The following is a 72,089-nucleotide window of genomic DNA, read 5'->3' on the forward strand; positions in this document are numbered from 1 at the left end:
ATAGAGAATGAGATTTTATCCTAATTATTGCGTCGGGCACTCCAGAGTAGAAAAGCGTAGCTGAGAGAAGGAATAGACTCTTGCTTGACATGGTTTGTTCAATGTTAAGCTATTCACAACTTTCTAATTCCTTCTAGGGATATGTGATATAAACGGCTTGCTATATTCTGAATGATGTGCCAACCAAGTCTTCTTGTAAGACACCTTATGAACTGCGGCATGGAAAAAAACCCGCTCTAAATCACTTTAGAATATGGGGTTGTCCAGCACACATTCTGGATAAGGATGAAAAGAAGTTGAATGCATGGACAAAATTGTGCATGTTTGTAAGATATCGAAGTTGAATGCATGGACAAAATTGTGCATATTTGTAAGATATCTAAAAGGAACAAATGGAGGATTATTCTACAATCTGAAAGATAATATGATTAAAGTTTCTAATCATGCTACTTTCCTCGAGGAAAGTTACATGGATAATCTTAAGCCTCAAAGTAAAGTGGTGCTCGAAAAATTTTCGGAAGTGGTAAAACAATCACCAAGTTCAATTCTCGAGAAAGTTGTAGAAAAACCTGCAAATGATTAACAACATAGGGGAATCCATTGTAGTGGGAGAGTTTCTAAGAAACTGGACTTATTCATCTATGATGGTAGTATTTATAATACGGAAGCCAATCATGAGGATGATGATCCACTCACTTACGAAGAGGCTATGCAGGACATTGGTTCCAAGCTCTAGAAATAGACCATGGATGTTGAGATGGATTTTATGAAATCCAATACGGTGTAGGAACTTGTAGACTTACTAATTGAGATTAAACCCATAGGGTGTAAGTGGATCTACAAAAAGAATTGAAATGCGGAAGGGAAAGTGGAAACAGACAAAGCTAGACTTGTAAGAAAATGCTACACATAGAAAGAAGGCATTGATTACGATGAGACCTTTTCTCTAGTAGCTATGCTCAAGTCTATCTGCATACTCTTATCCATTGCCGTTGTTCTCAATTACGAGATCTGGCAAATGGATGTCAGGATATCATTCTTGAATGACTATCTTGATGAGACTATTTACATGGCTCAACCCACTGGCTATGTTGTCAAAGGAAAAGAGCAAAATGTTTGCAAACTGCTAAGATCCATTTGTGGACTTAAACAGGTGTCCCGCTCATGGAATAAAAGATTTGATCAAATGATAAAGACTTTTGGATTTGAGCAAAAAGCTGATGGATCTTGTGTTTATAAGCGTATAAAGGACAAAAATATAGTATTCCTTGTTTTTTATGTCGATGATATTCTACTTATCGGAAATGATGTAGGAGAATTGTCATCTATTAAACTGTGTTAACACAACAGTTTAACATGAATGACTTGGGTGAAGCTAGTTATATTCTTGGAATTCAAATCTTTAGGGATCGAAAGAATAAAATGATAGCTCTATCTCAAGCTTTATACATTGATAAGGTACTGGAACGTTTTGCAATGACCGATGTGAAGCCAAGCGTTTAGCCGACTACATCAGGTTTTCATCTTTCTTTATATGGTTGTCCTAAGAGAGTGGAAGAAAGAGAGCAAATGTGTAATGTTCCATATGCTTTGACAGTTGGAAGCCTTATGTATGCGATACTTTGCACACATCCAGATATCTATTTTGCAGTAGGAATGGTTAGTCGATATCAGACGAATCTAGGTCTCAAGCATTGGCAAGCTGTAAAGCATATATTACGGTATATTAAAAGAACCAGAATTATATTCTTGTGTATTTTGGAGAGGACCTTAGTCCTGCTGGATACACAGACTCAGACTTCTAAACTTGTAAAGATTCGAGGAAATCAACATTGGGAAATATATTTGTTCTAGGTCATGGAGCCATAGTATAGAGAAGTGTAAAACAAATTTGCACTGCTCATTCTATTAAGGAGGTCAAGTATGTAGTAGCTTTTGAGGCAAGGAAAGAATCAATATGGCTTCAAAAGTTCGTAACTGAACTTGAATTTATTCTTGGTATGGAAAAAGTTATAACACTTTATTATGATAACAGTGCTGCAATAACAAATACAAAGAAAATGAAAAGTCAAAAAATGACAAAACACATTGATCAAAAGTATCACTTGATACGAGAGACAATAGCTGAAGGAATTGTAGATGTGATGAAAGTAGCTTCTGAAATTAACCTTGCCAATCTGTTTACTAAGACTCTTGTAACTAGGAGTTTTAACAAACACGTCGAAGATATGAGAATGCCAAACATGACACATTTACTTCACTAGGGTATGTGGGAGATTATTGGGAAATGTGCCCATATTGTAGTAAACATGTAATTGTTTTCTATGTATTTGAGTGGTGAATAAATAAATAAAGTTAATTTCACATTTCACTGTCATGTTTTTTTTGTATTTTCTATGTTTTATAGTTTGAATGCATAGTGAAATTGTGACAAGCAAATATTAGCTCATTGATTGTCTAAAGTTCAAACTAAAGATAAGTGTCATTGTAAAGAACGTTTACATTGTGAGAAAGACAACTTACTTCAGTAGATAATCTAAATGAGTCCATAATCCCGTAAAAGAATCAAAGTGAGCATTTGATTCAAATACTGGGAAGGATTATTATGTCGTCTACAATTCCAATTAGGGAGATGACTAGTTTTGTCTATCGGAGCAGTAGTCTCCATGAGTAGAGACATAGATGTATTCATTGGTAGAATGATACATTAGACTAGACCTAAGATGAATTAATTCTCAATCCGTTTGTGAGTTAATTCACTTGTGACGTTCATAGTGATTTACCTAAATCTTGAGTTAGTCACTGACCATGCGTATGCAACTCATGTGATTTAATATAAGTGGAGACTTATACTATAAATATAAATAAACCGATAACCGGTATGTTGGGTATATGACTTGTGTATGACATGACTTTACTAGCAGTAGTGGAATTCAAAGCTTAACTAAAGAGTTAATGATATTCTCTTATTGGCATTGTGTGGATTGATAAATATGAAACGTGGTCAAGGGTCGCTAGTTATTGAATGAGCAATTTATCACAGTTATTTGTTGGCAGTGATCATATTAATCATTAAGAAGACATAATGGTGACAATAAGATAAAATAGGATTTTATTGAGTGAACAAATTTAACTCAAAGGAATCAATGATATCATATGTGGGTAACACACACATGACGAGATTATTTGATAAAGCAGTTGGATAAACTATTTTCATAAAGTGTATATAAGAAGATTTCAATCATGGTACTTCTTGTGGACTAGTTCCATGATTAAGTAATTGCGAATTATCAGAATGATGCTTCTGGGCATAATAGCAATCACTAGAGCCTAATTGTATATGTCTGCTAGCTCAACAAAAGCTCGATCGGACTACATTTGAATCAAAAGAAAATTCTACGACTTTGGGAATAATTTAATTGAGTCGATTTATACGATGTGGAATTAAATTAGGTGGTCGTAAGAATTGTTCAACTAGAGAATTTGATTAAAGAATTTTCTTGAAAAATTAATTTAGAAAATCTAAGTGATTTTTAGAAAAATTAATTTTGATCAAATAAAATTCAATTAATCAAATTAATTAAAATTAAAATGATATTTTTGGTAGTTTAGTTTCAAGTCAAACAATTGACCCAATAGGTAATTGAACTTGAAAATTGGATCTGATATTGTAAATTGGGCCTAGGAGCCCAAAATCGAGACCAAGACCCAAAAGCTAGTCGAACCGGGCCTGGTATGTGAAATCGAACCGACGGTCCAACCGATGGCTAGACTAGACCAGTTGTGTCGCCATTGACTCGGATCGAACCAGCAGCAGTTGAACCGACTCGGGGTGTCGTAAGGGTGTTGCACCTGCATCATCGAACACGACGGTGCCGACTGCTACGATGGCGGGGTCCTAGTGGCCGGCGGCAACTACTCATCGATGGTTGAACAGTGGAAGGGTTACACTCCTACTGAGACTCTACCAGAGAATTTGAGTTCAGATTAATTATTGCAAAAATAATATTATTTTAGTTTAATATTAAATTAAATTTAATACTTATCTTAATAGTATTTTATTAAATTAGTATTAAAATGATTATCTTAATATTAAATTAAATTTAGTGTTTATCTTGTAGATAAATATTCTATTATTTTAATGAGATTTAATATTAAATTTAATATAATATTTATCTTGATAAATATTATATTAATTTAATATTATAGTGATTTAGTTTAATTATAGTTGAACTCTCTAAACTCTTCCTATATAAAGAGAGTTTTGGTTCGAAGCAAGCCCACACTCGGTAGACGTGAGCTTGAGGATAGCGGAGAAGACTACTCGGTCGAAGCACTCATCCTAGACGAATCAAAAAGGTTCAATTTTGATTAAGTGTTTATTACTTTAGATATCACAACCAAGATCTTGTTTTGGAAAAAAAATTAAAACTATGGTTTTTCCCTAAATTTATTTTCCGCCGCATTTCCAAATCCATTTTCTTCCAACATCAAGACCCAAAAATTCCTTCACATGGCTTGGACACATGCCCGTGTCTCTGGCCTGTGTGACTCTAATTCCAAAAGAATGAGTTACGCTGTCCACCACACGGCCTGACATACGGTCGTGTGGCTCACACGACCTGGCACATAGCTTTGTGACGTTGACAACCACGATTTTCGGCATTTGCCAAACACAAAAATTTGGGTTTTTGTTACACACCTAACACGATTTTGATGTAGAAGCAACAAAGATAATCTCGGGGCCTAAAAATGACATTACATTGACCTAATCAAATGATGAAACCCAATCAAATCACTTGAATTAGCATCCAAACCGATGTTACGTCGAAGAACTTCGACACAAAATCTCAAACGAAATTTAAATGCTTAACCTTGCATGTAAACTGAAACACGAAACTTAAATCGTTGCGGACACATCACTCTCAAGATCTTCGCCTAACAAAACTTACGCAAATCAGAAACTTGCTCCACACAAAAAGAAACATAACTTCGTTCATCACAAATTCAAGCAAATAAAATTGATAAAGAACACTTACAATTTGGTTGAAGATTAATGGCACAATGGGACTTAGTGTAACGAATATAGAAAGATTCAAACAACAATTTAGCAAGGAAAAAGAGAAGAAAAGTACAATTTGGAGTGAAGAAGAGTAAAAACAAAAAGCAAGAAAACAGAAGAGAAGGAAAACATTTTGGGAGCATGGGGAAATGAAGTTAATAAATTTTTAAAAAATAAAACTAATTTACGGAATAACCTAAAAATATTTTCTCATTGCTTATGTAGAGGTTTGAATACAAGACTTCATACACACATCTTGAACACTTAACTAATAAACCAAATCAATTTGTTTTGCAAAATCTTCAAAATCCCAACTCAAAATCAAGATGTAACCACTCTTGGTTTGGTTGACTCAATTTCTTCTAACCTAGTTTTTGGGATGTTATAGTAATTTTACACTTTTTTATATCTTCTTGTATGATTAATATTTTAATGGTCTAACCATTGAATTTAATATTTCATTCATATAAATCATGCATGTCAAATTTAATGTGCTTGGAAATAAATTGATGCATATGTATAAAGTTTGTGAGGAAATTAAATTTGTTTCATAATTGCTTAAAATTTTGCTTTTAAGTTGACCCAAGTTTGATTTTATATTGTTGAAAAATATGGAATGACTAGTGTCACGGACTTAGAGTTTTCCCACGGATCCGTGTGGCCTTAGGCAGTTTTTTTTGCTTAAAAACGCCTAAGTCAGCCTAACTTGCAGTGATAAAGGATTCAACGGTAAAAACGCCTAAGTCAGCTTAACTCGCAACGATAAAGGAGTCAACAGAATTCCCTTAAGGTTTCCACGAAGAACAGCAGAAGAACGAAGTAAGAATGAGCCTTGAAAGATGAACCAAAGCAAGAACACTTGAGAGAAAAGTTTCAGTGAATACTCTCAAAATTCTTATTAACAACTGAATGAATTACAATGAGCAAAGAGGTCTCTATTTATAGTTGAGCCTCCCTAAAATCAACGGTGTAAATCACAGTACATCAATGGCTACAATTAAAAGCTGTATACAATTAGAACTCTAAGCTTACATAATCAGCTATATACAATTAGAACTCTAAGATTCCATAATTATATCTTCTAGATCACTTCCTATTTTTACCGGGCTCTTGAGATGGGCTTTTAATCTTTCCAGGCACTGGGCTAGTTTGGCTGGGCCAAATGACCTCCCTCGAATACGATGGATCGAATAAGTTTGTCATGGTTGCGTGCTCCCATGCGAAACCCATGACATTCGCCTCCACTTGTTCTAGCGACGCCCTCGTCGCATCCTCCTTATGGAACTGGTCAATCTTCCCTTGGAATTGCCACAATGCCTCGGCAGGTTCCCAACTTGCTTCGCTATCAGGAATTCCTTTCCATCGAACTAAGTACTCATGCCATGGTCAGTGGTACTTTTATCTAATTACTCGATCTGCCTCAATGTTCTCGAGTTCACGATCATACGACACCTTTACCCCCATCGGTGCTCGTTCCGAATTGCCTCGATTCAGATCCTCTTGATCCTCATGAAATCGCTTAAGCATCCTTACATGAAAGACTGGGTGGACTTTAAGTTTTGCTGGCAACTCAAGCTTGTAGGCCACCTTGCCTACTCTCTTCACAACTTTGAACGGCCCTTCATACCTTCGCACAAGACCCTTGTGCAAACCAGTATATCGCAAAATCAAGTGTAGTTTAGCAAGGACTGAGTCACCCAATTCAAATTGTACATCCCTTCGGTTCTGATCGGCCCACTTCTTGCTACGCTTACTTGCCTTGTGTAAACAAGCTCTAGCCAAGTCATTCTTCTCTTGCCAATCTTTTGCGAATCGATAGGCTGCCGGATTTGGTCCTGTATAATAGGTCACAACAGTGTTGGGTGTGAGTGGCTGTTGACCCGTCACTATTTCAAATAGACTTTGATTCGTCACCCCACTTCTCTGTAAGTTGTATGAAAATTGGGCCACATTCAATAACTTTGGCCAATCCCTTTGTGTGGCACTCACATAGTGTCGAAGGTACGTCTCCAACAATGCATTTACTCGTTCAGTTTGCCCATCGGTTTGTGGGTGCATGAATGTAGAGAAGTTCAAATCTAAGCCCATTGACTTGAACAACTCCGTCTAGAACCGGCCCATAAATCGCCCATCTCGATCACTGATAATAGACAGTGGCACTCCCCAATATTTCACCACATGTCTAAGGAACAACCGAGCTGCTTCCTCAGCAGGGCACTCCTTGGTAGTCGGAATAAATGTTGCATATTTTGAAAACCTATCCATCACAACAAGAATACTCGCAAACCCGTCAGACTTAGGCAAACCAATAATAAAATCCATGGATAAACTCTCCCATGGCCTTTCCAGAACTGGCAAGGGTTGAAGCAAACCGGCTGGAGTCTTTAACTCAACCTTGTCTTGTTGGCACACTAGACAAGTTTTCACATAGGTTTCTACATCAGTGCCCATGTGAGGCCAGTAATAACGATCCTCCAAAAGTGCCAACGTGCGATGCATCCCTGGATGGCCTGCCCATTTCGAGTCATGACATTCCTTCATGACTTCCTTGCGGAGTTTCCCATAATGGGGCACATAGAGGCGGTGCCTGTGAGTATATAACAGCTCCCCATCAAGCCAAAATCTTCGCGTTTTTCCTTCTTTGGCAAGCTCAATCAAATTTTTGGTCGTGGGATCATGGGACAATCCCTCTCGAATGCGTTCCAACAAAGAACCCTCAGGTTGACTAATTACTGCAAATTCCATCTTTCGACTGAGTGCATCAACCACAATATTAGTACTTCCTGGTTTATACTCCATTGTAAAATCAAACTTCGCTAGTAAAACCTGCCAACGAGCTTGCTTGGGAGACAACTTTTTTTGGGTTAGAAAATAACTATTGGCGACATTATCGGTAAGGACCACGAACCTGGAACCTAATAGATAGTGTCTCCATGTGCGCAAGCAGTGTCTACCGCAGTCATCTCTTTCTCTTGGACCGTATATCTACGCTCCGTCTCATTAAGCTTTTGACTCTCAAAAGTAATTGGGTGCCCATCTTGCATCAGTACTCCCCCAATAGCATAATCTGATGCATCCGTGCGTACCTCATAAGGCTTCGCAAAATCCGGCAAGGAAAGTACTGGTTCCCTCGTCATTTCTTGCTTCAATTGATTGAAGGCCTTCTCACATTCTGGATTCCAATCCCATACCTTCCCTTTTTTCAACATGTCTGTCAAGGGAGTGGTAATTCTGGAGTAGCCTTTGACAAAGCGTCGATAGTAATTTGCCAACCCAAGGAAGGATCTCAATTCTGTTACCTTGGTTGGAGGCTCCCACTCTGAAATGGCTCGAACCTTGCTCTCATCCATTTGGATCTTACCACCTCCCATAAGGTGGCCTAGGAATGACACCTCTTGTTGGGCAAATGAGCATTTCTCCTCCTTGATGAACAACTTATTTTCCCTCAAAGTTTGGAACACCTCCCTCAAGTGTCCTATGTGCTCTTCAAGAGACTTGCTATACACTACAATATCGTCAAGGTAAACAACCACAAAACGATCAAGAAAGGGTTGAAGTACCTGATTCATTAGGGTGCAGAATGTAGTTGGGGCATTCGTGAGTCCGAAAGGCATCACAAGGAACTCATACGAACCGTACCGTGTCACACAAGCTGTCTTTGGTTCGTCCCCCTCGGCTATCCGAACTTGGTGATATCCCGATCTTAAATCTAACTTGGTAAACCATCTTGCACTACCAAGCTGATCAAACAAATCTGCAATAAGAGGAATAAGGTACCTATTTTTCACAGTGATCTTGTTTAGAGCTCGATAATCGATGCACATTCTCAAGGACCCATCATGTTTCTTTTGGAACAACACTGGCACACCATATGGGGATTTAGATGGTCTAATAAATCCCGCATCCAAAAGGTCCTTCAATTGTTTCCGCAACTCTTCTAATTCTGGAGGAGACATACGATAGGGGGCCCTTGCTGGCGGCACCACATTAGACATTAACTCGATTTTGTGGCCCACCTCCCTTTTGGTGGCAAACTTTTAGGCAACTGTGCAGGCATTACATCTCGGAATGATTGTAACATTTGACCCACTTCTTTCGGGGTCTCACTAACAGACTCAGCGGTCCTTCGATCTTCAAGGTGGCTAAATATAGAACTTCATTTCTACGTACACCTTTAGCAAACTGAATTGTTGACAGTTTTTTTCCCTCAAAGCTTCTTTTCCTTGTCACTTTCACCATGCATTAACGTTTTGCATCTGAAATCACCATATAATTGCTCGAAGGGGCAATAAGAGCATTAACTTGATCAAGGAAACTTAGTCCCACCACAAAATCGTAATCATCAAGTGGTATTACCTTAATGGATACCTTCCCGGACCATTTGCTGAGTTGAAGATCCACTCCCTTTGCAACCCCCTTGATTGGAACACTTTCTGAGTTCACTGTTTTGATCCGACCCACTTCATTTTCTATCTTTAGGCCCAATTTACAAGCAGCCTCCTCGGATATGAACAAATCAGAAGCACCTGTGTCAACGAGCGCTTTCAATTTTCTGCTGGCCACAATGATGTCTACAAACATCAAATCAGAGCTCATTTTATCTTCGACACCCCCTAGTATCGAACCAAGATTGTTATCTTCTACATCAGACTCCCCATTTGCTTCCATGGTCGTGAGAGCGGCCTTCTTTGGGCAGTCCTTGATCATATGAGGACCATCACAGTGAAAGCAACTTATAGGCCCACTCTTTCTCTTGTCCCAAGGCTTCTTACCATTCCCGTTCCTAGTGGGCCTTTCTTTATCTCCCCCACTATTACCCTTTTGATTAAATCTGGGCTTAGAAGAATTGGGATTATCTTTCTTCCCACCAAATTCAGCAAACGATTCTGCTACTGACATAGCCTTGGTGAGTTCTTGAACTCCTCGGTGTTGCAACTCTTGCTTCGCCCACGGTTTTAATCCATCCATGAAGGAAAAGAATGCCCATTTCTCCTCCATATTTGAGATTTGGAGCATAAGCTCGCTAAACTCCTGCACATACTCCCTCACAGTGCCTTATTGCGCAAGCCGGCGCAACTTTACCCGAGCCTCATCCTCGGCATACTCTGGGTAAAACTGTACTTTGAGCTCACATCGAAACTCCTCCCATGTTTCGATTTCGGTCCCACCACGTCTCACATTAGTGGATCTACGATGCCACCACAACAAAGCAACGTCAGATAAATACATTGCAGCAGTAGTTACCTTAGTGACATCCTCCGTGATGCCTTTGGCACAGGAGTATTGCTCGATTCCCCACAAAAAGTTGTCCACATCTCTTGCGGACCTTATTCCCTTAAACTCCTTGGGCTTGGGAACATCAATATTGGGCTTGGGTGCGATAGCCCCTAACCCACCATTGCCTAAAGCAACCTTATAGATTGTGAGTTCACCCTTGAGCTCCGCAATCTCTCCCTTCAAGGCCGCCACCATAGCCTCAATGACATCATCTCTACCAGTCAACTGTTCCACATTATCTATCACATACACTTTGAGCTTCTCCTGCATGGACTGCAATCCATCATGGAGCCTATCGTCGACATCATCAATCCTCTCCTTGATATCCCCCGCGAAATTTTCGAGAGTGACGACACGATCCTCTAAAGCTGACAATATGTCCCTCGAGCGACTAGCTTTCCTTGCCCTCCCACGGGTCTCTATTCCCTCAACTTCTTTCGACATCTTTCAACGGTAGCTACGAACCGTAGCTCAGATACCAACTGTCACAGACTTAGAGTTTTCCCACGGATCCGTGCGGCCTTAGGTAGTTTCTTTGCTTAAAAACACCTAAGTGAGCCTAACTTGTAGTGATAAAGGATTCAACAGTAAAAACGCCTAAGTCAGCTTAACTCGCAACGATAAAGGATTCAACAGAATTCCCTTAAGGTTTCCACGAAGAACAGCAGAAGAACGAAGTAAGAATGAGCCTTGAAAGATGAACCAAAGCAAGAACACTTGAGAGAAAAGTTTCAGTGAATACTCTCAAAATTCTTATTAACAACTGAATGAATTACAATGAACAAAGAGGTCTCTATTTATAGTTGAGCCTCCCTAAAATCAACGGTGTAAATCACAGTACATCAATGGCTACAATTAAAAGCTGTATATAATTAGAACTCTAAGCTTACATAATCAGCTATATACAATTAGAACTCTAAGATTCCATAATTATATCTTCTAGATCACTTCCTATTTTTACCGGGCTCTTGAGATGGGCTTTTAATCTCTCCAAGCACTGGGCCAGTTTGGTTGGGCCAAATGACCTCCCTCGAATATGATGGATCTCACAAGTTTGTCATGGTTGCATGCTCCCATGCGCAACCCATGACACTAGGATGTGCTTGAGAAAGTGCCCGCTTCCTTAACCATTGCGACAAACTTGTTACTTTCCATATGTAGGTGATTGATAATTTTTTGAACCATATCTTTGGACTGTATTGATATTGTGGATTATATCTAAACCATCAATGAAGATCATATCACTCGGAAATATATTGAACGATCAAATCGAATCACATCTATATAATCCCTTAGATCAAGGAAATTGGATTAGATTGAAATGTTAAAGACTTAGCTGCCAACAATCCTTATTTACCTTGTTTATGATTATTATATTGTTTTCAATAAGTTAGATTACTGTTTAATAGGGATTGTGATAGATCTTCACTATGGTAGTAAGTATCGAAAACTCTATATAATTAAGAGTTTTGTATAGGTTATTGTACCTAGAATTGTGAGCACTTAATTTATTCAAGGAACATTATTTGTAAGAGTGCATTTGATTGTAAAACCTTTGTGTTATGGTTTTACAAGCTAGGTTCATAGGGGTGAATTTTAACATTTTTTAATTTGGAAATAATATGTTTAAAGTTATTTCTTGTATTACTAAAATTTGTAAAAAATACGAGATAATTTACTATATTTTAATTTATGCACAACATTATAGTATATATATTTTCAAGATTTGATTTCGTTTCTTTCTTTGATTTCTATCTTTTACGAGAAAGGGATTTAAAAAATTGAATTTTTTAATTTGGAATTTCCATATTTCAACAATAAAATCTGGAAATAATTTGATTTTTTTTACTTTGTTTTGAAGTTTTTTGGAATTGAGTTTTTAAGAATGAATCAATATTTGATGCAATAACACTTAATAATTTTACTTATCATCATTGAAGCAAATGATGATATATCATAAAAAAAATTAAAAAAAATGTTTTTTCCAATGTGAAAATTCTATATTTCAATAATAAAATCAGAAAATAATTTGAATTTTGTAACGTTGTTTGAAGCTTTTGGGAATTGAGTTTTCACAAATCAATTAATATTTGATGCACTTACATTGTATAATTTTATTCTTCATTGCTAAAGCAAATGATGATATATCATAAAAAGATTTTAAAACTAAGATCGCTAAACTTCTTTTTTAATGATGTAGTATCATTTGATTCACTAATGATGTATAAAATGATATACCATTGAGTTTCATGTGTTGGCTTAATGGTCAAGGTGTTTACCGACCCAAATATGATCTGAATTCGAATCACACTAGTTATGTTACTGTAAAGCCCTCTTGTAATTTACCAAAAAAAACACCATCAATGCATCAAATATTAACCATTTCAAGACACTATAACAAATCAAGGATATAGTGGTATTTATAAAAGCTGCAAAAAAAAAACAAAACAGTGGCATAAAAAAAATTGATGCAAAAAATGCTGGTAATATTAATATCGGGAAAACTAGCGAGGTTTATATTAAAAATGCTGTTATACAACTTACAGTGGCGTTTTCCCGGGTGAATGCCTCCAAATCTTCATAAATCTAATTGTACATATACATAAGCGTTTACTCATTAAGGTCGCTAAATGTTCATAAATAACAACTACACACTTCTACAATTTAGCGGTGCTTTCCTACACCTAATTATACATATTTAGCAGCAATAGAAATGCCGCTAATTTGTTATCGTACAGCAATTTTCCAAGAATTCCCGTTATATGATTGCTGAAATTATTATATTGCTATATTTATTATTATATTTATCTAATTTTTTAAATATTTTCACAAATAATTGAAGGCAAGAAAAGAGAGATTGATTTCCAAATACGGAATAAAATATATTCAACCAACAATTAACACAGTATGCAATTTATGTCAAACAAAAATATAAACATAGTTTAACAATTAATTAGTAAGAAATGTAAGTCATCAACAAAATATCGATAAAAGTGAACCGCTTGCGTGAATGTACTTCTGATGGCTTCGTCCCGTTCTACTATCTGATCAAGATTAGGAGCAATCGATGACTCTACTATCAAATTATCCTATCTTATCGTAAATCTAATTATCAATACTTTTTTTTCTTTTGTAAAACATTAATTTCATTATAAATTGTTATCATATTTGTTCTTTTTCATACAATGTCTAAAATTATTAATAGTCCCTTTCTAACCCATAAATAGGAGAATAATACGCTTCAGCGCATTCAAACCCACATCCTCCTGCATCAATAATAATGTACATACCAATCGAACTATAACTCAATCGGTATTTAATTACCAATACTAGTTGTAAATAAAGTTAGCCTCTATATTTATTTTTGGTAAAACGTTTCCTTTAAATTGGGTTGCCAAATAAATTAAAAAGTGCGGCTTAAGTTACAAGGTGTTTATAATGATTTTTCAAGTTAAGAACCAACCCGAAAAATTAATTTAACATTTATTATTAATCGAATTGAAATTGAAAGAAATAATAAAATGAGAAACCCATACGATTCCAAACTTGACTTACGATTGAAAATAAAACACATCAATTCCATGATGAAAATTTTTTGAACCCAAAAAGTAAAAAATTCACTGCCTCTTTGTATTCTTCCATTTTCCGAAACAAATCTGGTAATACTTTACAACTAGAAGAAAACAAAAAAGCCCCCTCAAAAGAAACCAAGATCAAGTAGCATGAAGCTGCAAATTAGTACAACTAGGAATATCATATGTGTTCCGGAATTAAGCTTTTAATATTTAAATATAATTTTTTCTTCATAATATAATTACCTTTTATATTCAAAATTTTAGAAAAAAATTTCAAATAATATAAATTATGTTATATTAAAAGCTGTTATTACGTGAAATATAAAGAAAAATTAAATACTTTAATTATATATATGTGTCTGAGGATCAAATAGATAGAATTTGTAAATGTGAATAGTTAAATTTATTGAATTATTTAGAATTAGGATTAAATTGATAGAATATGTAAGTTTTGATGACTTAATGTGTTATTATACCAGTTAGAAAAAAGCCATGCCATTATTTTCATTACCAGTTAGAAAAAAGCCACGCCATTATTTTCATTATCATTTTAACGACGGCTGAGCAAAAACAGAAAAGAATACTAACGTTAGTGTCTAAATTGAATTTTTTTTTTATAGTTGGATAACCAAAACAAAAACGTGTTAATAGTTGTGTGACCATTTGTATAGTTAACCCATAATTTTTTAATGTTGTTAATAATTAATTAGAAGTATGTTTGGTTCACTGTAATTGAATAGGGCTATAATGGAATAGAGTTGTAATGGAATAGAGCTATAATAGCATTCTTGTGTTTGGTTGAATGGAATATATGTTGTAATAGTATAAGGAAAAAGGCTTAAATGACCAAAGTACCCTTAGCAGAATTTTTTTAGGTAGATGATTATTGTTATTGTTATTAAATTTTAATAAAATTATTATTAAATATATTTTATTAAAAAATAATAAATAATTTAATCATATTTTAACATAATTATTATTAAATAAAATTTAATAAAATAATATATAATTTAATAACATTCTTAATATAATTATTATATGAATTAAAAAATCATAATATATAATATTATAAAAATAATATATAACCTACTTTATTATTTTTAAACTGCAATACATATTTAATGTGCTAAAATATCATTAGTGAAACAAATAATTAATTATTCTACAATAAAAAACAAAATATTAAAAGTAATAAATAGCTTGAGAATTATATTTTACATCCAAACATAATAATCATATATTAACAAAAAGTTACATGATGTCATTAGCTTATATGTCATAATCTATATGTTAAATTTTACAACATCAAAAAGTTACAACATTGTAATGACATTCTATCATGTCATTATACCATTTAAATATTACAAATACAAAAGGTTATCAAAATATCATCAACACAACCATGATTTTTAATGGTCAGCAAGAAATCTTCTAACCCATTCCAATCGTACAAAAGAAGGTAAACTAAAGAAAATGAGCATTTTGTGTTGGATGGTCTAGAATTTTGCTTAACACGCGATAGCGCTCATCCTCAGTTAAACCTTCTACTTCACATAATGTTGGATATAATTTTAGAGCACTTTCTTGAATGGTCATTTCTAACTTTTCTTGAATTAGCACTTCGGAGGCAATACTCCTACTGATTTCAATGCCAAGAGTCCGTATTTTTTCCACCAGTAAAGTGGCAGCATCAGTAAATGAAGTAGAAGAAATATGATCACTTGTATTCGAAATCTTTTTTTTCTTCTTTGAAAATGTGGAATCACGGTTTCTAGGTGGTTGCAGTTGTGTAGCTGAAAGATCCATGTCATCCAAAGAAATATCAACTTCTCATCCATGGAAATCATTTCTTTCTCCATGAGTATCTGTAGTAGCTACATCCTCAACATCTATTTCTTCAACAATATCAGCGGCTGTTTGAGCATCTTTCCCAATGGCTCGATCTTCTGTGTAGATGGCAGTAAGTTGGTCATAATAAGGGAAACTACTATGTTCGAATTGATCGGCTTCTTTATGACTCTATAAAAAATAAGGAATCCATATTAGATATAAGTTGGGTCAAAATAAGATATAAAGACTTGAAATAATTCTTACATTTATATATGAGTTTCACACAGCATCTTCAGCAACAACAAGCTACTTATGCTCGTCCCAACCAAAGCCGTTATTGTTTTTTCCACTAAGCATGTCATAAACGATTGCCCAATCCCTTTTCAATGTCCTAATCATCGATTCAAGATTAGGTTTAGCCTTCAACATACCATAGGGTAAAAATTTTCCTAACATTTTTTCCAGCTCATTTAAATAACCGGCTTTGAATCCCGTATCTATATTAAATGTTCCATACAGGAAACCAACGTAGCATCTTCCTCTAAAACCCATTTCCTTTTGGTTCCTCGAGAATTTTGGGAAGAAACACTTGATTGTGAAAAACCTAACATAGCTATCTTAAGAAAAAATGCAAATTAAAATTAAGTTCAATATTATGAATTAAATGGTCAACACTTTATAAATTTATAACACATGATAAATCAAAAGAAAATAAATTATAATGCAACAAGTCTAGTACAATACAAAAAATAATTCAAACACCCCAAAAATATCATAAACTAGATAAATGAAATAACATAAATAAATTAACGTTTACTATTTTTACCTTAAACCTAACTAATTTCTAGATGCTTGCCATTCATCGAACATTTGATTGGCTAGTTTCATCCTCCATGTAGCCCATGCATCCGATGGATGAATATTTACGATATTCAGTTCATTGTCATCTATCACATTACTAGGTAATCCTTCTACCAACTTCGCTTCAATAGGATCAAGACTCATATAGGTTTGAATAAAATTATGGAGCAAACAACATGCAATAATGATTCCATTGTGCACTCTTACAAGATAGAATGTGGACTCCTAAGTATTCCCCATCTAAGTTTTAATAACCCAAATTATCTTTCAATAACATTACGCGTTGAAGCATATTTCATATTGAAAAATTCTTTTGGAGCACTTGGCTAGTAACCCTGACGCCACTCATTCAAATGATATCTTTATCCTCTAAAAGGCACAAGAAATCGCTCACAGTTTGTGTATCCAACATCAACTAGATAATAACAACCTATACAAAAACTATTTATCATGGTTAATTTTCCAAAAAAGTATGACCTTAAAAATTAATTCAAATTCCTCTAATTTTGCACTTTACCATGAGGAACTTTTAGTCCATGTCTCCTAATGGCATCTCGAAGAACCCGTCCATCAGTAACAGAACCTTCCAAACTAGGAAAAAACATAAACAAAATGCATATAAGGTGTACAAACACCTAACATATTTTTTGTTATGTCACCTTTTCGAGTTCGATATCTAGGTTTATCAATTGTTGGAACCCTAATCTTGATGTGGGTTCCATCTAAAGCACCTAAGCAATTCTACATCACATGTATAAAACATTGGTTTAGGATACTATATTTAAATCTAAATCAACTAAATTATGTACGAGCTATATATGGAATTCAATCCAATACCTTGAATCACTTCCACCTTGGGTCTGTAGAATTAGCTGTAATTGGCTCTACCTTTTTAAATAACACATCTTGTAAGTGTATAACAACATTTAATAAATTTTGAAATGATTTGCTAACGGTTTCCCTAGACCTATTAAACTGATGCTTGATAACTCGATTTTTAATGTGATGATAAGCATGTTCCTTAATAACTTCAATCCCCCTAAAGTTTGTAACATCTCACATAGTTTAAAAGAGGTAATTCTATTCATCCTAACTTGTTCAATACAAGTCCCGTCACTAGCATATACTAGTCTTTTCACATAATCTCGTTTTTCATAAAATCTAAAATATATGATCTAATCCTTGGTCTATAAGTATGTAGGCTATGGATGACACCCAATGTAACTAAGAACCAACTCACAATTGTACACATTTGCAGTCATACTGTTAATGCAAGACCAATCTTTTACGCCTCTCACCCTATACTTTTAAAGGTAGACGAGCCATTAATGCAAGATATTAAAGTGTTACATATCTCCAAATCATAGTAAAAGGGTCACATTTCTTCAATACTAATTTCAATAACAATAAAACAAAATCAAAGAATTTAATTTCCAAAGAACTTATAGTGGTTCAGTGAATACAAGAAGCTCAACTGTGGGTGAAGGAAGCAATCAAGCAAGCCAAAGAAGAAGAGGAAGCAATAACACACTATTAAAGAAAAATGAACAATACATATGAAGAATCTTTGCAAAGCACAAATAGAAATTACAACTATCTTTGCAGGTAAAAAACTTGAAATTAATTTCTTTATCAAATTTCATTCAACAATAATGGCTATTTATTTAGCAAATAACAATGTATTGAACAGAAATTATAGTTGTTTTAAAAGAAAAATTAATGATGAACATCTAAACTTAAAATACATCCACATCCAAATTACATAATTTCCAATTTTACAGAAATATACATATATTATATAAATTTTTTTTAAAATTTGATCTTTAATTTACCTTTTAAAAAGCTTGTATTCATCCCACATTGTAATTAACTAATGTTATATTTGAATTAATAATCATAAATAGAAAAAGATATATTATTTTGTTTGAATAGTTAAAATTAGTAAAAGGAAAAAATAATATAAATTTAATAATTTTTGTGGGAAAAGAAAAGAAATAATTGAATATATTACTTTTTTTATAAGGTACATATTAAATAGTTAAATAAAAAGACTCAACTTACTTAATATAACATTTCACTTAAACTAAAAAAGGTATTTAAATAAGGTCTTGTTTTCTTTTATTTTGTATTAACTCAATTCGATTATAGGTATACAGTAAGAAACATGAAGAATGTGCTCATCAAAAAAATAATTTCTCTTCCCTTCTCTGTTTGGTTTGAAAATCTTAAAGAATACTTTGGGTATTTGTCAAAGTCAAACACACCATAAACGTAATGAAACTTTGGGTGCTCTTCCCTTCTCTTCTTGTTTTGAGGGGAGAGAGAAAGAAGAAGTTGATTGTTGACCAATTTCTATATCTACTGAGATTATATTATTTTTGTCTAAATTTTATAATAAAATTATATTTATAAAAATATAATTATTGTTTTTTATTGTATATAAAAATAAAATTATTATAAGTAATAGTAAAAGAGTTATTAAGTTATTATTAAAAAAGTTAAATACATCCACTTTCTTTTTCTTTCAAAAAAAAAAGTGAAGGGGTCATTGCTTTTTTGTCACGTTTGCGATGAATTTTCCACGTGATATGAATCACTACTATTTATGACGTTTTTTTATAGAGTGAGTAGGATTTTTCTTTATTGAAATCATGTTGTCATTCACGTGCTTTCCCACATTACATTATTTCTTATACCTCTATTCGATTTGTTTTGTATTATATATTATTATATATTTTTTTATAATTTTATATCTTTTTCAGTTCTATAATTTCTATCTATTTGTTTTTTTAAGTGTTTAAAAGTGGTTAGGTCTGCCTTTAATACAAACTTGCGAATGATGGATTTTCTATTTGTTTTTTTACCGCATCTTAATTTATATTTTTTGCGTGGGTTTAAATAAAAAAAAATGAAAAACGGATCAGAGTGTAGAGATGATTAAATAATTAGTTCAATCAATATAAGGTAAAAACTTCAAAATATTTTTATTTCAAAAAAATCTTGAAATTTGCAAAAATAAAAAATTGATATACATAAATTAATAATATTAACATATGCATTTATTTTATAAATTATAACAACAAAATTAAATATTTAAATTAACTTAAATTTTATTCATATAGTTTTTAATTAAATTTTCACCCACTTCAATTGATTTTTTATTAATTTATTTTTTCTCAATTTTATAATACCGATCAAATCAATTCAATTCATCAATTTGATCCAATTTTGATAAACAAAACATATCATTTAAACCATAGAATAAAATAATATTTTTCTTGATAAATAAATTGAATTTAAAATTATTATAAATATTCTTTTCTATGGTCCAAGTTAATAATTATATATATTTTATTATATTTTATCAATCCATTAAAAGGGTAACTAGTCTCTTTTCTTCATGCCAAAGTCAAATTTAAAATATATAAAGTAAAAGTGGTATTAACTCAATTCCATTAAAAGGGTAACTATTGTGGTTTTGCTTTATATTTTGGTGTTCTGCTCTTTACCTTAGCAGCCTCCTTTTTCATTAACAAATTTCATCTTTCTAAAGTTGAACACATGACCAACTTACAACAAAGACATTGGGAGGGTATTATTACCTTAGCACACCCTTGAGCGACATCTTTCCCCTTCTTGTTGTTACCTTCAACCTCTCATTTAGCTAAAACACACAAATCATTCCATTATTTCAAGAGGATACACATTTAACATATATATTGAGTTCAATTATTTCAAGAGGAGACAAATTTAACACATTTAACCATTTCATTCCATTCTATTATTTCAAGAGGATACAAATTTAACACACAAACCATTCCAAGAACTTTCCTAGAACCCTTTTTCACAATCCCAAAAGTACACTATACTTGTAAATATATTGAGTTAAATTATCCTGGCCCAAAATCGAAAAAAATCAACACCTAGATCTTTTAAAACTTAAAATCAACCCAATGATCATTTCCAACTAAATAATCCAAATAAAAAAAACTTAACAAAAAACCAAAGGCAAAATGCATTAGTTGATGAACAACAATTGAAAAAGGTCTAAACTGCTACTGCTCTCACTGCTCCTTCAACCCTTCACCGTTTATCATAAAAATGAAAGGAAAACATGAAACTAATAAAACTAAAAATGAACACATAATATTATATATGGTTGAACAATTAAAGCATACTTATCTAGCATATGACTAAACTAAAATGACTCAAACAAGTTTTGCAACCTGACTCTGATACCACTAAATGTAACACCCCAAACCTGGCCTAGGATTATGACCGAATCTGGCGGTGTCACATTGAGGTGTTTAGTGTAAAACTTGTTGTCGTTGAAAACAGTTACTTTTTGAAAGCCCGTCTTTTTCTACAACTAGTAGTTTATATCAAACTAAATAAATAAAAACCCCAATTTAAAGTTTATAACTTTAAAGTGGCCTTTTTACATAAAAATACCAAAATCCCAAAAATCCCCATGCAATATGTCGTGACATAATATCATATGTGTAAGCAGAATGTCATGCTCAATCATAGTCATACATAACATAAGGCCATAACAGTTATTTTACCCTATGGGGGTATTTCGGTCATTTTACCCTATAGGGGGTATTTCGGTCATTCTACCCTATGGGTATTTCGGTCATTTTACCTTATGGAGGTATTTTGGTCATTTTTCCCTATGAGGGTATTTCGGTTATTTTTCCTTATTTTAGGGTCTCGATGTAGATATCGACCTCTCGAAAGGTCTGCAGTCGCCTCATGCGACTTAGGTAACCTAAATGGTCATAATAGTGTAAATGGCCCAAGGCCCATTACTCGGCCTAAGTGGGTCCACATGCTCGTGCGGTCGGCTCAGTCCAGATTTTTCCACGGCTATGAGATCTACATAGCCTAGTCCAGTATTTACCACAGATCGTGGATTTTATCCTTGTGGGGCCCACGAGCCCAATGAGCTCACATGGCCTATTTCGACCCAATGTGGCCTATTATGGCCTAAGCCCATAAAAATGCTCATGGAAGCCTCTACAGTCTATCGCCCATGGTTGGTGGGTTTAGCTTACCGCATGACCGATCGCACACTCGTGTGGTCTCAAACGCAGTATTTTAAGCTTTTCGGCTTTTGCCGTTCTACAGTTACAGTGGGGTGTTTACACACCTGATGCGATTTGCAGATTCTCTTCGTTCCAAACACTTTTATTCTGAAAATCAATGATCATCGCACCCTTGGTAGTTACAGTGGGGTGTTTACACACCTGATGCGATTTGCAGATTCTCTTCGTTCCAAACACTTTTATTCTAAAAATCAATGATCATCGCACCCTTGGTTCCCAGGCAATGTGCCAATCAACCTCGACCACCACCTACACAAAAGTCACCATCTTTATACTAGACTCATACTTGACAAACCATCTTAATTGCACCCTACTTACGCTCAATACTGTTTCTCAAAAAGTAACAGATGACTCATTATCATACCATAACCACTTACCAACAACTATAAAACAAATTTCAGATTAGAGATGTAGCGTACAAAGAACCAAGAATCGGGATTAATCTATCAGTATTCAGCCAATGAAGAGCACTTGAGGGAGAAGAAGAGAAAAATTGTATGCTCCCAATTGATCAACGAACCCTTGCTAAACCCGAGAGCTATTCCGTAGAGCTTAAAGAAAGAAAAATGGTGAGGGAAGAGAGAAGCTGTATTCTGCCAAGGTTGAAAGAAAAGGAAACAACCTCAAATCCTAATATTTTTTCCTCAAATCTCTCCAAATGTCCCTCCTCAATTCTCTTTATGACTAGTTCAAACTCCATTTAGCAGTATTTTAATTTAACTCTACCACCCACACGAATTAGGCAGCAAAATAAATACTCCCTTTTTTGATGTGCCACTACTCGAACCTTAAACCCCATGTACACTCCACACGCCCCTTACCACTAGACCAACCACACCTTTGTATCATATTTTAACCACAATAATTTAAGAACCTACTATCTAGATCCAAGGATTTTATTCACTTAAATTAAAAAAAATTCATAAGCCAAGGCTTGAACCCCTAACTTCTCAGACACTTCCAAACACTCCTAAATCACTTAACCGCTGAAGCAGGCATTCATTTATGTCACTTCCTTGCACAACTAAATATTTATGTGCAGTCTTCTAACTGTTCCCTTGTTCAAAACCTATTTCTTCTAGGCCCAAAATTCGGGGTGTTACAGTTCAGATATGCAAAATCCTACCCTTATCCTCTACACACCATCTCCGACCAGCCCATTCGACCATGCAAGGTTATAAACACCCACCCATCCCTACACACCATATGGTGTCGATGCGACACGTTACAGATAATGTGTAGTCAAGCTGCCAGAATATAGGCGAAATGTCATCGTATAGACCACTTCCTCCACATATACAAAACCCACTCCAGTCACAAATATAGAAATAACAAATACAGTAATATCATGCATAGCATGCTCATGTACAGAGGTCATATATACATACTTATCAGAATAATCAAATATGTATATAGTGTCCTACTAAGGCAGATTATCAGATTATCAGATCACATAACTTTAGGGTTTGATTAGCCCTTACTGACCCTATGGTAGACCCATAGTTGATCGAAATGACCCATGCAACCCTAGGGAAAAATTTAGAATTATGGGCCCACATGCCTATTTGGGCCCACACGCTCAGATTGGCCTCACCCGTGTAGCCCACACGGCTTGGCCCAAGCCCACATGCACGTGTGGCCCACACGGCCACACCCACACCATCACACGGTCGTGTCTTATGTATGACAATGCCCTCGTCAAACACACAGCCGTGTCTCGCACACGACCAACCACATGGCCAGGCACACGCCCATGTGGCGCCAATAGTATGGTTTTTCGGCTTTTGCTGAAACTTATTTTTCTGCATTTTGGGAACACACCTAGTTCGATTTAGATGCTACAGCAAACCCGAGCCCTTCGAAACCTAAGAAATAGTAACCCATTGAGCATTTAGCAATTAATCTACGAAACAACACATAATTCTGAAGTAACGCACATAACTTACCATCGACAAGAATAGATATCAACACAGTTTAGACCGTCAGAGCAAAACTCTTTCACCACCACCTTTTCCTACACAAGAATTTCGCAGGAATCAAACCCCTAACAACGCCGAAAACACAACTACAGAAAGGGTATATCCAACAATTTACTAAAAATTAAAACAGAAGTAACCCTCTTACCTATATCCCACGACAAGCACCAAAATTAGAGTATAAGGTGAGGAACAAAGAGAAAATTTGCATAGATTAGCAAAGGGAAAAGAAAGGAGTAAGAAACTCATATCAAAATTTCTGGAGGAGAGAAAAAAAAATTTGAAAAAAATAAAATAAAATAAAAACACAAATCCCCCATTTCTCTCCCGCTAACCCACTAACTCACAACTACCTCAAAATTTTGGCTCCACTAAAACTCTATCAGAAAATCGAGAAAAAAATTAACACCCTCGTTAACGTAGGGATTTGAACACAGGACCCCAGTACACCAACCCATTACCACTCAAACCAATAGGCTCATTTTGATATGGATTAATAGAAAATTTTATATAAGCCCACTCAAAAAGGATAAGGCTTGGATCTAAAAATAACCAAAATTTGTTAAATGTGGGACTTGAACCCAATACCTCACACACACACTCTGAACACCTAACCACTAAAGCAGATACATAGTTGTGTTAGATACTTATAGAAATAGGAATAAATTAAGTGGGGCGTTACAACATATGATAGGTAGATAATGAAGCATCTCAAAAGCAAACAACACTGTATTGATGCCAACCATTAGATCAAAAATGATGTATTAATTCTATTGATGATGCACACAAAATAAACAAAGCCTCTTCAAGTCAAATGTTATCAATACAAATCATCAATGATTAAAAAAACTAGCCCACATTGGCTGCAATCTCAAAGTCAAATCATACAAACAGTTGAATATCAAATTATAAAAATTTCCTTTAGTCATACAAACAATTATTTTTGTTTTGCTTAACATGTCATTTAGAAAACTGGGGAAAAACGATTTGGAAAGTGAGCTAAAAAGCAAAAGCTAGATTCTGGGAATCAATCATTGTTCCCATACTTGAAGTGGGTAAGCATCGATTTATCTTGTTTTAGTTCATAATTGATACTGCTTATTATAGAATAGAATTTTTTTGGGTTGATTCTTTTGTTTACCTTTTGTTTGTGGAAATTATTTATATTCCACTTTAGGGGTTGATTTGTTTCATTGGAATCACCATCACCTGGTTGATTGTTTAGCTTTTAAATAGGTCAATCATTTAGGTATGGAAAGTAGTGAGGATGAGAAATTTTTTATCCAAATGTTATCAATACAAATCATCAATGATTAAAAAAACCAGCCCACATTGGCTACAATCTCAATCTCAGAGTTAGATCATAAAACAATTGACTATCAAATTATAAAGATTTCCTTTAATCATACAAACAATTAAGTTTCCTATCATTTCTCAACATACCCAAACAAGCAATTCAACAGATTCTCAAAAAGATTAAGACTTTGGGTATTCAATTCAACAAAGCCAAAACATAAATTACTAGAAAAGGAAAGATCTTGATCATCAAAATTGAACTTCTCATTTGCAACCAAAACATAAATTTTAACAAAATGAGGTTTTGATTTACAAGAAAAATAAAATCAAAGAAGAGGTAGAAAGAGTAAACTCACCGAAAGCTCGGTAGGATAAAAATTCAGATCCAAGATTTCAGAGACTTTGTTTATTAAAAAAATATCAGAGATAATGGTGAAGGAAGTAGTAACACAAAGAGGGAGAAAAAATTTATGGGTAAGAAAAAATGGTAGACAGAAAAATGAAAGGAACAGCAGAAGGAAAAATGTTTACCTGACGTTGGATGAAGGAGAGGAGTGCCAGAGTCGAAGGAAGCAAGAAATGGCTACCATTTAAGTGTTTTTGAGGTGAGAATTTGGTGAGGGTAAGATAGGGTTCTTCAAGCAACGAATGAGTAAACGGTGAAGAGGGAAGGGAATAAAAATAAACAAATATCTCTGCTTAAGCCTGGAATGGAATACGCTTGTAATAAGTTATTCCATTGAACCAAATATCTGTTTGTGTGGGCCTGCAGAATAGGCTTGTAATGGCATAACCATTACCTTGGACCAAACATCCCCTAAAGGTTAATATTTGATACACTGGCAGTGTACTTTTTTCACTTCACAAGCAAAGTTAAAATTTTGTCATGAATCTCATTTCTTTTTAATATTTTATTATACCATATTGGACACTTATCATTATCTTAACCCTACTTGTAGAATCTAAAACCCATCAATTAGTACATTTAATTTTTTATTTGATTATAATTTGCATTGGTGATATTTTTAACTATTAATAATTTAAATGTTATTAAAATCATATATATACTAAAACAATTTTAGGTTACATTTTAGGAAGTTTACGTGACATTGTTACAATTCTTCCATTTGGCACCATAGTATGAATGTAAAATTTCTATTATCTAATATAGCTTTGCCACTTTGCTGAATTTAAGCTCAGAAATACAAAATTATGTTCATAATATCATTTGTACAGTTGTTGAAATCTACATATATTTATTTTATAAAATAATCTCTAATAATGATAGTCAATTTACTCAGTATTAATAAAAGGAGGTACTGACTGTTTCCAAAGGGCAAAATCTCTTGGATCTTATGTCAATTAGGGCAAAATACCTGTGATGGTATTAGATGCATCTCTGTCCTTATGACCTCTAATGACACAAATAAAAGTGGGTTGTCTAGCCTTGGTTCGGTTCGCATTGGTTGCTATAGTATTTGTGGTTCTGTTTTGACCTCAACTCATTGGAGGTAACTAACTCAATCTTTGGTTTTAAGCTTGATTGTGGGTGGAGCTTGTGCTTACTCACTTCGATGAGGGCAATCTCGTACCATATGTTTCGTTAACCCACACTTCAGACAAGCACCCAATTTCTTCCAACACTCGACCGGGACCTTACTCTTTCATTTTTCACGTTCCATTTGTTTGATCTCCTCTACAGTTATGACTTTCTCCACAAGGGTTTCAAACACCCATTCCTAGTGTGAAGCAACCTAAATTTTGAGGTCGAATTGCAACCCATTTTTGAACCTCACGCACTAGTCTTGCTCCGTGGCAATGATTCCTTAGGCATAGCAGTTGATTCTCAGAAATTCAGTCTCATATTTCGACATAGTCTTATCTTCCTATTTTAACTCGATGAACTCGAGTCCGCGGGATTCCACATACCTAGTGCCCACATACTTCTTTTGGAAGGCCCCTTGGAAATATTCCCAGTTAATACAGTCAGCCTGTGTGCCCCGTATCGCAGATTGCCACCAACGATAAACCTCTTCCCTAAGTAAGGACATAGTGCCCTTCAACTTCTACTTCGAAGTATAGTTTAAATCCTCGAAAATCCTTTTCGTCAATTCCATCCAATACTCTACCATAGTAGGAGTCGTTCTAACAACAGCTTGGAAAGTTTCCACCCCATTTGATTGGAGCCTTTCTGCAACGGACCCATGGTTCCCTGATCTAGTTTGGGCACTAGCAACCCTATGTAACACCTTCATCATCGCCTGTGTCACTGAGTCGGCTCCGTTCTCATAGCCTTCGCCACAATTGGCGGTAGAGTTCTTAACATAATCTTCTTCGAGGATCGGGTTTTCACCTTGAATACTGGGTGTGTAACCTTCCCAACCCGACCTAGACGTTAGACTTGAATTTCAAAGATTACATCAGCCACTGAGATGGCCTAGCAAGGTTATCAGAGTTTTGAAAAGCGTTAATTTAAAATATTTATTTATTTTTGAATAAAACTTAGTCTATTTTCAAAAAACTCATAGGTTATCAAAACTAAATTAATTTAGCTTTCCTACATAATAATGACCACTTTTAAGAAAACTGAGCTAATATTTCAATTTAATTCCTTAACAAAACACATTTATAGATCAACAGCAGAAAAGTGATAATCAATTTTAATTTAAATAAGATTATATGCATAAATAATTAAATGTCGTATTTCATTATCCTAAAATTAAATTAAATGTCATCCATGCTTTTTAAACCCAATTCTTAAGTCCAATGCCATAGATTGAAATTAAAAAAATACAGTCTCTAAATAATAATAAAAATATCAAATAATAAACCAAAAATATTTTAGTAAATTAAATCGAGCCGGGACCCTTCTGATGCCGCATCCGCATCCGCGTTTGCGTCCGTGTCCTAACCTGGTGGGTTATTTGAAAGGATGAAAAATAAAAGGGGGTAAGCTATGAAGCTTAGTGTGCGTTCCGTCGCAAGCAAAATCAGTGCAAACTATAGACAAGGCACATGAATTTAACAATTTCATGAATAAACACATTCATAAAGCACTTTAGATTGACAGTTTTTCACATAGAACACTTCACTTCACTATCTCAAAATTTAGAGTAATAACAAATGAATGACAATTCAAAATATTGTTATTTCAGATCAACTTAGCATAGGAATAATCAGTGCAATGATTTATCATGCAGAAATACTATTCATAAAATAATTCACAAGAACAATTTCAACATATCAACATTTCAGATCTTTCAACAATGTACATATATATGTATCATCTCAGAAATTCTTAGTTTTATATGCACATGTTTTATGAATGTCATACAGTTCCGATTTAACAAAAAATGTCCTACCCCACCGCAACACACCACAATAAGAGTTCTCTAGAACTCCATCCACCAACACATCGGATTTGTGGTTAAACCACTACTGGTTCACAAATGACAACTGCGATAGGTTGCGATTGCACAACAATTTTTGCAAATGAGAGCTGTCACATGGTTATGAATACACAATGAAATCTTGCAGATGGAATCTACTTTTGGCTGTGGATACACAACAAGTACTTTGCTTTTGGCTGTGGATTCACAACAATACCCCGCAAATAGAATCTGTCTCTGGCTATGGATTCACAGTGGTTTGCAGATGAGAACTGTTGCATGGCTGTACTTGCATAGCCATTTTTATTTTGCAAATAAACTGTCAAATCTTCCTCCGTACATATCGTCCCACCCTATGCAATGCAATATAGAATGCTCAAAATAAGTCAATACAATAGCATTTAATATGCCCTTAACGAAACAATGTAGTGGCAAACAATAAGCTAATAACATTTCAATTCAGTAGCAATTAATATGCTTGTTAGAAATCATCTTAGTAACTGAAGTCATGCTTTCTATGTGATTGGTTTAACTATATAAGCTATACTATACGTACAGTCACAACTACAATTATAATAGACATATGTGTTGTTCACAATTCATGAAAATATATATCACAATCATATTATTTCAGTCAATCAAATAAGATATTCTAACATAATTTGTACTATCATGGACCTAATTATATGTTTTAATTCACTAAAAATAGTTTGGAACCTATTCAAGGTCTAATATGACCAAAACATAAAATTTTGGGTCAAAACTGTAAAATGTGCAAAATAGGGGAAAACTGTAAAATCTGAAAATAGGGGCAAAACTGTAAAATCTAAAAATCAGGGGAAAAATTATAAAATCTAAAAAACAGTGGCAAAACTATAAAATTTGAAAAATAGGAGACACACGACTGTGTGACCTAATCATGTGGGAAGCCCTGGCTGTTTGGTATTTGCAATATCAACCTACAAGGAAGACACGACCGTGTGGCAGGCCGTGTGGTGGGTCCTAGACCATGTGAGAATTGAAAAACCTAAGGTTTTTGGGGAAAATGATCGTGTGAGGGGTCGTGTGGTCCTAACCTCGACACTTTTTTCCCCGATTCACTTGTAAAAGAACACACACTTGACTCTGGGATCTAGTCAGGGGTACCTAAATCGAGTCCTTCAAATGACATTTACACAAAAATTAATGATGGATTTCAAGGTAAATCAAGGTTTTTGAGAGACGTGACAAGAAACGATTAAGATTAATTAGATCGAATGAAAGATTAATTTTGATTAAAAATATTAATAGTAATAGTAACTACAGTAGGAAAGGCATCGGAGTCTCGGATTCAATTTCTTGCAAAAAACCAATTTGTAAAAAATTTGTGGCATGGTTTTTCCCAAACTACTCTTTTTATACATGCAGGCAGACTCAATCAAATTTTCACAGTCCAAGTTTAGAAAATCTAGGATCTGATACCACCAAATGTAACCTCCCCAATCTAGTCTAGACATTAGATGAGAATTTGAGAGGTTACATTGGCCATCGAAATGACCTAGTAGCAATTGAGATTTATAAAACAGTTAATTTAAAACATTTATTTATATTTAGAAGAAAATTTAACTTTTTTTTAGAAAAAATCATGAGTGGACAGAAATATGACTAATCTAATATTTTTCTTGAAAAAAAAAGTGATTACCATTGAAAATTTAGCTAATTTCTATTTTATTTATTAGTCAAATTTTATATGCAATCTAGTAGCAGAAAAGTGATACTCAATTTAGATTTAATCAGATTATATGCATAAATACTTGAAAAACATATTTCAGTATCCTAAAATTAAATTAAATTAAATGTCATGCATGCTTTTTAAACCCAATTCCTAAGTATCATGCCACAAATTGAAAAACATTATAGTCTTTGAATAAAAGAACGTATCAAATGATAAATCTAAAATATTTAATAAAAATAAAATCGAGCGCAGTCCCTCCGAGTGTTATGTCCGTGTGCTAACCTGATGGGTTAACTGTAGAGAGGAAAATAAAAAGCGAGTGATCTATTGATACAAACTCGCTTACGGGATGTGATTGAGTCGTTTGACACCCGATCATAAAATTCAGTAGTTCTCGTTTTAGTAAACAAATGATATATTTTTAAGAAGATAGTTTAAGTAAAGAGTGGATAAAATAAAGATAGTTGGATGGACAAGATGGATAAATGAACTTAAAACAAGAAAGAACCCTTAATAGCAATTAAGGACCCAAATCTTATAATTTTTAAGGTGATAAAATGGATAGTTGGATAGGACCGTGACCCACTATCTAACAAGATAGGAACCAATGGTATAATTTTTAATGTCACACTTGGACGAGTGATAAATTCAGAAAGGAGACAAGGTTGACGCCACTAGCTTAGCTAGACAAGTCAAGTTGAATCTCAAAGAAAAACGAGAGTGAAAAACTCACAAAGCTATAATTCATATATGTCAAAAGTTCTTGGTTCACCTTCAAAAGGTTTACAATTGTGCTATTTATAAGCTAATAGACAACCAACTGAATGGGCATGATTTGAATGGGCATGATTTGAATGTAGGTACATAAAGCTAAAATGATTTAATTTCTAGCTGGAATAATCCAATGAATTTATCTAAGTAAGATGCCGAAACAACCTTGGTTCATGGTGTTGATGAGTGAGCTGAATAGAGCTAGATTCGATGAATGGAAGTAATGTCTGAGAGGTGCACATAATGAAAAGTAGCTGATAAATGTGCTTGCTTGCAGCCGAATGGTCTTTGAAGTGTGAACACTAGGTTTTGTAAATGTAAACAACAAGAAACAAATGGTTATTTGAAAAGGTAGTTGATCAGCTCGTAATCTTTGGCAAAAGTTCATGAAGAATTCGCTAAAGAAATGCACCAAACAGCTCAAGATACATCCACAATCGGGTGCATGAATTCTTCATTAATGAGCTACAATGTATCGGCTAGATGCATGTAGATTCAGTTGAAGAAAGGGTTTCCTCCGTACATGCATAGTCGAATACATGCTTCCACATTAACTAGCTTTGATGAACTTGGAAGATACATGTTTGTTCAACTAATAATCAGCTCCCATCGTTCATGCATTTTTAGGTACATGCGCCACATTGAATGAGCTTCATTGAATTGACTTTGTGCATGAATTTGTCTAGCTATATACTTTAAATCCTGTTAAGACAAATTAAAAACAACTTTAAAGCAATTTAAACACCCAAATAAATATGTAATGGACTAAGACACATTTAACTGATGTAATTCAAGCTATAGTGAACTAAACATAATTAAATGAGCTAAATTAATTAAGATGTCCAAGTCTAGCTAGTTAAGTGAGCTAGTTTATTCGAATTAAGCTTCCAGCAAGTTGAAGACGCTTCTTGTTGGTTCGCCCAGCTCCTTTGTAGCTTTCTCCCAAGCTTGTTCAACTAGAGCCGATAAAGATTCTCTAAAACGTTTAGCTCGAGCTCGAGTAATTGGTCTAATAGAGAGCTCGAGGGAATCCTGTTTGGTGTTTGCTAGGTCTACAAGCTGGTTTGCATCATTCCCCCTTTCTTCAAAACGATTTGTCCCCAAATCGAAACCTACATCAAAAGGAGATAAATCAGATACATTAAAGCTTGCACTTATATTATATTCACCAGGCAAGTCTAATTTATAAGAGTTTTCATTTATGCATTGAAGAACTTGGAACGGGCCATCTCCTCTTGGAAGTAGCTTGGATCGCCTTTGTGCTGGAAATCTTTCTTTGCGCATATGAACCCAAGCCCAGTCACCTGGTTCAAAGACAATCTGCCTTCGTCCCTTGTTGGCTTTTCGCATATTTTCCTCGGTTCTCTTCTCAATGTTTTCCCTCACCTTCTGATGTAGTTTTTTGACATAATCAGCTTTCCGCTTCCCATCTACATTCACGAGGTGATTAGAAGGCAAAGGAATTAAGTCAAGGGGTGTCAAGGGATTAAAACCGTATACAAATTCAAAAGGAGAGTGTTTTGCAGCTGAATGAACAAATCGATTGTATGCGAACTCGATGTGAGGTAGACACTCTTCTCAGGTCTTTAGATTTTTCTGAATGATGGCTCGAAGTAGAGTAGATAAGATTCTATTGACAACTTCGATTTGACCATCTGTTTGAGGATGGCAAGTTGTAGAAAATAACAATTTAGTTCCTAGCCGCCCCCACAAAGTTCTCTAAAAGTGACTAAGGAATTTTGTATCATGATCAGACACGATGGTTTTGGGATGCCATGCAACCGAACCACTTCTTTGAAGAATAAGTAGGCTATATTAACGACATCATCAGTTTTATGGCATGTTATAAAATGAGCCATCTTAGAGAAACTATCGACAATAGCAAAAATAGAATCTCTTCCACTCCTACTCCTAGGAAGGCCTAATACAAAGTCCATAGAATTGTCAGTCCAAGAAGTTTCAGGAATAGGGAGAGGCTTATACAAACCGTGTGGTTGGATACGAGACTTAGCCTTTCTACAGGCAATACATCATTCACAAAACTGTTCGATGTCTCTTTTCATCTTCGACCGGAAGAAATGTTCTTTTAATGTGGCCAAAGTTTTGGTTACTCCGAAATGTCCCATCATTCTGCCTCCATGTGCCTCATGTACAAGAACTTCTCGGATAGATCCTTGAGGAACACATAATTTCTCTTCTCGAAAAAGATAGCCTTCATGCCTATAAAACTTTTCAAAAGCTCCTTTCTCGCAAAATTTAAACACCTCACCAAAGTTAGCATCATGTTCATAGAAGTCTTTAAGAAACGAAAAACCAAGCAATTTAGTTTCCAAGATATTAAGTAAGGCATACCTCCTTGATAGAGCATCAACAACTATATTATCTTTACCTTTCTTATATTTAATAATGTAAAGAAAGATTCAAGAAATTCAACCCACTTAGCGTGCCATTTGTTCAGCTTGTGTTGTCCTTTGATATGCTTCAATGCCACGTGATCAGTGTGAATCACGAATTCTTTGGGCACAAATAATGTTGCCAAGTTTCGAGAGCCTGGATTAAAGCATAATATTCCTTGTCGTAAGTCGAATAATTTAGAACAGCACCATTGAGTTTTTCACTAAAGTAGGCGATGAGGCGTCCGTCTTGGGTTAGCACCGCTCTAATCCCTAAACCTGAAGCATCACATTCCAACTCGAAGGTTTTGTCAAAATTTGGTAGACAACAAATGAGCATGAGTTAAACAGACCTTAATTTTTAGGAAAGCATTTTCTTGCTCTTCACCCTAATTAAAACTAGATTTCTTACGGGATTACTCCGGTCAATGGAGCAGCCAATGAGCTTCTATAGCTCGAGCTCGAGTAATTGGTCCAATAGAGAGGTCGAGGGAATCTCGTCTTGTGTTAGCTAGGTCCACAGGCTGGTTCGCATCATCTATGAAGCTCAGTGTGCATTCTATCACAAGTAAACCAATACAAAAGCTTAAGTATACAGAAACGCCACGTATAGAACAATAATAATAGCAATGTAACACCCCTAACCCGTATCCATTGCCATATTAGGGTTCCAAGCCATTACCGAACAAGACAGAGTTCAGCATAGTCATTTATCACCTTTCATACACCAAAGAATAACGATACATTTATAACATTATCAAACTTGAATATCCTTAATTCAATTATTTTAAATTCAAATATATAAATGATAATTACAATTCAAATCAATCATACCTTACTAAGCATGTATCACAAATAAACACATTACAAAATTAAAACTAGTTCAATTTAAACATACATCAAAGTTCAATTTAAACATACATCAAAGCTCAATCGAACATATTCTATAATTAACAAATTAAAACCAAACTTGTATACATTAGAGTCACGTTCAAGTATATAATACTTTCAATATTCGATTTCCCTAAATCCATCGTATTAAAGACATTTTCATAATTAAATCATATTCAATCATAAATCCTCACTTTTCATATACAGAGAATATGTACGTACATAATTTCATTATCTAAATATCAAACTTTGCATTTCATAACTTCTGCATATGTACATAATGAAACCAATATGTATACAACTTAATATCCAATCACAAATGCAACATTAGTAACATTATACTATTGCCTTACATACCTTTAATGTCATTATATTATACACATATGACCATTTCAATGAAATCATTCAATCATAAACTATACACACTCAATACAAATCTACTTATCCTTTAATCGACTAATCCAATAAATTTATAAAAGTTAAATTCAAACTTGTATTACTCACTTAACTATCATTACCCGAATTTGTATGCATCTTATTCATAAATTTTAAGCCTACTTTAAAAAAATCATTTATATATATCATTTAAAAGACCAAAAACATGCATATTTATCTATTACAAGTTTGCGCATATGAATGCACCATTTTAGCCCTATCCAAAAATCCATACAATTCATATCATTTTACAAATACAAAATCGAATATTAAATCCACTTGCATGAGCAAATCGTACCTTTATTAAATACTCCACATTCCTAATTTATTTCATAACAAATTGGCATCCATAAATAACCTCATAAATTATACAAGATTTAGCCATTAAATCATAAGTCAAAATATGTCATTTCTTAATCAAACCATATCGATTCAAATAATAAAATCATACATATCACTTCACATTTTCCAAACCTATATCCATACACCAATTTATAGCATAAAACACACTTCCAAAATAGGTCTAGATCATGACCAAATATACACATGTTCTTCCATACCTTATAACCGTATATACACATGCACATTACTAGTTTCTTTCAAATCAATTTATTAATGTAAATATACTCTTACAAACCAAATTTAACTATCATTTCATCTATGATTTACTTAGCATTTCACCTATATGCCATAACCGAGTTCACTTAATTACTAAATTACATAACAATACCTTAACAAAGTATATCAAACAATATTCACATATATAAATATGCCATAGCCGAGATACCAAAATCAACATATCTAACACTTGATCAAAAGCATAAAAACCATGCTTAACAAAATAAATAAGCCATTTTTGCATAGCTCAAATTAACATAACCGAATTCAAACATATTAACTAGACTATACATGCCATAAGTTCAATTTCAAACTTAGTAAAATACCGAAAATAGTACTTGATAGTGTGATAGACTTCTCTAACGATCGCCGAGCTCATAACCGACTTCCAAATCTATAAAACAGAAAGAGATTACACACAGTAAGCTATCAAAGCTTAGTAAGTCATAAGCAAATAAATATTTAATCATTTACGTAAATTAAGCTAGATAATTAGTAATAAACCATTATAATTTCACATATAATTCAATTTATCAACTTATATATCAAAACTTATATAATTTGTAATAACTTCCCTCTTTACCAATTAATCAATTGAACATTAATATAATTAATCATCACTTTCCTCAATACACGTATACATTAAAGGCAGAATGCATATATATTCAAATATGCAATCACATAATTCATATTTCACATAACTTCATATCATCAATTCAAGTATACAACTTACCTTATTTTCAAATAGATAATCAATTATCACATACCTGGTCACTTAGCCTAATTTAAACATTCGTACACAACGTATCTTTACCCGTTGAACCATTCGGAATTAAAAAAGATACTCAGATAGTCGGAAGGCTCGTACAATGCCAACGTCCCAGACGTGGTCTTACATGTAATCACATATCATGCCACTGTCCCAAACAGGGTCTTACATAAATCAAATACGATGCCAATGTCCCAAACATGGTCTTACACGTATACACAAGTCGATGCCAACGTCCCAGACGTGGTCTTACACGAAAATGCATATCGAAATCCTATGTCATGACATATGTATCCTAACTATTCCTAAGGCTCATACGGGGCTTTTGGATGTCGTAACTTAGTCGAAACGAATTCATAAACATAGCTGTCAAGCTTGTACACATTTGGCTAATACATATATTTATTCACATATTAATTTCAGCACATATAATTCACATTTAATTAAAAATTATAACATCTATTTGCTTATAAACTTACCTTAGATATCGACGGACGAAATAGACGACTATTCGATTATTTTTGTTTTTCCCCGATCCAAATCCATTTTCTTTGGTTCATGATCTAAACATATTTAAATTAAACTTATTTAAACATAATTCCATTCAATTTAATCCAAAAACACATAAATGGGAAATTACCATTTTACCCCTGTCATTTTACACTTTTTACAATTTAGTCCCTATTGCATAAAACACAAAATACACAAAATTTGCATGTATCATGCTAGGGCAGAATATTCCTATAGTCCATCTAAGTCCACACATTTTATTTATTTCACATTTTGACCCCCCAATTTACACTTTTCTTAATTTAGTCCTTAATACACATTTTTATCAAAAATTACTAATTAAAACATGAAAATCTAACAACATATATTTATTTTCCATCATCTAACAACAAAAAACAACAAGCTCTCTTCAATGTCATATCACAAAATACACAACCAATTCAAAAATTCAAGCATGGGCTTTGTAGTACTCGAAGCAACGATCTCAAAAACATAAAAATCATCAAAAACCGAAACCAAAACATACCTTGATTGAGCTTAGTAATGGCCGAATGCTTCAATGCTCTTTTCTTTTCTTTTCTTTTCTTTTTTTTAGAAACTTACGACAAGATGAACATGATAATGCTTTTAATTTATGTTTTGTTTTATTATAAATACATTTTAATATTTTATTTACTAATTTAAACTTTATAAGTTAATATATATAACATATAATATAAGGTCATTATTGACCATTTTCATCCACTAACTTATATAGTGGGCTAACTGCATCATAGAACCTCCAAATTATAAAGAAACAACAATTAGGTACTTTCATATTTAACCATTAAATTTTTTTTTACGCGATTAAGCCCTTTTATCAAATTTAGCACGCAAACAATAAAATAAATTCACGAAACTTTCACATATGTAAATTCACACATAATTAACTTAGAAAATAATATTAAAATATTTTTCAGACTCAGATTTGTGGTCCCGAAACCACTATTCCGATTAGGGTCAAAATCAGGCTGTCACAAGCAATTTCAGAATACCAATATTTCGGGCCACTTCAATCAATGTATAAATATATGTATGTCATCTTAGAAAAATCCAGTTTGTATGCACATACTTTATGAATGCCATACGGTTCCAATTTAATAGAAAAGATCCTACCCCATCACTGCACACCATAATAGGAGTTCCCCTAAACTCCAACCAACTACATAGCAGGTTGTGGTTTGACCACCACTGGTTTTGTAGATAAAATCTTCCGTTGGACTGTGGGTGCACAACAAAATATCGCAGATAAAATTTGCCACTGGGTTGTAGATGCACAACATATTTGTAGTTAAAGGATAAATACTGCCACTGGGTTATTGATGCACAACAAATTTGCAGATAAACTACCACTTCTTCGTCCGTACATATCATCCCACCCCATGCAATGTATTAGCGCAAGCTCAAAACAGATGAATACGATGACATTTAATTATGTTTCTAACAGAACAATACAGTAGCAATCAATATGCTTATAACAGATCAACTCAGTAGCAAAAGTCATGCTTATTAAGTGTTCAGTTTAACGGTAACATAAGGCATACTAAACATACAATCACAAACTCTAAAACAATAGACAGATGTATTGTTCACAATTCATGCAAATATATATTTCATATTAAATCAGTCCATCAAATCATGGATTCTAATATAATTCATATTAGCAATGGCTCAATTAAATAAATTAGAGCACTAAAAATAGTTTAGAAATCATTTAGGGACTAAACTGATCTAATCCTAAAATTTTTGGGTAAAATTGTAAAATCTGATAAATAGGGGGCACACGGCCGTGTGGAAAGCCCTAGACTATGTGGAAGGGATACACAACCATGTGGCTAGGTCTTGTGATAGACTGTGACCGTGTGAGAATTGAAATAACCTAGGGTTTCAAAGGGAAATGATTGCGTGAGGGGCTGTGTGGTCCACACGAGTGGCCCACATGCCTGTGTGGCACTATTTTAGGCACGATTTTGCCCCGGTCCACTTGTAAAAGAACACACACTTGTCACTAGGATCTCGAGCGATGTTCCTCACGTTCAAATCTGATCCATGATACCTAAATCAGGTTCTTCAAATGACAATTATACAAGATTTAACTTTTGTTTCTAAGATTTATCAAGATTCAACAATATTAACGAAAGATTCGTCAAAAACTGTGAAAGATTAACTAATTGATTTGAAAGATCAATATCGGATAGAAATCCTACGAAATTTGGGTCCTAAACTTTAGATCGAGTGCACTTACCGCACTTGATGAATTACGGAGGCTATCACGTAGAATTTCAACAATCAGTAGGGAATCAATTTATCAGAGATTGATTTGATATTGAAAGAAAAAATAATTTCAACAATTGAGAGAAAATTTGATGTAAAGAAGAGGATGAAAAAGAGATATGGGAAGATATAGGGAAAAGAGGGAGAATTCAATTTAAAATAGAAAAAAAATCAAAATCTTAGAATAATTAGGAAAAGAGGGACTAAATACTTAGGGTTTTCAAATCTTAAGGGGTTGCCTGGGAAATTACCCAATTTTGGCCAAAATTTAAAATAAAATGGAGGAGAAGAGCATGATTTGAACAATAGTTAGCAAGGGAAGGGAGTAGATGCTTAACCGTTAGGCTACTATCCACTCTTGTTATATATCTATTACAAATGATATTCATTTTAGTGTTGTTTCCACCCTAGTTTGCTGAAAATGAAAAGAAAAGAAATGAGAGGAATGGATAAAACCTAGGACCTCTAAGGAGTGCACTAACTACTTAACCATCAGACCAAAGTCATTTCTTGGTTATTTATTTTAATTAACCCCCTATATTTTATGGTGTGACAAAAAGTAAAAAATTTATAAGGACAATATAATAAAATTTACTTTTAGGTAATCTCACATTTCGTCAACCAAACACCCGAATCTTACATTCCAACCAAATGAACCAAACAAGGTAATCTTACATTCCACTCGTAATCTTATATTCTCATAATCCTATTACAGAATGTAATCTAAGATTTGGCGAACCAAATGACCCTTAAATGTTACAATTGAATCAAAATCAAAGTTTCATATATACATATGAACCACAATTCAAGTTTCAAATGTATAATTGCGTCAAATCAAAGTTCATGTATCAAGTTGCACTTTGGACCAAAGTTGATGTATAAATTTGATTTTTATCCTATTAAAAAAGTGAAAAAATATTATTTTTTCGGTAATACTAAAAATTAATGGTGGTAACCCATATAAAATAAAAAATAATAATGATTTTCAACTTAAAATCCTATGAAAGTTTTGAAAAACTAGAAACATAGGTTAAGGGAAAAAATGTAATATATGGAAATAAAATTAAAGAGTAAATATATTAAATTGTTAAATTAAATAAATTTCTTAAATAGTTGAACATACATATTAAGAGTAAATCACTTAAAGATATAAACAAATAAATATAAAATGTTGTAGTAATTATATGAAATATTTTGATATTTTTTAAATTAAGTCTAATAATTAATGCTTGTTTTTTTATATTGTATGTTACATGTATTAATTAAATTAATTATAATTATTTTTAAAAATTTTAACATTTTACAAATAATATGATTAAAAATTTAAAACACAATAATATATATTTTTCTTTAAATAAATATGTGTAACAATTATCCTAATTTAATCCATTATCACCATCAATTTTTTATTTTTAATATGTTGCTTAAACTATGTATATCAAAGTGTTTTGATTTATTAAATTGAGTATGGTTTAATTTAATTTTTAAATAATGATTTTAGATATTTTATTATTATTTTAAGTTAATTTCCATGTATATTAAATTATTTATATTTTTTTATAAATTAAATGAATAATATTAAATTATTTAAGTTTTAATTTATTTGATTTTTAATTACTATATTGTTTTTGGTGCAATTACTATATTTTTTAATAATATGTTTAAATAAAATTTGCATTTAAAAAATATATTTTCAAACTAAGGGAAGTTAATGTATTGAATTTTTTATATCCATTGCAATCAATTAAAGCAATTAATTATATTACATTAAATGTTTTAAAAGAAAAATGGAAGGAAAATAATATTAGGTGTATGATATTTTCTAACATTAACATATTGATTAAAAAACTACATTAAATGTTTTAATTAATTTAGCATTTTTATTTCATCTTCTTTCTACGTGCTGCTTTGTTATGAATCAATTAGGGGATCAACATTCGAAAAAGGTTTAATTCATTTAGCATTAACATTTTCCTTCTCTGCTTGTTTTTGTTGAACTGAGGCTTCTATGAGTACTTGAATTCTGCTTCCACGGTGGTTGAAAGGCTCTTTTCCCAGAGGGGAAATCAACAAGGGAATGGAAGGGAAAAAGAACAACAAAGGAAGGGGTTTTGAAGAGAGAAAGTGAGAAAGAAGTGAAGAATGAAGGAATGAGAGGTGTGTTTGAAATGAGCAGCCAATGGGGTATTTATAGGTTGGATAGGCTACTAAAAATAGCAAAAATCCATAGACACCCCCATGGCCGGCCACACATGTGGCAAGTTTGAAGCTTTCAAACTTGCTAAATTTAGCTAGGGTTGCATCTACAATAGCTAGTTAAGTGGAGGGGTTTGAATGCAATTTCAAGGAAACATCAATGGCTGTTTTGCAAGCTAAATAATCAGCTAAATAAGCTGATTGGTTCAGCATATGGGATGGTTTTGGGCAGCCCACACTACACCAAAACAGGCTTTTAGTGGCGTTTTTTTAGGCCTTTAGCAGCTCTTTTTAACGCCGCTAAAAGTATTTGCGGCGCTTTTGGAAGCGCCGCAAAAAAGGCCGCTGTTGACAACGCCACTAAAGAACAAGACCTTTAGCGGCGCTTCTACCACAAACTCCGCTAAAGATCATGACCTTTAGCGACGCTTATACCACAAATGCCACTATAAAGATGACTTTTAGCAGCACTTTTTGACAAACGCTGCTAAAAACATGACTTTTTAAAAAATATTTTAATTAAATCATATTTATTTCTATGATAAATATTATATAATGTTTTTTGAAATTTAAACTTTAAACTATATACTTTTAAGGATAAAAATACTAATTAAATTAAAATTTCTATTGAAATTTTAACTTTAAAGCTAAATATAAAAATTAATAAATTTAAATTTAGAATTAAAATATTATGTTTAAATAAATGAGCACCTAAAATTCTAATCAATCCTAACGAATAATAAATTCACATATCTACCATATTTTTTTAAAATTCACGTCAATATTATAAAATTAAAGAAACCAAATTATACTAAATTAAAATCAAATGATAACAGAGGGACTAAAACCATAATCAGACTGTAATAAAAATCAATCATTCTTGCGTGAAATGATGAAAATATCCAGAGTCAAACACATTTCTATCCAGTAGGAAATGAGAAAAGTAACTAATTAGAAGGATAATTCAAACAAATCCTAAATCCAAAGATTCAAAGATTCAAAGTTAACATTGCAAACAGGTGCACCATTGTAAGAGGATCATCCAAATCTCTAAGTGCATCAATAAATGTTGGATACCTAAAATACCAAACACATTTAGATGCCTGCACCAAGAAGAATGCGTCCTATGATCAGCATTGTGATATTCACCGCACCTGCATTGCTAGCTCCTCCTAGGAAGAAGCTGACTGTACCAACAAGGATGCTGGCTCGACGTCCTTTGTTTCTAGTAACATAGGAGGCTCTAAATGTAGAAACAAGGCCTGCGAAGTAGAGTGAAGACTTAAAAAGTGTGAGGAGCTGGTTGTCGTATTTGCAGTAGTTAGTTTTAGTACACACGTTTCTATCATAAGCGCACACGTTTTAGCAATTTTACAAACAAGAAAAAAATAGCTTTTCTTCTTAGCTCACACTTGCAGCACTAGAAACTGAGTAAAAGAGCATTGATAATAATTGTCATTAAGACTCCATTCTTATCATTTATAGTTAAAAGAAAACAAAAAAAAAACAAATAAGCATTGTTCATCTAAGTAGACCAGAAACATCCTTGGCAAGCAAAAGCATTTGTGAGTGCCGAGATAATTCTACATATGCCAAAAAGCCTGAACTGGAGCTTATTGCCGCATAGCAGAAAGCCTTTAATGTCCATCACAGTAAGAGACAAAGATGGATCAAAATTTTTAAGAGTACATGGACTTACCTTATATTTTAACCCCAATATATATTTTGGTGAGGGGGTTGAATCTTATAAAAAGATCAATACCTTCTTGAAACTTCAAGATCCTCTACTGTCTTCAACATGTTTGCTGATTCAGCCTTTAGATGCTGCCATTCTCAGTCAATATGCACCATAAAAACATAAAATTAATAACCTGGGTATATATATAATTTATATTTACATGAAATTAATCCAATAGGACAATAATGTTAAACCTTACCAATTTATACATGACAATTAACAAAAACTAGCGATTCAAATTCATGTGTTTACTAACAAATGGAGGAGAATCTATATAAAGTAAAGATATGAAAATCACAAATAAATCTATAATTAATTGCATTAAGACATCAAAAACAAAAGACATGCTAACCTGCAGGTTTTGTTCAATTGGCTTATTGGTTTCGTTATGCTTTGTATGCCGCCTATAACATTCTATAGTTTGCTGCATGCTAAATAAATGATATATCCAAATAGAAACACAAATCAATGCATGGAAACGCTTGTAATTAAAAACCAAACAATGTTTTAATTAGGACAGAAGCTACATGTATATAGGCATAAATGCAATAAAAACCTCAAATGAAAAAAAAATGATTAACTAAACAGTATCATTACGCATTTCCACAATGAATTTCAAAAGATGAAAGAAAATATCTATGTACATATAAAACACGACATAAACATTTTCAAACAATGATCAGAGTCATATATGAAATCATCTGTAGATCATTAAGACATTAGGTAAACAAAGTTGACTAATGTTGTTGTCTTTTCTCTGAAGAAATTATTGGATTTAAACATGAATAACATCCAATTATATATTTTTCTAATAAGAATAATACTACATAAATAGATTAAAAAAAAGACCTACAAATAAAATAACCATTTCCATATGATACTTCCAAGACACCCCTTTTATTTTAGAAATATAGTTTAAGAAAAAACATTGTTTTATACCGCAATAATACCAGTACATGATGAAAGGGATAGTACTACAAGGTTATCAGAAAATTGTATCCTTTCTTTCAAATAAACATTATTTTTCAAGCCAACACCATATACAAGGAAAGTTTTCAAGTTTATCTTTTAGGACAAGGTACAGTTTAAATATTTTTGGTTTCACTTTTGGTTAGTCCTAGAAACCGGCATCATTCTAGTTATATGAAATACCAAACAGGCATTAAAACAAACACATGGAAAACATAAGAATATAAATGAACAAAAAAAGAAAAGCAGTTATAAAAGAAGCAAATTATAAAACCCAGAAAACCCTTTTTTAACTCAATTCAATTGGATCATACAAAATTTAACTCAAAACCAAATTAACATAACTCTGAAGTGAACTGTGTCCCTAATGATCTAAAACCACACCCAATAAATAAACCTCAGAACCCAAATTAAAAACAACTGAAAGATAAGATCGAAATCATTTAAACCCAAAACTAATCCACACTAAAATCACCCTAAAACGTTGAAGCAAAATGAACCCAATTCATAGAAACCCAACGTACAACTTGTTAAATTGACAGGTTTATAAGATCCATAGTAACTAGAGACAATGTTGAAATGTATTTCTAGATTGAATGTAAGCTAGGACAAATTATCTTAGAAAATAAAAATCATCTAGCATATTAGATTTGGGGTTGCCACAGATTAAGGTTCAGGGTTAACAGCATCTCAACCAAGCCCGGTATTGCACAGTAAAAACTTCAAATTCATTAAATTCCCCCTATAAATTGCCAAAACAACCCAGTTCACAGAAGAAAAACTTGGTACATGTAAAAAAAGGGGAAAGCAGGGACACATAGTAATGTCCCTGCTCTCTCTTGCACGAAAGTAGTTTTGAAACAAGATATCACCAAATTAGAACGAACTACATTCACAATTAACCGCTAAATACAATCTTTGGACAAGTATTATGCAGAGTCATCATCTTGATTCGATCCGTCTGACTTTTGCTTAGGTGGGGCTAAAGGGGATGGAAAGCCCTCCATTCCTATCTCTACTTTTAGGTCATTGATGCTCTGCTCCAGCTCATTTATACGGTCTCCCATTTCATCAAGTGCTTTGAAGTTAAGTAAACGATAGATGTCACACAATTCAGAGTAATACTAAAGTAACTAATTAACTATTTATATTTCAATTAATGCTATGATACTACGAAATTTAACAAAGGGTCTAACTTATTTCATACTCAATCGGCAAAAGACCATCTCGTAAAGCTTAACCTCATAGTCCAAGATTTCCCAACAAGTTGACAAATTTGATACTAAAGTATAGATTACTTTAGACAATTCAATCTATTCATACAACAATACAATGAAAAGGCTAAATGAAGAAATATAAGACAACCTTTTCTACGAAATTATCATCTAAGTAATGAAGCAACTCAATGACACTTCATATATTCAACAATTTCTATCTTACAAAAAGAACATGTTCCAATGAAATTTAAAAAATATACAAAAAGGATATTCTTTGTGATGATGGACTCCGACATTGTTTGAAACCTGGATTGCTGCAAATGAAATATTTGTCAATTACTGAGATATATTCAAACAACTATAGAATGGGTCCAGTTATAACTCACCATTTGTTGAAGAAGATTTTGCACCTAAAAAAAAAACAATCAGTCAAAAAAATCATTAACTAAATCCCTAAAATAAATGACCTCGAGAAGCACAACAAATAATTTCTATAATTATACTCATTCACTAGGATTGATCGACTTTGCAACCTAAAAGTAGAGACTATACGAAAACTAGCAATGGATATGTCCTCAAAGTTTTAAAGAACGGTATGTTTGTAAAGTTGGGGGTTTCAAGGGGGAAATTAGGGATTTTAGGGGAGAAAGTTGGGGATTTCGGGGGAGGAGATTTTATAAAATGGGCTATTTTTTAAAAGTAAAATTTTTTTGTGGCTTTTTTTATAAAAACGTCGCTATTGCTTACTTTTTGCAGTGTTTTTATAAAAACGCCGCAAAAAATTATTTCATTTGGAATAAAACAATACTGTTTTGCTATATAAAATGGTGCTATTTTTTAAAAGTAAAATTATTTTTTGTGGCGTTTTTTATAAAAACGTTGCAAAAAATTATTTCATTTGAAATAAAATGACATTGTTTTGCTATGCTAAAAATATTTTATTTTGTCTGTTAAAATTTTTTAGTTAAGTGATTTTATAAAACATTTATTATTATTTTTTATAAATTGAATTTTTATAAAAAAAATCAAGTACTCTCAAAATAAATATCGTATATTTTAATAAGAAAAAATGATTAAATGCCTATAATTAATTATTAAGTTAGAATTATCCAATGTAAGCAATTAATCTATCACATATCAAATTTCTATTAAAGATTGAGACGTTAATCATGATTTTATATTATTCATTTCCGATCTAATCTCCATTTTATTAGAGATATTTCTTCCTAACTAAAATATAATTATTTTGCTAGATGTTCGATGTGGAATGATTTTAGTTTTTGTATTTTATTTTTATTTGTTATAATTTGGTCCTATATATCAAAATAGATAGTAACCTATCCGTATCAATTTGTTACATTTATTTATTTATTAATTTTTTTAAATCTAATATTTAAATATATCATATGGTTTAGATTAAATATTTTTTAGTCATAAACATTGCTAATGTTACCTTTTCCGGCGTTTACAGAAGAAACGCCACTAATAAATTAAATTCTTGTAATTAAACGACACCGTTTTGGAAAATTCTAATACATATTAGCGGCGTTTTTGCTATAAACGCCGCTAAAGCTCGCATATTTTACAATTTTTTATATTCAATTATTGTATATTGCATATCAATTTTAAATTAATAATCTTTACAATTTATTATTATCTCTTTTACAATTATATAAGAACTTATTTAATATATAAATTAAAAAACACTAATTAATCTAAACCTTAAACCCTAACTCGATCCTAAATCTCTAAACCCTAAATCACTAACTCTTAACCCCAAATCCCTAACCACTAACCCCTAAACTTTATTTAATATATAAATTAAAAAAAACTAATTAATCTAAACCCTAACCTGACCCCGAATCCCTAACCCCTAAACATTATTTAATATATAAATTAAAACACACTAATTAATCTAAACCTTAAACCCTAACCAAACACTGAATCCATAAACCCTAAATCCCTAACTCTTAACCTCTAACCCCTAACCCATAAACCTTAAATCACAACCCTTAAATCAGAATTCCTAATCCATAATCCCTAATTCCATAATCTATAAACCTTAAAATTGTAATTCTTAAACCGACCCTAAATCCTAAATTAACCATATATATACCCTAAACTATAATGATAATTAAATTAAATATTTTAAAATTAATACTATAGTATCTTTTACAATTATATTTGAAATTATTTAATATATAAATTAAAAATCAATCAATCATGTACCCAAAAAATTTTAAAATTATTTTAAATAATGCATTTTAATTTCTCCATTTTTAACAAATATTTTTCAATTTTTTATTTCAAATTATTTCTACGTGTCATTATTTCAAATTTATCCATTTTTAACAAATATTCAATTAAAAATAAATTGAATTTTAATTAATATAAATAAACAAACTAAATAGTAAATAGACAGATAAAATGTTTTTGTGGCGCTTTTTCAAAACCGCCGCTAAAGCCCCAAGCATTAGTGGCGCTTCTTGGAAAACGGCTCTAAAGCCTCGAGCATTAGCGGCACTTCTTGAAAAACGCCGCTAAAGCCTTGAGTATTAGCGCCGCCTTTTCAAAAACGCTGCTAAAGATCTGAGCATTAACAGCGCTTTTTCAAAAACGCCGTTAAAGATCTGAGCATTAGCGACGCTTTTTTTAAAAACGCCGTTAAAGCCCCAAAAGGTAGAAAACGATGTCGTTGGGCTTAGGTTTTTTGCGGCATTTTAGCGGCGTTTTACGTAAGGCGCCGCTAATACTCGATTTTTAGCGGCGTTTTTTGTCCAAATGCCGCTAAAAAATACCGCTAAAAGCTTGTTTTGCTGTGCCAGTTGCTGAATTGGATCAGTGTCTCGGTTTAGCACAATTGAGCCTCTTTTTATAATTAATTAATAATAATTATTTAACCCAAAATAAATTGGATTAAAATTAAAATTAATTATATTATGAATTAATATTCATAATTTGGACCGTCTTAGGCTGAAAATTAATTCGCCTCGATGCTTCAAAAATTGCTTCTCGGTTTTGCGCTTCTAGCAGTGTCTGTCGAGCCAATTTTTGCCCTTTGTGCAAATCTGTCGAAAATAAATCAAAATTAATCAAAATTTATTATAAAATTAATTAAAATTAAACATGTTAATAATTTAAGTACAATTTAATTATTTTATAATTGTTATATATTTTTCGACAAGAATTACTACGAAATTGCATTAATTTGAGTTAAAAAGGGCATGGAAATGTGTATATATTTTCGTGTTTCCATAGCTATATACTATTTTTTTTTGTCTGGAAAGGGTGGGCATAGCCATTCTCATAATCAACCTGTGGAGAAAATGGTTGTTGCTAGTCTTGTCCTTGTTCCAACATTGTCTCCTTGCGCTACCACTCTTCTTGTGTTTCTAGCTGTTGGAAACTCATCGTCGATGATAAGTTTTAGGTATTCCATGATTTGGGAATAAGAGATTAGGGGTTTTAATGATAGGTTTTAATTTTAGAGCTAAAATTATTTTTTAAAATTTCATATTTAATTCTTTATTTTTGACACGTCAGCATGCCACATAGGTTACTTTGTTAACCGGTGTTTGACTAACGGTCAACTGAAATTTTTCATTAAAATTGGGTTGATTTGTGGAAAAAATGTAACGTTGAGGGCCTCAATCCAAAAAAATAAAGGTAAATGGCACAAAACCAAAAGCCCATAAACGTTGAGGGTATTTTTGATAATTATGCCTATTTTAAATACTTTAAATTTTTTCTTTTTTTTTCTCAAAGTTATTTGCTTTTCTTTTTTGTTTTGTCCAGCACGATGTCAGTCTTTGGGCTGGTTACCGCCCGCCTTTTTTCTCCCTCCCACTAGCCCTCTTTTTCTTTCTTTCTTCTCCTCATTTACTCTATGTACTTTCTCTCATTTCAGTTTGTAAGTCTATTTTGTTGGTATCTTTACTACCTTCACAAGTTGTGATGGATAGATGACGGTGCCTATTGTCATTGAAACTCTACCAGCCAATGGCAGTTTCTCTTGGAAAGTGAGTGGATCATTGTCGACTTTTTAATATATTTTATTTTGAAAGTATTTCAGAATAATAAATGATTTCACAAGTTGGTTTGGACTCGTGTAAGTTTTATATTTTTTATTTTTTTCTATTGTTTAATAAGTATTCACTTTTAGAAGTTTTTGTCTGCTCTTGTAGCACATTTTTTAGTCTTACTTATGCATGTAGTCTTGCTTTTGCAAGTGATGAATTTGTCGTCGTCCTTTCTAGTTTGGTGGATGCTCGGTTCCTTTGTCGATTTTTGCCTACCGTTTTGGACAATCCGAGATTGATTTCCTTATCGTATTGATGCTCCGATTTTTGTCAACGTACCATATAATGTTCTATTGATGCTGAGGCTAAAGCCTTTGTTATATTAGTGGAGTTTGTCCTTCACTGCCTAAGACAGGTGTTTGTTGTTTGTTTTTTCCTCAAATTGTATGGTTCCATTCATGAAATAAATTATAAATTACAAGAAAAGATACAAAATGATTACACAAAATAAAAGCTGAAAATAATATAAATATATAAATCTGCATTAACGACAGGTTAGATTTTTTTTATTATACAAAAGCCTATAACTACTCGTAACATTTTCCCAACCCTTAAATAGGAGAATAAATGCGTTTCAATATACTTGAACGTACGTCCTCCTGCATTGATAACAATGTCGATACCAACTAAACTAAGACTCAATCGACTAATGTTAGGTTAATGATTGTAGCATTAAAATACATCTTTTTAACATAATAATAATTTAAAATGTTGGTTTGAAAATGAGTATTCAAACCCGTGCTTTTATTTTTTTAGCATGAATACAACATTTTAATCGGATAATCGAAATATTATTTAAAAGGATTGAAAATGTAAAAGTGAGAAAGTAAGCGTGAATTTTATTTAAAATCTGGTCTTGAACACCTATTAAACATTGGGTAACTTGTGAAGTTGGGTGTTTGGGAAGAGATAGCAAATAGGTTGCTGACACACCATAAATTTGAAGATTGGTACGGGCATATTGTCTCCTTTTATCTTCCCAAGACACAACCTCCTATGCTAAAGCTAGAGAGATGACTACAATCATTTAATTTTTTTTTTAAATGTATAAGTGTAAAAATGAGTATATTAAGACAAATAACAATAATAATTTTCATTTTTCTCGGCGATGAATATTATTATTATATATATAATTCTATATAAACCAAGACCCTAATACAGAGATCCCTTTAAAGAATAAATAAAGGTAAATTCATCCTGATAGGTCAACTTGAATCTCAAACTGATCATCATCAATTTTACCCTCAATATCTTTAAATCTCCTCAATTGCATAGGACCTAAAATCAAATAATAACTCGCCTAATCACCTCACTATTTCGATTATAAAATACCTTATATAATGTGTGATAAATATAAAAAAAATATGGAAAGAATCATTTAAAATTATATCTTACAGAAATATGGAAAGAAAATAAAATAAAATCAATTAAAAATGTTTGTGAAATAAATTAGGACTAAATAATTTATGGAAATCAAATCGACTCCTTTAAATTCTCAATCAATTCAATCAAATTTATGAAAATATCTCTGAAATAATTTTGGCCTCAACAATTATTATGATATTTTTTAGTTCAATAAAATTTATTAACCGTACTCTAGAATTTTAATTAATATTGTAACAGTTCGTTTTTCAGTTATGTCAGAAATAATGGTTTCGGGACCATAAATTCAACCAGTAATTTAGTAAAATTTTATTTATTTAATATTTATAAGGTTATTGGAGTGTTGCATTAAAATTTGGTTAAATAATTTTAATGTTTCGATAGCTAATTAAGTAAAATTTTGTTAATAAAATAATGTTTAATAAAATAAACATGAATTGAAACATAAAGAAAAAGAGAGAATATTTTATTTTTCTGCATGAAATTCTTGTGAAATTTCAATAATTATGAGTTGTAAATGTATAGGAGAGAATTCGGCTAGCTTGGTTTGTTGGAAAATGTGTTCATATTGTAGTAAACATATAACTGTTTTCTATTTATTTGAATAGTAAATAAATAAAGTTAATTTCACATTTCACTATTATGTCTTTTGTATTTCTGCCTTTCATATTTTGCATGAATAGCGAAATTGTGACAAGCAAATATTAGCTCATTGATTGTCTAAGTTCAAACTGATGATAAGTAGCATTGTGAGAACGTTTACATTTTGAGAAAGACAACTTACTTCAGTAGATAATCTAAACGAGTTCGTAATCCAGTAAGAATCAAAGTGAACATTTGATTCAAATACTTAGAAGGATTATCCTGTTGTCTACAATTCCAATTGAAGAGATGACTAGTCTTGACTATCGGAGCAGTTAGCTCCACAGGTAGAGATATAGATGTATTCATTGAAAAAAATGATACATTGGACTAGACACAAGATGAATTAATTCTGAATCTGTTTGTGAATTAATTCACTTGTGACGTTCATGGTGCGATTTACCTAAATCCTGAGTTAGTCATTGACCATGTGTATATAACTCATGTGCTTCGATATAAGTGGAGACTTATGCTCTAAAGATGATCGAACCCATAGCCGGTATGTTAGGTACATGACTTGTGTATGGCATGGCTTTACTAGCAACAATGGAATTCATAGCTCGACTAAAAAGTTAACGGTATCCTCTCATTGGCATTGTGTGGATTGATAAATGTGTAATGTGGTCATGGGTTGTTTGTTCTCGAAAGAGCAATTTATCACAGTCATTTGTTGACAGTGATCATATTAATTCTTAAGAAAACACAATTGTGACAATGAGATATAACAGGATTGTATTGAGTGAATAGATTTAACTCAAAGGAATCAAATATATCATATGAGGGTAACACACACATGACGAGGTCATTTGACAAAATAGTTGGATGAATAGCTTTTGTAAAAAGTATATAATAAGGAGTTTTCAATCATGGTTCTTCTTGTGGATTGACTCCATGATTTAGTAATTGTGAATTATCGAAACGATATTTCTGGACATAATTGCAATTACTAGAGCCTAATCCGATCGGTCCGTCCTCTAGCTCAACAAAAGCTCGATCAAACTGCATTTGAATCAGAAGAAAATTCTACGACTTTTGAAATAATTTAATTGAGTCGATTTATTTGATGTGGAATTAAATTGGGTGGTCGTAAGAATTGTTCAACTAAATAATTTGATTAAAAAATTTTCTTGAAAAATTAATTTAGAAAATCTAAGTGATTGTTGGGAAAATTAATTTTGATTAAGTAAAATTAAATTAACCAAATTAATTAAAATTAATATGATATTTTTGGAAATTAATTTTCAAGTCAGACAATTGGCCCAATGGGTAATTGAACTTGAAAATTGGACCTGAGATTGTAAATTGGGCTCGAGAGTCTAAAATCTAGACCAAGAACCAAAAACTGGTCGAATCAAGCCTGGTATGTGAAACTAGGCTAACAATCCAACAGACGGCTAGATTGGACCGATCGGGCCGTCACTAGCCCAGACTGAATCAGCAGAAATCGAACCAGCTCAGGGTGTCGACGGCTACGACAGCAGCATTCCGATGGCTAAAAAATGGTCGGCAGCGGTTGGTCTTCAGTGGTTGAGCAGTGTAAGAATTACACTCCTATTGAGACTATACTAGATAATTTGATTTCAAATTAACTATTCTAAATATATATATTATTTTAATAAATTTAGTATTAAATTTAAGTTAATACTTATCTTAATAGTATTTTATTAATTTAATATTAATATGATGATCTTAATATTAATTTTAATCTACTAAATATTAGATTAAATTTAATATTAAAATGATTAAGTTTAATATAGTTGAACTCTCGAAACTCTCACTACAGAAAGAGAGCCTTGGGTCATTATTTTTCACACATTTAAATTCAAGAGAAAGTCGTAGAGAGAAAACTTTAAGAAATTATTTTAGAAAAGTTTTAGAGATATTTTTTTGATTTACAACTTGACCCAGAAGTTTAGAGAAATTACGAAATTACCTCACTAGCAATTTTGTGATTTTTTATTCGAAGCGAGCCCTGTACCGCCAAGAATAATTTATTTCTGCTTTTGTAAATCTTGGCACAAACAAGTATCTGCTTTAGTAGTTAAGTGTTCTAGGTGTGTGTGTGAGGTCTTGGGTTCAAGTCTCACTTTTGACAAATTTTGTTATTTTTTATCCTAGTCTTATCCCTGTTGGGTGGGCTTATGTAGTATTGTTTGTAAATTCATATTAAAATTAGTTTGCTGGTTTGAGTGGTAAGGAGTTAGCTTGTTAGAGGTCCTGTGTTCGAATTCTCGCGTGAGCGTAGGTGATAATTTTTGGCAACGGCGGTTGTTAGTGGTTCGGTGGTAGTGGGATTTTAAGTTAGTTGTATGGTTAAGGGATGTGGATATAATGGGATTTGACTTAATATTTTTATTTTATTTCATTTTATTCTTTTTTCCCAAAAATTTCTCCCTCTTCCAATTTCTGACGTTTTTGTTCTCTGTGATTTCTTTCCATCCAAAATTTCTTTTTTTTTCTTTGTTTTGTCAAAATTGTTCTTCCAAAATCGCGGTGATACGATTTTTGAACTCTTCATGTGTTTGGTAAGTGAGGGTAGTGAGTTTTGTTCGAATTTGGGGTAACTGTTTTAACTGTTCTATACCAATTTTGGTCCTTTCAATATTGTGATTCTCGGTTGTTTGGCAGCGAATTGTGGGGAACGAAATTCTTCTCCTACAAAATCGTAGTTGGGTTTGTTCGTGAAGTTGGGTAAGTAACGAGCATGTAATGTCATTTGTAGGTTCTGGTGGGCTCGAGTTTGTTTACACGTCAAAATCAAACCAGGTGTGTACCCTAAACATGAAAAATTAAGGATCGATAAAAGTCGAAAATAGGCACTATCGATGCCATATGGGCGTGTGCTCGACCGTGTGCGAGACACAATCGTGTGATTGACGATGGTGTGGTCGTGCGCTTGACACGACCGTGTGATGGTGTGAGTATGGGCCACACGGGTTAGGCCAGGTTGGGCTTGTAGGCCACACGAGCAAGGCCATTCTGGGCGTGTGGGCCCAAAATTTTGAAATTTTCCCTAGGGTCACACGAGTCATTCTAATCGACTGTGGGCCTACTGTAGGGTCGGTAAGGGCTAACCAAACCTTATTTTATGTGATCTGATACTCTTATAGACTGATTTGAGTAGGAAATTGATATGTATCTTTGACTGTACTGTTAAGTATGTATTTTTCTATATACGAGCATGTTAAACATGTTTATTCTGTTATTTTAGCATATGTATTATGTATCTGTGTTTGGGGTAGGATTTGTATATATGGATGAAGTGATCTGTACGACGACCTTTCGCCTATATTCTGGTAGCTTGACTGCATATTACCTGTTATGTGTCGCACCGACACTATATGGTGTGTAGGGATAGGTGGGTGTTTTTAACCCGATATGGTGTGATGGGATGGTCGAAGATGGTGTGTAGAAGATTAGGTAGGATTCGATATATCTGTTGTGTTAATCTAACTCTGATATCTGTATTTTTTATGGGCTTAGGTTCGAATCTGTATCTGATTGTATATGAAATATTGTGTATGTTACATGAATATTTCTATTGGGTTACACATTGAGTTTACAAAAACTCACATCTGTTGGTCTGTTCTGTTCAGGTAATCCACAGGCATAGGCTGGTCGGTGTGACGGAGGCTCAGCGGTGACCACTTGATGGGAAACTGTTTTCATTATTATAATTTAATGGTTTTCACTGAAATTCTGGCTTTCGTGAGAGTTTTGTAATTTTTGGACTCTCCGATCTTTTTGGACTGTTTGACTTAAATTTTTGGTTTGGTTGCGTTATGATTTCTAAACTGCGACGATTCGACAAAATATCGATTTTATGCGAACAAATGTTTTTTTTAAACACGAGCGTGGTTTTGATTTAAACGGGTTTTTAAACTTCTATTGCGAAATGATTTGGTTAAACTTAAATGATAACATGTAACAGTCAGTAATAAATATATAAATGAATACATTTTATTAAACTTGGACGTTTTATTAAAGTATCATCAGTTTCAAAACCCTTCGTGACACTCCCAAATTCGACCATAACGTTTAGGCAAGGTTTGGGCTGTTACAAGCCCACACACGGTAGATGTGAGCTTGAAGATAACGGAGAAGACTGCTCGGTCGAAGTGTTCATCCTAGACAAATAAAAAATGTACAGTTTTGATTAAGTGTTTATTACTGTAGATATCACAACCAAGTTCTTATTTTGAAAAAAAAAATTAAAACTCTGGTTTTTTCCTTAAATTTATTTTCCGTTGCGTTTTTCAAACTCGATTTTTCAACAATTGGTATCAGAGTCAGGTTGTGTTGTATCTATAAGTATAAAAAAATCAAAATATATTTCTCTTCTTCTTGAATGAGTTGATTACATAGAAAGTGACATTCTTTAGATCTTATGCATGTTTTGAGTTATATATCGGAATGGATGTGATATTATATATTTGTTATATAATTATTTTTTATTGTCGAGGTTATGATTCTTAGGAAATAGACGTAGGACTATTTTTTAAAATTCATAGAATTCTTGTGAGCTAGAAACAAACATTGGATTTAAATGTAATTTTTTTTAGAGGAGTACATGACGAGGAGAATATGGTGCGATGGAGATAGAAGACCTAAGAAATGCCTTGTGGCAAAAAACTATTTAATTTTATTTTTTTCATTCATTTTCTAGAAATTTAACCATGGAAACATTGGTTGGAAAATTTATTTTAATTATCTATCTCCTTATATATCTATTTTATAATTGTTTATAATATTTATATTATGTAATGTTATAATTGTGATATATATATATATGAGATGATCCACAGTTGATCGATTAAAGAATAAGAAGTGTGGTCATGAGAAAATACATGTGTTGTATTGTTTCATTCACTTGTTTAGGTTATTCGATTGTTGTAAGAAGTGTGGTAATGAGAATGTGCATGTATAAGATTGGCTTTGGCTAGGAAAGAGTTGAGTTTTAAGCAGTTAAATTTGACTCACCTCCCTTTCATCAGACCCTACCTGGTGCACGATTCACATTCACTTCTCTGGTTTTTCCTTTAAAAGAAAAACTGTGGAAAATCAAAATTGGTTTTTTTTATTATGATTGATTGATTATTGTGAATGAATATTATAAAATTGTCATAGCATGCCATGCATATATTGGAAGCATGCCATGTAGATTAGGTAAGAACGCCACTAGGACTATTGTATGATCATTCTTAAAATTTGGGATAAAAATCTTGTATGTTTTTAAAATATTGCGTGAGAAAAGGTCATTGAACAAGACTTATGGCCTCCATTGATGGTCCCTAAGTGATAGCATGATAAAGTTTCGAGCTAGTTCCTACCATGGCTGCACCAAGGTAAATTTTATCATGTGGGTTCACTGGATGAGATCTCCTTTTAAGGACAACTAGTCATGCATGACTCTTAAAGATATTGTCCCAAGATGACTCAAAAATGAAAGCATGTTCATGATGGGTGTTGAGTCAATGGTTACACACTCAAGATCGTCTATTATTAAATAGTTTCCCAAGAAATTATATTTAAGCTAGAGATGATGATCAAACGTTAAACGATCGTTGGTTCATATGAAGTCTTAAGAATTAAGATTCACGAACTAATATGAAATCTATGTTTGTGCTAGTTAATCATGGGACCCCAAGGCAACATGATTAATGGGTGTGAGAATGATTGTAGCAACGAAAAATTATTTTTTCAAAGTTTTAGTATAGGACAACACATCATATTGCATTCTTGATATGTCGCTGAAATGAAAATATTTTTTTAATACAAAGATAGTAATTAGTGAAATTTTTTTAGCTCAAATATGTCTCATACTCCTCTTATTAGCATTCTAACTAAAAATAAATTAAATGGGGACAACTTTCGAGAATGAAAATGGAACTTACTAATAGTTCTCAGTTGTGAAAAACACAAATTCGTTCTTGATGAAACGTGCCCTCCTAAAGCTCAACCCAAAGCGAGAAATCACTGGAGAGATTTTGACTCGATTGCTCGATGTTATATGTTAGCGAGCATGAGTAGTGTGTTGCAAAGCAACACGAGAACTTTTGTACTGCCAAAGCGATCATAACAAATTTGGAAGATTTACTCAAAGGCCAAGTCGCATTGGCTTGGCAATCCACTATTACAAATTTGTTGAACTCTCAGCAGAAACTTGACACTCCGGTCAAAGAGCATATGCTTAAGCTTATGAAATTCTTTGCGAAAACAGAGGACAATGGGGCTGAACTAGACATGAACACTTAGATTGAAATAATATTCAAATAATTAACTAAAGAGTTTGCTGGTTTTCGAGCCGCTTACAACTTGGGAAACAAGACGCTTACCTTGACTCAGCTTATAAAGGAATTACAATCCTATGAGTTAATGCTGAATGATGGTAAGCCAGTTCAGGAGAAACCTGAGGCAAACTTAGCTGTGGGCCCCCTCATCCTCTAAGGGGGAAACAGAAAGCTAAGGGAAAGAAGAAACCGACTAAGTCTTCGGTTCCACCTAGTGTGGATAGGAAGAAGGCTAAGAAGTCAAAAGATCCTAAAAAGGTTAAATGTTTTTTCTACAACAAAAAAGAGCATTTCAGATCAAACTACAATGAGTATTTGGATTACCTAGCCGAAAATGGCAAAGGTATGAAACTTTTTATGGTTGAAGATTGCTTAATGGAAGAACCAATTAAAAATTGGGTTATTGATTCTGGAGACACTAAACATGTGTGTGTTTCTTTACAAGGGTTCAGCAAAACGAGAAGTCTGCATGATATGAGCCTCTCGTTGCAAACCGGAGATGGGAGTAATATTTTAGCCGAAATAGTGGAAGAAGTTATTTTACATTTTGATAATTTTAGGAAGATTATTTTAAAGAACGTATTTTATATACCTCATTTTAAGAGGAATTTAATTTTTGTATCCTGTTTATTTTATGACGGTTATACCGTGACATTCCATAAAAAGATTGTTATTCATAGAAATTGTTCTTTAATTTGTAATGGATGAATGGAAAAAAAATTTTATTTTATCAAATGAAATAACTATTGGATGCTTCCAACTGAAATAGTGAATAAAAAACTTTAAACTTTTCACTCTAGTAAAGTACCTATGGCACTTAAGACTTTTTCACATTAACCAAGAAAAAATCACTAGACTCGTGAAAGATGGTCCCTTAAGTATGCTTAAGGAAGTTAGTCTTCCACAATGTGAATCTTACCTGAAAGGTAAAATAACTAAGAGGTCTTTTAATGCGAAATGTACAATGGCCAACCAACCTTTAGAACTTGTGCATGCTAACGTATGTGGTCCCATGAGCATCAGTACCTGAGGAAGTTAAGATTATTACGTGAATTTCATCAATGACTATTCTCAACATGGATATGTGTATCTAATGCACTACAAAAGCAAAACCTTTAATGAATTTCGAGAGTTTCGTGGGAAGAGGAAAAATAATTAGGTTTATCCATAAAGAATCTTCCGTCTGACCATTATGAGGAATACTTGTCGACAAGTTCTTAGGATGCTTCGTAAAGAATGAGATTTTATCCCAGTTGACTACGTCAGGCACTCCACAAAAAAAATGGCATAGCTGAGAGAAGGAATAGAACCTTACTTAACATGGTTCATTCAATATTAAGCTATTTACAACTTCGTACATACTTTTGAGGATATACGATACAAATGGCTTGCTATATTCTGAATGATATGCCAACCAAGTCTGCTTGTAAGACACCTTATGAACTGTGGCATGGAAAGAAACTCGCTCTAAATCACTTTATAATATGGGGTTGTCTAGCACACAGTTTGGATAATGATGCAAACAAATTAGATGCATGGACAGAATTGTACATTTTTGTAGGATATCCGAAAGGAGCAAAGGGTGAATTATTCTACAATTCGAAAGATAATACGATCAAAGTTTCTACTCATGCTATTTTCCTCGAAAGCTACATGGATAACTTTCAGTCTCAAAGTAAAGTTATACTTGAGGAACTTTCGAGAGTTGTAGAACAATCACCCAGTTCAATTCTCGAGAACATTGTAGAAAGACTTACAAACAATCAACAACATAGAGGAATCCGTCATAATGGGAGAGTATCTAAGAAACTGGACTTCTTCATTTATGATGGTAGTATTTATAATACGAAAGTCAATCATGAGGATGATGATCCACTCACTTACGAGGAGGCTATACAAGATGTTGATTTCAAGCTTTAGAAATAAGCCATGGATACCGAGATAGATTCTATGAAATCCAATACGGTATGGGAACTTGTAGACTTGCCATTTGGGATTAAACCCATAGGGTGTAAGTGGATCTACAAGAAGAAGAGAAATGTGGAAGGGAATGTGGAAACATACAAAGTTAGACTTGTATAGAAAGGCTACATACAGAAAAAAAACATCGATTACGATGAGACCTTCTCCCTAGTAGCCATGCTGAAGTCTATCCGCATACTCTCATCCATTGTCGTTGCTCTCGATTACGAGATTTGGCAAATAGATGTCAAGACAACATTCTTGAATGGCTATCTTGATGAGACCATTTATATGGCTCAACCCACTGGCTATGTTGTCAAAGGAAATGAGCAAAAAGTTTGCAAACTGCTAATATCTATTTATGGGCTTAAGTAGGTGTCCCGCTAATGGAATAAAATACTTGATCAAATGATCAAGACTTTTGGATTTGAGCAAAACGTTGATGAACCTTATGTTTATAAGCATATAAAGACAAAAAGGTGGTCTTCCTCTTTTGTATGTCGGTGATATTATATGTATCAGAAACAATATAGGAGAACTGTTATCAATTAAATTGTGGTTAGCTCAATAGTTTAGCATGAAGGACTTGGGTAAAGCTAGTTATATTCTTGGAATTTGAATCCTTAAGGATCAAAAGAATAAAACAATAGTTATATCACAAGCTTTATACATCGATAAGGTACTGGAACAGTTTGTAATGACTAATGTGAAGCTAGACATTCAGCCAACTGCATCAGGTTTTTATCTTTCTTTAGATGATTGTCTTAAGATAGCAAAAAAATAGAGCATATGAGTAAGGTTCCATATGTTTCGACAGTTGGAAGTCTTATGTATGCGATGCTTTGCACATGTCCAGATATATATTTCACAGTAGGAGTGGTTAGTCAATCTCAGGCGAGTCCTAGTCTTAGGCATTGGTAAGTTGTCAAGCATATATTAAGGAATCTTAAAAGAACCAGAGATTATATATTGTGTATTATAGGAGACCTTACCTATTGGATACACAAACTTAAACTTCCAAACTATAAAGGTTTGAGGAAATTGACATCGGGAAATGTAATCATCCTAGGTCATGGAGCAGTGTAAAACAAACTTGTACTACTGACTCTTCTATGGAGGTCGAGTATGCGGCTGCTTCTGAGACATTGAATGAAGTAATATGGCTTCAAAAGTTCTTAACCAATCTTGAATTTATTTCTGGTATGGAAAAAACTATAATATTTTATTGTGATAACATTGCTGCAATAGCTAATACCAAGGAAATGAGAAGTCACAAGAGGACGAAACACATTGATCGAAAGCATCACTTGATATTAGAGGCTGTATTCGAAGGAATTGTAGATATGATGAAAGTAGCTTCTGAAGATAACTTTACAGATCCATTACTAAGATTATTGTTACTAAAATTTTCAACAAACACATCACGGATATGAGAATGCAAAACATGACACATTCACTTCACTAAGGCAAGTGGGAGATTGTTGGGAAATGTGTCCATGTAGTAAACATGTAACTATTTTTTTATTTATTTGAACAATGAATAAATAAAATAAAGTTAATTTTACATTTCACATTATGTCTTTTGTATTTCTACCTTTCATATTCTGCATGAATAGCAAAACTGTGACAAACAAGTATTAGCTCATTGATTGTCTAAGCTCAAATTGATGATAAGTGGCATTGTAAGAACGTTTACATTGCGAGAAAGGGAACTTACTTTAGTAGATAATCTAAATGAGTCTGTAATCTAGTAAAAGAATCAAAGTGAGAATTTGATTCAAATGTTTTTAAGGATTATTATTTTTTTACAATTCCAATTGAGGAGATGACTAGTCTTGGCTATCGGAGCAGTTGACTCCTCGGGTAGAGACATAGATGTATTAATTGAAAGAATGATACATTGGACTAGACCCAAGACATATTGATTCTGAATATGTTTGTGAATTAATTCACTTGTGATGTTCGTGATGTGATTTACCTAAATCCTGAGTTAGTCATTTACCATGCATATGTAACTCATATGCTTTGATATAAGTGGAGGCTTATGCTTTAAAGATGATCGAGCCCATAGTTGTTATATTGGGTACATGATTTGTGTATGGCATGGCTTTACTAGCAACAATGGAATTCATAGCTCGATTAAAGAGTTAACGGTATCCTCTCATTGGTATTGTGTGGATTGATAAATATGTAACATGACCATGGGTTGCTTATTCTCGAAAGAGCAATTTATCACAGTCATTTGTTAATAGTGATCATATTAATTATTAAAAAGACACAATGGTGACAATGGGATAAAATAGAATTGTATTGAGTGAATGGATTTAACTCAAAAGAATCAAGGATATCATATGAGGGTAACACACCCATAACAAGGTCATTCGACAAAACAGATTGATGAATTGCTTTCGTAAAGAGTATACAATAAGGAGTTTTCAATCATTGTTCTTCTTGTGGACTGACTCCATGATTAAGTAATTATGAATTATCGGAACGATGTTTCTAGACATAATTGCAATTACTAGAGCCTAATTGTATATGTTCGATCGATCCATCCGCTAGCTCAACAAAAGCTCCATTGGATTGCATTTAAATCAGGAGAAAATTCTACGAGTTTGGAAATAATTTAATTGAGTCGATTTATTCGATGTGGAATTAAATTGGGTAGTCGTAAGAATTGTTCAACTAGATAATTTGATTAAAGAATTTTCTTGAAAAATTAATTTAGAAAATCTAAGTGATTTTTGGAAAATTTAATTTTGATAAAGTAAATTTAAATTAATCAAAATAATTAAAATTAATATGATATTTCTGGAAATTAATTTTCAAGCCAGACAATTGACCCAATGGGTAATTGATCTTGAAAAAAAGGCTTGAGATCGTAAATTGGGTTTGGGAGCCCAAAACCGAGACTAATTGCCAAAACTAGTTGAACTAGGCCTGGTATGTGAAACCAGACCGACAGTCCAACTAGTGGCTGGATCGAACTGGTCAGGTCGTCACTGGCTCGTACTGAACCGGCAAAAACCAATCTAGCTCGGGGTGCCAATGGCCGCGACAGTGGCATTTAGATGGCCGAAAAATTGTCAGCGGTAGTAGGTCTTTGGTGGTTGAGTAGTGGAAGAATTACACTCCTACTAGTACTCTACCAGAGAATATAATTTTAAATTAACTATTTCAAAAATAATAATATTTTAATAGATTTAATATTTAATTAAATTTAATACTTATCTTAATAGTGTTTTGTTAATTTGATATTAAAGTGATTATCTTAATATTAAATTTAATTTAGTGTTTATCTTGTAGATAAATATTCTATTAATTTAATAATATTTAATATTAAATTTAATATTATATTAATTAAGTATTAAAGTGATTAAGTTTAATTATAGTTGAACTCTCTAAACTCTTCCTATATAAAGAGGGCATTGAGTCATTATTTTTCACACACTTGAATTCAAGAGAAAATTTTAAAGAGAAAACTCTCTGAAGAATTTATTTCAGAAAATTTCTAGAGATATTATTCTGATTACAACTTGCCCCAAAATTTTAGAAAAATTAAGAAATTACCCCACTGGTAATTTTTGTGAAAATTTTTTTGATTCGAAGCGAGCCTACACTCAGTAGATGTGAGCTTGAGGATAGCGGAGAAGACTACTTGGTCGAAGCGTTTATTACTTTAAATATCGCAACCAAGTTTTTATTTTGGAAAAAAAATTAAAAATATGGTTTTTCCCTAAATTTATTTTTCGCTGTAATTTCCAAACCCGATTTTCCAACATGGTTTTAGTTTAATTGTGATAAATGTGTAAGTTTCGGTTTACAGACTAAATTGAATAACAGGTAAAAATTCAAGATAATAATGTAAAATTTCATTAAAGAGTCAAATACATGAATTTAGATATTTTTAAGGTATTGAATTGATTAATTGGGCTAAATTATTATATATAAATCAAGAAACTGATCAACCGGTCGATAACCACTGGGAATGAAAAGTTATCAAGTAGTCCTCGGTGTGGTGTCTGTTGCTATTTTGTTTAGGTAAGTTTGTATTAGAATTGTTATGCTTATTGATGGTTTGAATTCTAATTATATATGTGTATATGTATAGGTGTAAAGTGAGCATGGTTAATTGAGGTAAGTTTGAAAGTGGAAATAAAGGTTTGAATTGTAAAGTATGGCAATTGTACATGTTTGAGTTGAATCATGTTATTTTCTGGAATGTATGTGATCAAATTGATCATGGTATAATGTTATAAACATGAAAAGATTATGGAATACAAGTTAAGGCCCGTGTGAGCTTAGTGAATGATTAGGATACAAATGATATGTCATTAGGGTGTTCTAGACACTAGGTGCCGATGATTACAGCTTTCAGGCACTCTGTGTTGGTAATATGTTTTTAGGTACTATGTATCGGTGGTGGATACCATACCGATGACTGGAATCTATCATTTGTTGCAAATTCTCGTCAACTTGTATAAGCAACATCGTGTAATGGTTAGTATCTCAATTGTCAGCTTGTGTAAGCATTATTTCCTCATGTATCCAAAGTTAATTTACTATAGCTCTTCGGACAAAACAGCTAATGAAAAGTTTAGAAAGGAAATTCATGGCATGAATGATTATATACTTATGAGTTGTAAATTGGCATGTGAAACATGCATATTGAGATCTTGCTAATGTTATATATACATTTCTAACCATTTGGTATGTTAGGAAATGTGAAACAAGGCATATAAATCTAGTTTTATGTTAAACTCAAATTATATGCTTAAAATGACAAGTATGTGATGTTTAATTTCTACAAACTTACTAAGCTTTAAATAAGCTTACCTCGTTTTTTTTCTTCCTTAGAGATTGTCAGACTCAAGCTGTCAATTGGATTGCTTTTGGAGATCACACATCCGTCAACTTTTTTGGTAGCTATTTACTTATTTTGGTCGGTTATAAGTGGCATGTAAATAGGGTTTTGAAATTTTATGTTTATATGTAATTTGTTTATGTTTGGTACCATTCGGTATTTGAACTAAGTTTATAAACTTGTAAGTTAAAATTGTTGTTGGTTGTGACTTTTGTTGGTAAGCATGGTTAGTGCCTATAATGTTATTTTGCTTGAAGAATTGATGCATAAAAATATGGTCATTTGGTGATCTTCATTTGTGTATATGTAATTGATAAATAATGTTAATTTGGTAATGTATAAGCATGAAATGTTAGCCTTGTTTAGGCTTGAATGGTTAATGTTTTATGTTTGAATTGTGGTGCCAATGATGGCACATTGGTTAGGTACTTAGGTTGTATGTTATATGGTGTATTTTGGAAATTTTTTTGGTGCATTGGATTAGGTTAAATGGTTGGTGTATTGCATGGCTTGTGGTATAAGTGAACTAGGGTGAGATTTCTTGATTTAGAAGGCATTTTAGGCACGCATGGTTTATGACACAGCCTACCACACGACCGTGTGACATACACGGTTGAGGGCACGGCCTTGTGGTCTATTGAAGTTAGGTGCAAGTTTATCCACACAGCCATAGTCTAGTAGACGACCTGGCGACACAGTCGTGTGACCATGATTTACACGACATCAGTCTGTTACACGGCTAGGCAACACGAACATGTCATAGAACCACACGGTCTCAGCCTTGTCACACGGCCTGGCCTCATGGCTGTGTGACCCCTGTGTTCACTTTTTACCTATCTTTTCATAAAAACTTCAGATTAGTCTTGATTTGTTCCTGAGTTATTTAAGAGCTTAGTCAGCTCGATTTTGATTGAATATAATTGGATAATTGTATTTATATTGTAATATGGAATGGTTGATTGTTTAAGTTATTGAATGATATTAATGTTTAACAGTTGTAATACATTATAGCTTGGGTCAAGTGATCGGTAATGTTATAAGATGTTACAAACCTAGTGTGTTAAGAAGATGAAAATAATATATTAATTTAAAATTATCTATTATTAAAAATGAAATTATATATTATTTTAATTAAGTGCTCAATTAACTTCTTTATTAAATATGTAAATTAATTTATTTGGTAAGTTTTGATTTTAAATGATAATTATGCATTGCAAGCATTATGTGATTTAGAGAATTTTATTTTCATAATATTTGTTTTTTATTAAATAAGAATCCTAATGAAAATTGTTTCCATAATTACACGAATTTGAGTTTTAGATTGATAAATGAGGAATATGTAACCGTGACACATAAGATTAGTTTCCTAAAATGTTTCTTCAAATTGCTATTAAACAAGGGATATATTAATTTTTATTAGAAGCTTTGGTTATGATAATATATATTTGTAGTTAAAATCAGAAGAATTCTAAAAAATATGAAATCAAAATAATTAATTTTGTAAAACTAAATTATTTTCCAGTGTTGATATTCCAACGGGAGGATGCTTTACTTTTCCAAAATTCTAGAGAAGAAATGTTAAGACCAAATATTTGGTTTACTTTTCTATAGTTGGACCTTTCAACATTAGAAAAAGGTAGAATTGTCATATGCATGTACTTTATATAAAAGGAATGCAAAGCACCTTCCAGCATTCATATTTGATACGTAAGTTTATTATGCTATTTTGTTCTTCTTTTTTTATTTAATATAACTCTATATAAAAGAATCTTCCTCCATTGACTATTTTCTTTTTGAATTATAAATAAATGGTTAAATTTTAATTCTGATCCTTCTATGTTTAAATTTGATATTTAATTTTTAATATAATTTAGTCTTTATATTTTTATAATATTATTAATTAGTTCAAATAGTTAATATCGTTAATTTTTTTATTAAAACATTACGTGGTTATATAAAATTTGTAAGAAATTTTTTAAATCTAAAAACTAGAGAGATTAAATTATTGAAAATAAAAGTAAGGGGACTAAATTCTAATATGTACGAAGTGTATAGAGACTTCGAGTCATGGTTGTTTGAACTGAATCGAAAATCTGTCAAGGTAATGGTTTGGAAAGAGGCATTAGATCGATTGACCCACAAATCGGTATGGATGGGTTGAACTAAGCTAAAACACCGGCTGAACCAGTTTTCTAATTTTTTAAAAAAATTATGATTTATTAATCAAACTCTATGGACCATTGGCTTAATTGGTTCGACCACTGGTCCAATTTTGAAAGTCTTACTTAATGTATATTTTAATCATCAAATTTTTACTCTGTAATTTGACATAAACAAATGATCAACCCATCACAAAGCGTGAATGCACTATCTAGTACTATTGTAAAGATTTAGTTATTTTATTATATATATTGTAATTTTCATATCCATAAAGTTTATATTCGAGGTTTTTTGGCTATCCCTCAAAACAATGTTGTTTCTAAAGTTAGTTTATGATATGTATTTAGAGAGTTTTTTAAATTTTTGAAAAAATAATTCAAATATAAAAAATTAAAAATATTATATAAAAATTATTTTTATAATTATATCTACACTGTTTTTAAATTTAAATTTTATATTCTATATAAATTTATTAAAATATAAACATAATTACATGCATCACATGATTTAAAAATAGTTATTTTAAATAATTTTACTGGTATTTTTATATTTTAATAATTTTTATTTTTATGCTGATGTAGCAAGTTATACAAAAAATGTCCCGTTAGGAAATTAGTACATTTAGGAGATTGTGTTACCAATCAGTTGACTCATCAGCTTTTAGTGACCAGGCTATTCGAATTAATAGTCAATGGATTTAATTGGTATTTTACAATCATTAAATTTAATAGTCAATGGATTTAGTTGGTTATTTTTGGAGTTAAATGGCTTAATTGATATCATACCACTAAATCTTTATACATGAGGTGCTATAGCATATAATACAGCTAGACCAACGTTAGATAAAATTTTCTTTCTTTTGACTTATTTCATGGCATGAAAAATTAGTCTAGTCATCATATGTTTTAAGAAAAAGGCTGCGTCAAATTATTTCACAGAAATAACAAAAAAAATTGATATCAAAAGTAAAAGTTAAAAAGAAAATAAACTAAATATGACAAAAACACAGATATAATATACTCAATGTATATCTCAAATATATATACTCAATCTAAAATAAATTAACTTTGACATCATAAATGACCTACGAGTTGAAGGCAATGTGGGACTGTCCTATGAGTTTAGAACTAGACTTAGACTTTATTGTAAACAAACATCACGGACTGTTTTGTTTTAGGGATTTTGGACTTTTATAATTGCTTGTTGAGTGTTTGAATGACTGAATATTTATACACCTTGATTGTTATTAATTCGATAAACTAATGAGCTTATGCAACCAAGAGAGATCGCCGAGAACTAAGGTAGGCCTTTACATTTTATGTATGTTGAAGCAAGTAAATAACCTAGTAAGCATGCAATTAAAGGTAATAATAATATGTTAAATAAAAACCTGCGAACCATGTAGGAGTAGTATGAGCTGGGGGTCGCATGAGTGGGTCTCGCAAGGGTTTAAAAGAGGATTCGCCAATGCTAGTGTTCGCCAATGCTAGTGTTCGCCAAAACATGGGCCTCGCCATAGTGTAGAGTTCGCCACCTGAAGGAGTTCGCCAAAAATCATGAGTTCACCAAGTAAAGGTGTCTGCCAGCGCAGGTCAGTCGCCAGTCTTAGGGATCGCAGGGTAGGTGTTTGGTATGCTCGCCAGTGGGTTTGGGACAAATTGTCAGCTAGGTTCGTGGGTAGGTCGCGAGCTGTGCTCGCCAAGTTGTAGCGAAATATTAGGTTTTCAATGGGGGGTTTGCAAGTAGCTAAAACCTAAATTATTCTGCTTCATTTTTTATGATGTGTTTAGAAAAACATGCAAATAGGTTTATTTTTAATGTGATTTATTTTGCATATGTGTGATGTGCATGGTTGATTAATCTGTTTTTGGTGTTTTAATGGAAAGTCATTTTAGTGGCTAATGTGATATTCGAAATTCGGGTTAGACTATCTGGTGAGGTTTAGGGCGCCACAGAGGTAGTCAAGGCAGAGCACCACCGGAAACGAGATTTTCTCTCGGCAAGAATCAAATGGGTCAAAGTTTAATTCACTTGCCAAATTTGGTGAAAGGGAGGAGGAGAATGGGGGTGAGATTTTGGGTCCCTTCATGTTTGGTAAACAAACGGAGCAGGTTTCAGCATCCAAGGCGGAAGTTTCGAGGAAAATGAATGGAGGAAAATCTAGTGCAGTAGTGACAGAAAATGGGTCAATTGGTTTTAAAGTAAGGGAAAGGGTGTTAGGAAAAGCGCAATGTTTTTCAAAACAAGGATTCATAAGCAGACAAAATATGGGCTTGGAGAAACTAGGATAGGCTGTCACACTGCAGGCTAACAAAAGGGTCAGATACGTTGGGTTCAGGGGAATCAAAAGTTCTTAAATAGAAACAAGCATACTGTGGTGAACCTAAAGGAGAACAAAAACCCAAACATTTTTTCTGAAAATACAGGAAACCAGAATAACAACCTGGATTTCAAAAATCTTATTCCACCCTCTATTATCCCATTTTCATTGAAAAAAAAGTAATAACCAAATATGCCTTGAAAATCAGCTTAGGTGAAGGAGCGATTTTATCTGTCGAACAAGAATTTTCAATTACTATTCAGCAAGTTGTTTAGGGCATTGTGAAGCGAATGGAGGCAGAGGGTCAAAATAATGTCTGATTGGTGGAAAATCAAGTGGTACTGGTGTTGACCGGTTGGGAAATGGGTAGCATTCAGATGAAATGATGGATTTGGGCCAAAGTGATGAAAGGGGTACGGTTGGTATGGATGATTCCATATAGGATCGGGTATGTGCTTCATAAATCAGTTTTGTTGATGCTTTTTTTATGAATTCAAGGATTATGGTATGGAACTGTCAGGGTACGGGGCACCCTAACTTTCATAGGATTATTAAGGAGTTTTTGAGAGAGAATGACCTAGAGATTGTGGTTCTTGTTGAAATTAGGGTTAGTGGTTATAAGGCGGATAGGGTTATCAAACAAAATGGAATGTCATTTTCGCATAGTGTAACAATCCGTTTTCAGTAGTGTTAGAAATAGTGGTTTCGGGACCACAATTTCGGTGAGTGAATTATTATTTATTATTTATTTAATGTCTACGAGATTTTATTAAGGTCGTGTTAAAGTTTTATTGAGAAATTTTGATGTTTAAATGGTTAATTCGGTAAAAATGACTAACTTGTAAAATGTGAAAAAGTTGAGTTCTATTAGTTAAAAAGGTCAAATGGCTATGAAATGTCAAAGTAATGGACTAAGATAGTAATTATACCATTTAATGAGTTAGTGGGTAGTTATGGACAATGTTTTATTGAAAATTTTGATTAGTAATAAAGGTAAAATGGTAAATAAAATTAAAATCAAATAGGCTAAAATCATCATCTTCCTCATATTTGTTTCTTTATAACTGATTCATCCATGGAAGAATAGCAAGGGTTTTGCTAAGCATTGTTTTCACTTGCATGGTATGTATTTAAGGCCCGATTTTAGTGATTTTTATGTTTTTGAGTTCATTTTAGCTTAGTCTAGCTAGCACCTGGTTAATTTGCAAAATTTTTAAAAGTTGAAGAACTTGCCATGGATGTTTTTTAATGTGTTTTGATGTTAGTTGATAAATTATTAACTTTGGTTGTTAAATAAACATGTTTTGTTAAGTGATTTTTTATGAAATTGCGTTTAGGGATTTATCTGTGAAAATAGTAAAATTTCATGTTAAAATTATGAAATGTTGTTTTAAGTGAGTTGTTATAAGTCCCTATGAAATTTGGCAAGCTGGTGTTCTTCTTCTTACATCTCTTTTGTCATCCCTTGTCATTGCCAGTTACATCTCGGTAACTATTGCTTGTACGTTCTTTCAATGATGTAGATTCATTCTTTCAGTTTTCACAGGGGTAAGTAGTCTATTTGAGTGGGTAAGTTGGGATTGGTCTAATTGTCTTTGTGTTTCTGTTAGGTGAAGAGCGAGTGTCGCATAACTCTCATCTAACGAATTGAGTATTTAGGTGAACTTGACATTAAGGGTAAGGACTGTATGCCTTAGGGACTAATGTTGTTTCCTTTGACCGAATACTCTAAATCGAGTAGGGGCGAAATGAGTGATTTGATTTTGGTGTATTGTTGCTAATTGGCTTTGTTTTGGATGTCGTATGTAGGAATTTGAAGTGTGATGTAGTGTCACTATTCAGAAAATCATCAGGTGTGTGACTCAAACTCGAGAAAACTCTATGAAACTACATGAAACTAAAATTGGCAGTCGGAGCCACACGAGTGTGTGTTTGGCCGTGTAAGCCACAAGGGCGTTTGTCTGGCTGTGTGAGCCACACGAGTGTGTGCTTAGTCGTGTGCCTAGCCATGTAGGCCACACGGGTTGGACAAGTAAGGCGTGTTGGCCCCTTTTAAAAGTTAAGTTGGGTCGAACATGCAATTTGTAAAACTCTATAATTGGTTATGTGATTATGTTTGATATATGTTAAAACTAATAGGTTACATGACGTTAGATGCAAACATTCTGTGAGCATAATAGATTTTTCAAACTTGTAATTTTACTATATCAGTATTTGCGTGAGCGTGTTTCTATTTCGTAACTCTGACTCGGATATTGTGCGCAATTCTGATTTGTGAAACCATATACTTAATTAGCGCATCTTTGATCTAATAAGCTTATAAAAAAGCATGCATAGTTTGAATAAATTTGTGCATATGATGAGATGTTGCATGTGCATTGGGGTGGGATCTAAATATGATATGAAGAAGATCTGGTAGACCTTGATCTGTATTTCTGGCGGTTCACCCGCGATATCTAATTCTAACAGTTAAACTGCAATTATGTCTTTTTGGTAGCTCGACTGCATGATTTTTCAGTGGCTCAAGTCCCCTAAATTGGTGTGTAGGGTTGGATGGGTATTAATTACCCTAATTGGTGTGTTGGGTGGGATGGAGATGGTGTGTAGTGGATGGGGGTAGATATTATTCTGTTTGACATTTTGCATCGCTAAACATGTCATGTCATATGTATCTGCTCTATTATGTTGTATCTGTGCATTAATTTTTCTGCTATCTGTTATAGTTGTGGGCCAAGTCGCACACTAAGTTTCTAGCTCACTCAATTATTTTAACATTTCAGTTAATCCGTAGACTTAGGATTGAGCGACATTTGAGAGCTCAGATTGATCATACTTATAAGATGATTTAATTTATTTTAAATTAAAATGTAACACCCATAACCTATCTCCGACGTCGAATTAGGATTACAAAGCATTACCGTAAAAAATCAGAACAATAATGACATTTAGTGATAATTACATAAAACTCATCATAAACTTAGCAAACATATACATTTGGGCCTTAAACCGAGCCTTCGGGGTCCTAAAAATAGTTTAGAAACAATTCGGGACTAATTTGAAAGAATTAAGATAATTTGGGAAAAAGTTGAAAACTTTAAAAACAAGGGTCACACGGCCGTGTGACATAGTCCAAACCATGTGGATTTCGAACAAAGAGACACACGGTCGTGTCCTAGCGCGTGTCTTAAACCAACTCACTAAGTTAGGTGACACGGCCGTGTCGCAGACCGTGTAACTCACTGACTTGAAATATTAAGTGACACACAGCTGTATAGCCAGGTCGTGTGATAGGTGTCCCAGGCCATCTACTCCACAATTTGACCATAAAAACAAGTCATTTCAATACCTATCATTGCACAACAAAATGCACCATTTACATATGCATTTAGTTGACCATAACACTCTCTAAACACACTCAAAATATACCAAATTAAACAACCTATAAATTCTAACCAATATGCCACTCAAAGGCACCTCAATT

The 72,089-nt window shown here is 32.9% G+C and overlaps 1 protein-coding gene and 2 long non-coding RNA genes across 4 annotated transcripts; 1 reads left to right on the forward strand and 2 right to left on the reverse strand.

Annotated features, from left to right (window-relative positions):
- Positions 1-31,738: 31,738 nt before the first annotated feature.
- LOC107911148 (uncharacterized) lies at positions 31,739-33,931 on the reverse strand. The gene is made up of 2 exons (XM_016839032.1): positions 33,898-33,931; positions 31,739-32,289 (listed from the first exon to the last, which is right to left on the reverse strand). The coding sequence occupies exons 1-2, from the start codon at positions 33,929-33,931 to the stop codon at positions 31,739-31,741; spliced, it is 585 nt and encodes a 194-aa protein (XP_016694521.1).
- Positions 33,932-41,843: 7,912 nt separating this feature from the next.
- LOC107913443 (uncharacterized) lies at positions 41,844-44,766 on the reverse strand. 2 transcript variants are annotated; one of them, XR_005920453.1, is made up of 3 exons: positions 43,075-44,766; positions 42,684-42,808; positions 41,844-42,246 (listed from the first exon to the last, which is right to left on the reverse strand). It is a non-coding gene; the product is annotated as an uncharacterized lncRNA (long non-coding RNA). The 2 variants fall into 2 exon arrangements; XR_005920452.1 differs by having other exon boundaries at positions 42,684-44,766.
- Positions 44,767-67,668: 22,902 nt separating this feature from the next.
- LOC121223081 (uncharacterized) lies at positions 67,669-70,908 on the forward strand. Its single transcript, XR_005920455.1, has 2 exons — positions 67,669-67,879; positions 70,418-70,908. It is a non-coding gene; the product is annotated as an uncharacterized lncRNA (long non-coding RNA).
- The last annotated feature ends 1,181 nt before the right edge of the window (positions 70,909-72,089 follow it).

The sequence above is a fragment of the Gossypium hirsutum genome, chromosome D11, assembly GCF_007990345.1.
Source record: "Gossypium hirsutum isolate 1008001.06 chromosome D11, Gossypium_hirsutum_v2.1, whole genome shotgun sequence".
NCBI classification, from domain to species: domain Eukaryota; kingdom Viridiplantae; phylum Streptophyta; class Magnoliopsida; order Malvales; family Malvaceae; genus Gossypium; species Gossypium hirsutum.

Bases quoted from the DNA above. Each gene is read 5' to 3' on its own strand.
- LOC107911148 (XM_016839032.1), bottom strand. From the start codon at position 33,931: ATGGCTTGGAACCCTAATATGGCAATGGATACGG. The intron at 32,290-33,897 runs GTTAGGGGTGTT...TCGTGAATGTAG, and splicing joins TAATATGGCAATGGATACGG to ATGGGAAGCGGAAAGCTGAT.